At 40.7% G+C, this 72,089-nt stretch overlaps 1 protein-coding gene across 2 annotated transcripts; it reads right to left on the bottom strand.

The window, feature by feature from the left end:
* Nucleotides 1-10,374: 10,374 nt before the first annotated feature.
* LOC148852653 (uncharacterized) lies at nt 10,375-22,297 on the bottom strand. Of its 2 annotated transcripts, XM_088947726.1 has the most exons (3): nt 21,997-22,297; nt 10,807-14,200; nt 10,375-10,687 (listed from the first exon to the last, which is right to left on the bottom strand). In XM_088947726.1, exons 2-3 carry the CDS (start codon nt 14,125-14,127, stop codon nt 10,682-10,684), a joined length of 3,327 nt encoding a protein of 1,108 aa, XP_088803852.1. In that variant the 5' UTR covers nt 14,128-14,200; nt 21,997-22,297; the 3' UTR covers nt 10,375-10,681. The 2 variants fall into 2 exon arrangements, with proteins under 2 accessions (XP_088803852.1, XP_088803851.1); XM_088947725.1 differs by having other exon boundaries at nt 10,590-14,200; nt 21,997-22,291.
* Between the last annotated feature and the right edge of the window lie 49,792 nt (nt 22,298-72,089).

Here is a 72,089-nt window from a genome sequence, read left to right on the forward strand (position 1 = left end):
GGTTCAACATGAATCTCAACCCCAATAAATGTGCCTTCGGCATCACCTCGGGCAAGTTTTTGGGCTTTGTCGTCACTCAAAGAGGCATCGAGGCCAATCTCGAGAAGATACATGCCATACTAGACATGGCACCCCCTCAGTCGGTTAAGGAGACTCAGAGACTCATTGGCTGAATAGTAGCTCTCAATCGCTTCATGTTGAAGTCTGTCGACCACTATCTGTCCTTCTTCCGCACCATCAAGAAGTTGAAAAATTTTCAATGAACGAAAGAATGCCAACGCGCCTTTGATGAGCTCAAGACCTACCTCCCCTCACCTCCCCTCCTCGCCCGGCCAGTCGTAGGAGAAACTTTGTACCTATATCTCTTGGCCGGGGATGAGGTAGTCAGCTCAGTTTTGATAAAGGAAGACGACACACAGAAGCCGATTTACTACATCAGAAAGGTCCTCTACGACGCTGAAACCAGGTAACTCGAGATAAAGAAATTAGCCTTTGCCGTTGTAGTCTTGGCTAGGAAGCTCATGTCATATTTCCAAGCTCACACCGTAGTGGTCCTGACAAACCAGCCTCTCAAAACTGTCCTCATCAAGCCCGAAACCTCAGGATGCCTGACCAAATGGGCCATGAGCTCTCTGAGTTTGACATCTAGAACAAGACGAGGCCCGCCATCAAAGCACAAGCCCTAGTATACTTTGTAGCAAAATGTACCTTTAGCCAAGCCCCAAACGGCATTGAAGGGAATCGCCCAACCGAGGAGGCTCTCCCCACATGGAAACTCTTTTTTGATGGTTCATCCAACACCAAGGGAAGCAGAGCAGACCTCATCCTCCTCACCCCAGACAATGCAATCATAGAATACATGCTAAGGTTCGACTTCCCAACATCCAACAATGAAGCCGAGTATGGGGCCCTATTTGCTGGAATATAGCTTGCTAGAGAGCTCGACTCCCTATACGTCGAAGCCTTCAGTGACTCACAACTGGTGGTGAACCAAGTCAATGGTGAGTATGAGGCCAGAGAGCAAAGCATGTCCAAGTACTTTGCCAAAATTCAAGAGCTAGTCTGTCACTTCCAACGCTTCTCCCTGCAGCAAGTTCTGCGAGTTGAGAACGCAAGCACCTTGGGCGCAGCCCTTGGCCGCATTGTTCACATGGAAAGGCTACCTTGGCCCTCTATAGAAGAGGCCCAAGTGCTCCCAGTAAAGGCCGAGTTGTCAAGGGTGGACCCTATCATCGATTTCCTATTGACAGAGCGGTCGCCTGATGACAGGAAGGAAGCAAGGCAACTCCGACGTCATGCAACCCACTACACCCTACTAGAGGGAAAATTGTACAAAAGATCCTTCACCTTGCCTTACCTCCAATTGCCTTCGTCAGGAGGAGGGCGAGTATGTGCTATGAGAAAATCATGAAAGCATCTACGATAATCACCTCGGTGGCTGAGCCGTAGCCCAAAAAACACTAAGACAGGGGTACTTTTGGCCGACCCTTCACAAGGATGCAACTGAGCTGGTACGGAAATGTGACCAATGCCAGAGACATGTCAACTTGTGCCATACCCTACTAGAGGGAAAATTGTACAAAAGATCCTTCACCTTGCCTTACCTCCAATTGCCTTCGTCAGGAGGAGGGCGAGTATGTGCTATGAGAAAATCATGAAAGCATCTGCGATAATCACCTCGATGGCTGAGCCGTAGCCCAAAAAACACTAAGACAGGGGTACTTTTGGCCGACCCTTCACAAGGATGCAGCTGAGCTGGTACGGAAATGTGACCAATGCCAGAGACATGTCAACTTGTGCCATCATCCAACCACCACCCTCTTGGCTCTTAGCAGTCCCTGGCTCATTACAAAATGGGGGATGAACCTCCTCGGCCCCTTTCCTCAAGCAATGGGGGGCAGGAAATACCTCATCATCGCTATGGACTACTTCACCAAGTGGGTAGAGGCCGAACCCTTAGCTACGATCACAACTCGAGCAATTCAGAGCTTCTTTTGGAAAAACATCATCTGCCAATTTGGCCTCCCCCACATGCTAGTCACCGACAACGGGAAGCAATTCGACGATGCCAAGTTCCGAGAGTGGTGTGTCTCCCTCGGCATCAAGCAGCAATACACCTTGGTGGGCTACCCCCAAATGAATGGTTTAGCTGAGGTCACCAACAAGACAATCTTGGATAGACTGAAGACCATACTAGACTAAGCCAAAGGCATAAGGGATGGTGAGCTAAACAGTGTCCTCTAGGCATACCAAACCACACCTCGAACAGCCATGAGAGAGACCCCGTTCGGCCTGACCTGTGATACAGAAGTAGTTATCCCAACAGAGATCGACAAGCCGGTGCTCCGAACTGAAGCATATAGCGAATCCAAGAACAACGAAGCAATTAGAGCAAACCTGGATCTGCTGGAAGAAGCCCGAGAGCAGGCATAGATCAGGGTGTCTGCCTACCAGCAAAGAGTGGCCCGCTACTACAACTCAAAAGTGAAAGAGAGACACTACCGAGAGGGGGACCTCATCCTCAGGAAAGTGATGGTCCCCAAACTTGGAGTAGGAAAGTTGGGCCTCAACTGGGAAGGCCCCTACAGGATCAAGCAAGTCATCGGCCCTAGCACCTTTCATTTGGATCATTTAGATGGAAGACTCATCCCTTGGACGTGGAACTTGGAGAACCTCCGGATGTACTACAAATGAGTGTAATTTTTTTATGAAGTAATGAATGAATGAAGCAAAGTTCCTCTTCGGCTCAAAGCTTAACACATGTGTTCTCACTAAGTCTCTAAGACCCCTCAGCTTCGCAACTGGCTGAGGCACATAGCCTCTCCCGAGGACCATGCTCTCATGCCAGACTATTGCCAGGGAATATTACTAATAACGAACACCCTAACACCACGCCAAATTACCCCAGGACGGGCAAAGCCTCGCTACCCACTTTGACGGCTGATGGCCTCTTGGTCTTATACACTTAGCAAGATCAACTAAAGGCAACAACCCCAACTAACTCGGTGGTTCACCTCGGCCCAAGACCCTGACCTCCTCAGAGCATCACCTCAGCTTCGTCGAAGTAACCACTCGGAGAGGAGCCAGGCGAGCTTCGGCTCTACCTCGGCCCCTCCCCCACAGTTCGGCAAGCCATCTCAACTTTGCCTAAGCAACCTCGGGAGGAAGGGAGCCAGGCAAGCTTCAACTCTACCTCGGCCTCTCCCCCATATTTTAGTAGGCCACCTCTACCTTGCCTAAGTGAACACTTAGAAGGAATTAGGCCAGGTGAGCGCACTTCGGTCGTGTAGCTCTACCTCGGCCTCTCCCTCCTAACAACCTAAGGCATGCATATAACGTGCCAGTACAAGCTACTTTTTGTGTGTGCCCTGTGGTCTCATCATTGGAAGGGGCAGGGACCCCTCAGCAAAGAGAAAAGAAAGAAGAAGTAAAGAAAGAAGAAAGAAAGGGAGAACACAATGCACAAAACAAAAGGAGCACAATGTACAAAAAGAATGCAAGATTTTTTCATTCACTTCAAGTATTGAGCCTTTACAAAAAAGTTTTACAGCCTCTTAGGCCGAACATATTTACAATCACAAAAAAAAAGAGGGAGAAGAAAAGAAGAAGAATAAACGTAGGAAGAGCCACATCAGTTCTCGCCGCCAATTGGGGGAGGAGCTAGCACCTTCGGCAGCCTGACTCTCGTGAGGGGAGTTAGAATGGCCTGCAGCCCCTCGGCGTCAAAATTGAGCATCACTTGCAGGAGGGCCTTTTTCGTGTCCTCAATTCCATCCAGGTAGGATGTGGATGCATACTCCGCAAGAGCTCGCTGGTACTCGACGGACATTTTAAAAGCCTCTATTGCTTCGGCTGCTGCTTTGGATGCTTGCTTCTCTGCCTCTGTAGCCTTCTTCTCTGCCTCAACTGCCTTCTTTTCCGCCTTAGTTGCCTTCCTCTCGGCCTCGATAGCCTATGCCTCGGCTTGGTCCGCCCGCCGCCCCGCCTCCGTGATAATGCTCTCAAGGCGAACTCTCTCCTCCTACTCTTTAACGAGGAGGGCCCGCGTCTCCTTCAGGTTGGCCTCCATCTTCGTTCGCAACATTTACTCATCCTTGTGAGCCTTCTTGAAGGTCTCCCGCTTGTCCTTGGCGGCGGCGACAATGGCCTGGAGCCTCCCCTTCTCCCTCTTTAGCTTCTCCAAGCGCGACAAGGTCAAACTCATTTAGTCTCCCAGACCAAAGAAGTGAAGAGAAGCCTGCAACAGGAATTATCCGTAAAGATTTCAACAAAGAAATGACCACAAGACGAAGTATGAGAAAGAAAGTTACCTCGGCTAGGTGATACAACCCCTTGTCGTACACGGCCCTCGACTCACTGTGCATCATACGGAAGCAATCCCTCGAGACGATCGCCCAACTCACTAGGGCCTAGCTGACTCACTCCTTAGTTATTGATGCCCCCTCGCGAATTGACCACCGGGGGTGGAAGATCTCGGTAGACCCCTCGGCACCTTCAGCTAGCTGCTGAGCAGATGAGGGGGTGGATGAGGGCCCCGTGGGATGCCCCTTGGGGGGAGGCTTTGTCGCGACATCCCCGGTTGGATGCTCGGCTTGAGCCACCTTCTTCGGCGGCTGCTCCTTTAAAGCTCCCTTGGCAGCCCTCTTCTTGAATGCCTCGGCCCCCTCCGTGGGCTTCTTTGATGTCTCGGCCAGTTTCGGGGCCCCCTCGGCCAGCTTCTTCCCCTTAGCGGGGACATGTTGAGCTGCCCCCTTGGCGGGGACCTATTGTTGGGTCTTGGGGGGAACTGGTTCTTGGTCGCCCTTTGCAAGCTCGTTCTCGGCGTTTGCCCGCTCGCCTTCTTCTCTATCTAGGCCCTCTGTTTGGCACAAGCACTTTTAAGTAGCAGCTTCTTCGCATCCATCAGAATCTCTGCAAAGGAAAAGAATACAAATTAGTATACCAGACAAGGATGGGGGGAACGTGTAAAAAAAAACAAAGGAATTTCTCATACCAAGGGGGGTAGGGCTGAGCCTTGCAAATACCAAAGGGAACTCCTCCTCCACCAAGGGCTTGGCCTTGACCATTCCTAGCACGGTCAGGTGCACTACGACAATGGCCTCCTCGTCCCGAAGCGGAGGGGGACACTTTTCAACCATCGTGCAAGCCATTCCCCACTTTGACCTGAATGACCAACCTTTGGGGTAGGAGATGAAGAAAAATTTGCCCTTCCAGTTGTGGACGGACAAGGGGTTATCGACCTGCCTCCCCCTCCGTTGCTGCAAGTAGTACATGCTGGCCTCAAAAGTGTGCTTCCTCAGCACAAACATGGTGCAAATCATCTTCGGGGTCAACTCTACATCCCGAAGCAGAGCCCACTAGCATGGCTACGGGGGTCTTAACGAAATTGGGGATGAGCTGACTAATCGTGACGTCGTACTACTCCAACAACTCAGAGATCAAAGGGTGAAGTGGGAACCTAAGGCCGAATTCTAGAAAGTGTTGGTATATACAAATTTCCCCCTCATCGGGGGTTCACGGCTGGTCGCAAAGTCAAGAACCCCAAGCTGGTAAGACCGAGGTATGTAAAACCTCCTAGCTAGGGCTTGCACTTGATCCACATCCAGAGTACTCTTGAACTCCGAATATGGAACATCATCCTTCACCACCCTTTTGGCAGCGCTCTCAGCCATCGCCCCAGGACGGGCTGTGGGATTTGCTCCCCCTTGGCATTACAGATGTGGCGCTCTCACAAGGAGGGTCATCGCCTCGGCGGCTGCCTTTAGCACCCCCAGAGGCTACCCTTTCCCTCAACACCCTCACCTCTTGCTGAAGGGGGATGACTACCAAAGGACCTAGAGGAGAAAGGGGGGAAGGAGTTCGAAGAGAGCTCCCTTCCGAACCATTCAGAAGTTCATAGCACTTAGGGCCAGAGTTTGAGAAAGACATGGTTCGATAGTCACCTAAGAGACGAGGGTGAAGAAAGTGGAGATGAGGTGTGTTGAAGGATTGAAGGTTTGGGAGCAAAGTTCACTCAACAGCAAGGGCGCCTAAAGACAAATGATGAAGAAAATTCGCCACTAAGGCCCCTATTTATAGGAAAATGAATGACTCAAATCCTACCAGAACCAACGGTCATGAGGCCCTCACTTTCGCTAACCACCAGCGGTGCGACACTCGGCGCTCGAGCCTCGGGGAGGCGAAACAACGCCTGGTAAACCAGCACGTGCCTAGCCTTAAGGAGGCAAAAAGACACTTGGTACACCAGCGCGTGCCTAGCCTCGCGGAGGCAAAATGACACCTAGGAAACTAGCACGTGCCTAGCCTCAAGGAAGTGAAACAACGCCTAGTGAACCGACACTTAACTTCGGAAAGATGAAACAACACTGAGCAAACCGACTAGCCCGCTCACTACAACCCACTGGTCCGCCTAGAGCACCCGTCCCCCCTTGGAGGGTTTTGTTTGCGCCAAACCATATCGGCACGACCCCGGTGCACCAGCTAGTGAACCCCATACCATGCACGACCCCCAGACCGGCACCGCATAAGCATAAGGCACAGTCTTGGCTTAGTCAGGCCCCTCCACCTCGAACTCCCTAGCTGAAGCCAAAGTATCTGCATCCTCACCACTCTTCCATGAATTATAATCGTATCAAAGTAGAAACGAGACGAAGGCGACACCACTACAGGGTACACTCCGCCTAACAAGCCCAATGGCACCTACCAATATCGACACTCCCTTCGGCCAAAGCTGAGGCCCCTTTCAAATCCCCAACTTGGCCTCGGGAGTGGGGGGAAAGTGATGTAGACACACTCATCTGGCCTGTACAAGGTTAACGCATGTCGAATGGAAGACGCCTGCACAGGCTTACCATGAGGGTGCTTAGGGTTACCTGATGCGGATCAGGTGGACCCAGTCACAGGGCGCCAGGTGGCATTGGCAAAACATCTCGCCAGGCCCTTGTACGGCTCGCATTTGGACCATCCGAGCCAACTACCCCCTAGCTCTGGATATAAATGCAAGGCATCCCCCACAAGGTAGAGAGGATTAAGTAGAAAGCCTTGTGATCTCTAGTGCTATCTAAGACCTCGTCTGGACCCCTCGGCTCTAGACTCGTCGCTTACCTCTTATACATACTAACTTAATCGTCAGAGTCCTCACCTCGGGTCACCACCTGAGGCCTCTGACACCTTCTCCCTTATAGGTTCATCATTGTAGGAACCACACCTCGTCCTCCCTTGGACACTCTTCTCGGTACCAACCCTCGACTTCTACAATACCCCAAGGAGTGATGCGGTTTGGCCTCTAGTCCTCAACCTCCACTAAACTCCCTGGGGCCCCTCAAAGCCTTCGGCTTTCTCTTGAAGCTTGGGAGTGAAATTACTTTGTTGCCCTCCGCCAAGTCGAGCATCAACAGATTTGAAATGCGATGCTGATATGGTGCCACTTTTGGGATAAATGGTAATGATGTCAAACACCTACTAGTAAGGAGTATGGCGAAGAGTGTCCAAGGGATCTGATCCCATAATGATGTCAAAATTATCTCATCTCATGCCCCATTCTCCTTCATGTCAGATATGATCCAATCCAAAGATCTGATCTGATTTGATAGGACTCGATTTGAATTCGAATCCTATCGGTAAGTTGGATCTTCGGATCTGATCAGATTCGATCAAATATACTAATTTAAAAGAAAAATATAATATAAAATTAATAAATAATTCAAAGAAAATAAAATACACTAATTTAAAGAAAATAAAAACAAAAAAATACAAGTATTTTTTAATTATTTTCATTATATATATACATGTTTTTTATAAAAAAATAAATAACATTATATATATATGTATACATATATATATATTTATAAATATATAATATATATCAGATAGGATAAGGGGTGATCCAAATTCGATTCAATTTCTAATCTAATCCTATTATCCGATTCGATCTGATATCCAAACAGGAGTGATCCGAATTTGATCAAATAGGATTGGATCATGATTCAATCCATTTGTACCCCTAGCCTAACTCTTGGTACAACTCAGTGGAAGAGATAGATCCAGTGAATCAAACTACAATGTGTTCCTACACATAAAACATGATGAAAAAACAACATGTTGAATGGCTAGTGTGGCGCTAATGTGCAACCATTTTATTGCTGCTAGCAATAAGCAATAGCTTTCGCACACCAGCACCCATAGAGTTGCTTGTTCAGTTAGGCTAGGTGTTTTGTATTTTATGGTGACGGAGTTCCGTCCATTGAGACCATGCTGACTAATGGCACATGCCACTTTGGCTTGTATTTCCACAGCAATAGTCCCATTTCTCATTAGGGTAATCTTGGTATTTAGAAATATTTAATTGATGATAAATATAAATCTTAATGAGAGAGAATTGAATGATGTTAAATGTAATAGTTTGAAATTTTGAATTATATTTTGTGATTTCACATTAGGGATAGACCAAATTCAAAAAATAGGAATATTTGTAGTCAAGAATAGGATTCAATGAATGTCAATGGAATTAATACCTTAAATATGGCATAATAAAAAGGGTTTAAATGAGAAAAATGATTATTCAAATTACATTTCTATCCTTACAATTAGAGAACCAAACTAAAAAAATAAAATATTTTAATCTAACAAAAATTCCATTCGCGAAAAATGGTCCCAACCCAATTATTAATTGGGAAAGATGACCCATTGACAGCCCTAATTAAAAGTCATAAAACACTTAGCATGAAAATCTATGCTAGGGAGTGTTCCAAAAAACCCTCAATTTAATATTTTCTGCTTTAGAAAGTCTGCACCTTTATTGATCTGACTAACGTGGATGAAAAACACATTTCTCACAATTCAAGTACGAAACTTAATGTTGGTATTTCAAGTAAAAGCACTTTTTTCTAAAGCATGGTTGAAACACCAATGGTACCAAACAATATATTAGAGCTGATAAATACAATTTGCGATGTCTGCCTAAAAGGTGGAATTGGTGTTTTTGGGACATGCATTTTTTCTAATTGGGATGATAGTCATATATGATGTGGCAAAGTATATTTCTCATAAATTTGTATTGATCAACCCAAAATACAATGACAACACTGCAACACGCCACTTTACTAAACAGTTATCACCCCCAGGTTGGAATTGTTTCGAACCTGAGGACAAGTCCATAGTTTTCTATCCAACCCCATATCGGGGTCATCCCTACCCTCAGAAAACCACATCAACTTAAGCTAAAAAGGTTTCCATGTAAGACCGTTTTCTTGATCTAAGTATAAATTACGAAAGATTAGCAGCATATAGGACCTGTAATTCTTTACCTAATAGAGGTTGATGACTTGGGTGGTGTTTGGCATCGATTCCGTTGCTCCGGAAAACAGTGACACATCAGTTCCACATTAAAAAAACCAGTACTTCAGAAAATGGTAACATATTTAGAAAAAAACAGTACTCCAAACCACACATTGGAAATCAAAAAAGCGTGGTCTAAAAAAACACAAAATTCAACATTTTCTCAATTTGGAGCTCGTTGTTGCCAACAAAGACATGATGATGTGGCAGTGACATGGACTTCCTATAATGAGTACAAGTGTTGAAAACAGATATAGAGCACTGATACCAAACAGAATGTGGTATTGTTGCCCCAAGAAACATCCTACCTGACAGCAACATTTTTCTCAGAAAACAGCACTTCCAACCCACACATATACAGCACCGTTTATGCAGCATCGATGCCAAACATATACTTGGTCAATACCGAAACAAATGAAGCAGAAATGTAATTACAACGAAGAAAGCTTCCAATAAAGAGATATGGGCCAAATATCAACCCAGCAGAGTCCATAATCATCAAATTAATGGGTTCTTTTCTTGTTCTTCCTCTCACAGCAATCATGCATTCAGTGCCCTAAACCTAAACAGACATTCAATGCTGAAATCATCCTCATTTCAGCACAAGGGCTGTGGAGAGGCAGGATGATTCTGGCTAGTTGCAATAAGCATCGGAAGGTAATAGCAACTAAGTTCAATACATGGTTTACATATTGTTGAGCAGAATGCCCCACTGTAAGCTTGTTCGTCATGGTGCACAAATCCCATGCAGCAAGCATGCGATAATTTTATTTTTTCAGAGATACAAGGATATAATGTGGAAAAGGGGGAGGGCGGGGCAGCTTATATAAACAGTTTTAAGTTTAGAGGAATAAATGCAGAATCATTTTAAAGGCTAAGAAATATTTGCAAGCTGAACATGTTTATCCAATATTCAATGCAAACTGTCCCGGGTAACTGCCAAGAGAGGAAAGAAAAGTGGACCAAGTACTAATGTATAATGTCAAGTGGCGTCAAACAAGATTAGTACAGGATAAATTAAAAAACAAAACAGAGCACTGTTAAGAATATACCACCAACCAGTGTCATGGCTCTAGATGGTGGTTGCAGGATCTTCATTTTATAGTTGAGATTGATCGCATGTGTTAAAAGTTAAATATGTAACATGTACAGAACTAGTCAGTATAGACTGATTTCATAAGTGGTAAAATAACAAATTATAGAAGGAAAAAAGGAGAAGCATTAGCCCCTATAACTGGACTCATTCTGTTTAAGGGACTCTCATGCTGCAATTGCAGGATGTCCGAGTCAAAATGTCTGAGTCAAAATGGCTATGTATGCAAGTCCAGAATCCAGTTCAGCACTGTCAAATCTACAATAGCAGCGACATGTATGAATACATTTATATATAAAGACCTAACCCTCTTAACCTTAATATAATTGTGAGTTTGGTAAGCTGTAGAAAGTAGATACTTAACGCCATGAAGTCACCTGTTTGTAGCCAATCTGGTAAGAGTCCCACCCGCAATCTGGTTCTTTCCTCTTCATGGGTGGGCCAGACATGGCAACTTGCTGAAAGGACTTCATTTGCTCTTCCACTAATGTAGTAGTTGCAGGAATAAACAAGTGTCTGATATTCCCTCCCCTGCTTTCCTGCTCCAATGTATTTACCCCTGCATTGAGATCAAGACCGGGCCTTACAATAGTAACATTGCCAGCACCTGGTCCACCAGCAATCTCTGTGATAAAAGGGGCTCTTGGATAGGTGGGTAGAGTACTTGAACCTAATATCTGTGGTATGATAGTGGCCCCACGTGTGTCTATCATATATGGCACAGACGGGTATATAGTGGATGGGAGAGGGACTGAAGGACCAATAGCAAACCCATTATTATAGGAGAAAGCAGGAGATGGAGCATAAGCTAGTGTTGGCTGTAGAGCAACCACCTTTCCTCCTTGCTCAACCGAAGGAATAGCACCCGGCCCAGCCATTAGAAAGGGTTGGGATGGGTGCATAAACTCCTTTCTGTCATGATCATGACCAAAAGCCTGCACAGAATTCAAAGCAGATGTTGGTGCAGATATAACATTATTGGAACCTAGCTGTACAGTTGTTCCCATGATTGAGAAAGCAGAACCATTTAATGCCCCATTTCTCAAACATTGGATGCTTTCACTTGATCTGGGAACATCATTGCGAGCTTCTCCAATGGATGGATTATCATTTAAATCAATATCCCTAACAGATGGCTTCAAAAATGTTGGAGAAGGGTTGCAGGCCCCACTAATGGGGAGATGATGTTTGTTTTCTGTCTTCCATTCAGACGATAGCTGTGGGCTGTAATCTTCATTATCACCAAGACGATTAAGATCCAGATTTAATCTTTCTGCTCGTTTTGAACCAACTTCCAGAGATGACTCACCAGAAAGGAGTGCTGAGGAAACTGAAGCATGCTTTCCTGGGAATAATTCCATTACTGAATCATCTCCACCATCAGCTACATTTAGGTCAATACCCTGAAAACCCTGTGAATGTCTCGAGCTGTAATTGGTGTCATCAGTGAAAGATGCCTTCTCTTTATTGGAAGTCTTGAAAAGTGAGGTAGGCTTGAATGCACTAGTTGCAGCAGATCCCCTCCAACCTAGCTCCCCTTCAAATTTTAATGGTGCCTTAGGCAAGCAAGCAGGAATCCTTGAGGTGGCCACTACAGGAATTGGTGTTGAAACATTTACATGACAAGAAGAAATAGTTTCAGTCACTGATGGATCAGGGTCTGCTTCCTCTGTCTTAATGTCTTCATTCAAATCAAAGCCACGAAAGCTTGTTATCTGGTTATTGGGAGCTTCATCTTCAGGTGCTGTAGTCAACTTAGATGCTTCTTGTTCACGGACACCATCATTCTTTTCATGGACAATTGTTGGACCAATCTCTTGTGACAGGGTTTTCACCCCCATGCATGGATTTTGATTTCTGGCTGATATTTCTGGTTCCATCTCCTCCTTGATTGAACAGCAACTATCTGTCTTCTCTTGTTCACTGCATAGCTCACTTTTGTCTACATTTTCCTCAGAACAAAATTTTGCCTTAGGTCCCAAAGAGTCAGCAGTACTTTGATGGATTGCATTACCATTCCGGTCCTCTATTGAAGAGGAGCTTCCTGAGGCTTCCCTGTAAGTACCAACCTCTTTCTCCACTTCTCTTGCAACCCGGCGGGCCACCTCCAACGCATCATCCATCTCGTATGTGAGTTCCATTTCTGTGTCTTCTCTGGCTACACGTTCTGCATTTTTCTGCTGCAGCAGCCTGGATTTTGGGCCATCAGCCTTCTCCAGGACCCTAGAATTTTCTTCTGCAATTTTTTCTAACACCTTTGCAGCATCACATTCTGTCGAAACTTTAACAGCTTGTGAAGTTTTACCTGGATTACCTTGTTTTCCAAGCAATGTGACAGAAGTGTGAATTTCAACAGCTTGGGATGTTCTGCCAATATTACCATGTCCAAGTAATGCAGCAGAAGTGTCTGAAGTGGCCTTTGGAGTTGCACATGAACCAATTTGTTTTTCAGGCTTCCACTCCATGATTTTTTTCCAATAATCCAATGATCCATGCTCTGATAATCCCCAAGTCATTTTTCTTCCTGGAGATTCTGCTAGGCTGCACTTGAAGCCAATACAGACAGAGTTATTCTTACCACTTCCTTTTTTACTTCCAATGCATGACTCAGCATCCATTGATGTTTTATGGCAGCTATCACTTGAAGAAATTGGAAGGATGACATGTTTTGAGTTGGAGGACGAAGATTCAGTTTTTGAGTGTCCATCATCAAGCCCCAATGGCATCAAGGATGCACCATCTTCACCAGCATTCTCCTGATTAGTTTTCTCTTCCCCAGAAGCCAACTTCTGACCTTCTTGGCAACAGGACATACCAGTCTCTGATCCCATTTCACTTTTTTCAGAAACATGTGCGGAGACAGTCCTTTCCAAGGAACTTCCAGGGGCTTCATGATTCCTTGGACTCCCATCAACTGCAACATCCTTTTCACTGGTAGAAGATGTAAAACCACAATTTCTGCTAGAAGTTGTGCCTGAAGTTCCTTCAGCAGAAATGTTATCTTTCACATCCTTTCCAGCCTCAAATTGCAAAGTGCTAGAACTTGAAATGGATGATGAATGATGTGACTTCCAGCTGTTTGCATCTCCTTTCACACATGCCCCAGGCGGAAAATCTTGAGTTACAGTATTCCCATAACCTGGATGTGCCCCTTCAATTTTTGGCAGCACTTCACCCTTGCAAACACTGCTCTCATGATCAAGACTAGTTTGATCCCTACACTTCTCAAATGCACTTTCTTTATCAGTAAATTTCGCCCATTGATCAGATAAGTTCTTTGCCTTCCCCTGAATTTTTGGATTTTTGTGAGAAAGGAAATTCATAACAGTAGTACCTATTCCACATGCTTTCAGACAATGCTGGTCCAAAGGTAAGTTTATGAGGGCTTCCAGCACAGTACTTATTGGATCCTCTACATTCTTGTCAGAAGAATTTATGTTCCCATACTTCTGTGCTTCTTGAAGCCATCTGTCTAAGCAATGTAAGCCACCCAACTCAATAAATTGCTTCAGGTAATCCATATTCTTCGTAGCAGTTAAAATACCAGCAATGGTGGACAAATGATTAGTTGTTTCAACAACACTTTTTGTGTTGTAGGATTTCTCATGCTGCATAAAACAAACCAGCTTTTCAACACTAGAGATGCTAGCAAGCCCATCCATCATTTCAAGTTGTGTGAAAAGGTCTTCCAGCTTCATATTGTAACTCCCACCTTGGGTTCTTCACACTCTTGAAGACTCAGCGGCTAGGCACCAGATATGATCATATTTTCTGCAGTATTACAAGTCAAGTGAAGGTCAGGCATTCATGCCTCAATTTTAAGAAAAGTACATTTTCTGCAATATAAATTTGTTAAATACATAGCTTACAAAGATATGAAGTTTCTTTTGATTAGGAAAAACATATGAAATTCAGAATTAAGAATGGAAGAACATGAGGCTTTTATTACATTCATTTACCAGGAACATAAATCTCCAGTACTCAGAGAAAAATGGGAAACAAACCAATGCTAACAATGCAAGAAAACATAATTGATGTCAGTTATGTGGCCAATGTCCATCATAAATCAGGTTCTGGCCAGTTAGAATTCCCACAGCTGTTATGCTTTAATGGTCTATGTTCAATGTTCTTTTTCCTTTGTTTTTTTTTTTTTTTTTGAGAAAGGTGGTTTATGATCAATGTTACAGTTGACTCTTAAAGATTTATTCCAAATGTTGTTCCTGGTTTTTCTTCTTTTTCCCCTTTTAGGGAGGACAGTTGATAGGTTCAAATAAAGACCTGTGGCCACAGTATTAAAGATTAAACTTAATACACCTGTTGGCAATATCCAAGACCCTTCAGTAACAAAGTTTACAAGTTTGCCTAGAAAGGACTTGGCCTACCAACTCCCTGTTTAGCTAGTGCATCTGCTATGCCATCTGCAGTTCTTCTCAACCAGCTGAAGTTTGAATTTAATTGCTTTGCAATCACATCAATTTCCCTAAATACATGTCTAATTCCAAGGTGCTCTTTGAGTTGCTTTGCCAGTTTTCCCAATGAATTACTTGTTGTGAGTCACCTTCAATATTCAGCTGGACCTGAATATATCACTACCACAAACCATGATGGTCTCTAATCACTCCCACAATGCCTGCTCTTCCTGGGTCGCCCATAGAGCTACTATCAAAGTTCAGTTTCAGTTACAGCTTGTGGCTTCGTACATTAATTTTCTTATCGTTCTAACATTAGCTACTTTACTAACTTGTGTTATTAAGGTATTCTCTTGAATACCTAAGCAACACAGGGTGGAGGATTTGGCAGAGGCATAGTTGTCAAGGCAACGCCTAAGCAACACAGCTCCCTCGGTGGTTCGCCTCTCACCTAATTGTTGTATTAGCAACAGTTTATTTTTATTATTTTCACCTTTTCTTCTTTTCCTATAACAAAAATAGGGGTTCAGCCTCTATATTTTTTGAATTTTCTATTCTTTCTTCTTTTTCTTCTCATGAATATGTTGATTTTCTATACTTTAACATGAACTTTATACTTTTCTTATGAAAATTATGGACAATTATTAAGGAAATATGGTATTGGAACCTAGGGAACTACCCTAGGATATATGTATTTTACTTATGTTTGGGCTTGCCCTTGAGTGCAAGGAGCAAATCAAAGAGTACCTGGGATCCTATGACTGAGAGGTTTAACAGAAAATTGGCCTTCATGGAAGGCATGGTATTTATCAAAAGGTAGTAAACTAGTTCTATAAAGATTGTGCTCACTTCACTACCTACAAGTATGAGTCAAATATCTTTATGAACTTGCTTTAATTGGCAAGGCTTCTAATTTGGCATGATATAATTCTAACAAATTTCTTCCTTGGAATAAAAAAAAAGAGAGAGAGAGAAGTGCAACTTCTCTCTTTGGAGGATAACTAATTTGCTATAGAACAGCTCCTGAGACGTTGCTTTGAGCACAAATGTAATGTTAATACTTAATAGTGACGTTGGGTGGGGAGGGGAGGTCTAAATACTCGTATGGGACACTTACATTTTTGTATATGATCTATTCTTTTCCAAAAATCAAATAAAGCTTTAATTTTATTGATCAAAAAAATTCCTGGGATGCTGAACGGGTTTAGGCCCATGATAAAGCTAAGGCTCACTTCCACCTGGCCACCTGTTTGAAAGTCAATAGACTTTTCATCCTCTTCTGTTTGAACCAACCGATTCTTTAGGTATGTTCTTCATTTAGAAAATCTTATTTACAGTCAATTTCAAAGGCCAGTTTCTTTATCTTAATAAGCCATGTAGATATGACCATTCATTATAGTAGAATAATAAATAAGCTCTGCAATCTGCCGTTCCAGAGACCTGAGGGGCTGATCACTTTGTACTGAAGTGTTGTTTGTAATTCACCTAAGTATACCTCATTCACGAATTGGTTTCTTGAAAAGGTCTCTTCAAACATGTACCTGACCGATCCCGATCTGCTGCCAGCAAAAAGCAGGTTAACACACTGACAGCAAAGCATCCAGCCAAACATCAAGAACATCTCCTGTACTTGTATGTTACTTTCATGGGAAGATGTTCCTGATGTGCTGATGGATGCCATGCCGTTGGTGTGTTAACATGCATTTTTCTGGCAGCAGATCCCATTGCTACCTGATCCCATTGACTTTAAAACTGGCCCACAAACAGAACCGCCTTTCTGTCCAGGCGGTGGGTCAGTGGTTCAACTTCTAAGTCAAATAAGTCAACATGTGATGTCATAATTAAATAATAAATATATAAGACTTGAGATAATACAAAAAATTTGTTAAAAATTTTGGTGCATCTCTAATATTATATATTATGTGGTTTATGACAATGCAGGGAATCCTACAAATTGAAGGTGTCAGATAGTCTACCAGTAAAGTCGTATATTTTTTTTTTGAATTTTCTGACTTTTTTTTATTTTTTAGCATTTTTTTATAATTTTGCGCCTTGCTTCAAAAAGGTGTGCGCCTCAGGCACAAATTGACCCCTGCGCCTTTTTTGCGCCTTGCGCTTTTAAAACACTGCCAGATAAGCATAATATTAATAAAAATATAAACTTAAAGTTTAAAATAATGTTTTAAAAAACCTATTATCTAAAATTAAAATACATAAACATAAGATGTAATTATGTAAAGCATATTCAAATGAGAATCTAAAAATAAAATCAAACATATAAAACATTTTCAAGCATTTAAAACTTCTAACCTCTTTTTTCACTCAATTGCATTACTTCATGTAGTTAATGTAATGAAACATATTACATTCCTGATTCTACGAGTCGCCTTTGTGCCACGCCCCTCGAGGCAAGCCTAAACAAGTCCACATTAGCTCTTAAATTCTTAGTTTTATTTTTGTGTGAAAACTAAGAATTTAAGAGCTAACATGGACTTGTTTAGGCTTGCCTCGAGGGACGTGGCACGGGGGTCCAAGGGCGGCCCCCAGCCTAGCCGCTATGTTCAAAAAGGCAAAAAAGCGTCAAATTTTCAAAAGGCGCACGCCTGGGCTGAGGCACAAGGCGCACCAGGCATGTGCCTTTTAAAAGGATTGCGCCTAGGACCTAAGTGAGGCGCATACCTTGAAATGCACCTCACCTGTGCACCTAAGCGTGCCTTTTAAATCATTGGTCTCTGACCGCTTGTAGCAAAGATATGGGATTAAGTCCCACCTTCACCTATTATGGGAGGAGGGGTATAGGGGTCTGGGAAAGGGCTACCCCTTGTTGGGTAGCCCATTACCAAAAAAAGAGAGTTGTACAAATTTCAGATCTTGTGATGGGATGTGTAAATAAAAAAATATTTTTATTAGTAATGAAAATGGCTAAAGTTACAAAAAAAAGAAGAAAAAAGATAGTTAATATTTGACCCATGAGGGCCATGACATTGACCAGGTCAAAATGTTAAGCTTTTCAACTAGTTGAGTCACCAGATTGTTGACTGACCAGGTAAACTGCTCAGCTTTGTGGGGTAGTGAAAGGATATTTAGGTGATTAATGATAAAGAATAGAGATGGAGAAGCAAGTAGAAAGCTTGTTGTCCACTAATGAATGAACTAGAGATTAAAAAGGAGGAAAACTCTTGATGTTATAGTAAACAGTAGAGAGATAGAATGCTTAGAAGACGAAATAGTTGAGACAAGAAAAAGAAAGAGAAAAATACCTGACAACAACTAGAATTCACTAAAGAAAACTTGTCAAATCAACTCTTCTTTTTCAATTAATGACCACTTATAGACTTACATGGGAACTTGGATGTCCCTTTACAAACTCCAATTTGGACTCAAAAGATGACCCAGAACAACTTCTAGGTTCTAATTGTTTTAGAACTAAGACAAACCCCCACAAGTAACTAATACACTCAAATAAGGACCCTTACTCCTAAAAAATCTCCAATGTCTCATTACTAATCCTAATAAAATGTAGAGAGAGCATAAATTACTAAAAATAGTTAATCATGATTTTACTATATAGAGCAATTACAAGAATTACTAAAAACAGTAAATCTGAAATTGCAATAAATAATAATTTCAATTTACAAAGAACAGTAAATTTCTGAGACTTAAAACCGTCTTCCTACAACACCTACAAAGTAGAAAATAAATTTAAAAAACTCAAAAAATACCAATATCCCCATCTCCAAGAATAATTCTCAGCTGCAGATATACCTCCCTTTTCAAGTATGGAGTCCATGAATCTTCTATGAGGATGCAGACAATGAGCTTGGCTCCAGGACGAACAACACGGGTTTGCCAACTGTGTGTGAATATCCATTTACAAGATTCCCATAATCTTCTTGAGTTGGGCTGAATCAGTCTGTGTTGCACATGGCTAGATCATCCTGAACAATCCCAAGTTCTTTTGGTGTCTCAATCCTTGATTGCACACTTGCATGGTAGCAGGTCTTTAAGACACTTATTTTTGTCCAAGATAGTGTCCCCTCATGTTGTCTAGCCCCCTCATGCCTCATGTTGTCAAGGCTTAGATAACAAAATTACAACAACATACAACATAATCATGAAACCTAAACCTCATCAAATAAAGACAACTATAAGTTTGCTTATTGGGCAAACTAATGCCTCCAGAAATCGCTGATCAGTGATAGACGTTAGAGTCCAGTAGAGAGCAATACCAAATAAGAGCTTAGCCATTACAGAGTCCATACTAAACTTCCATAACTCCACCCTAGATGAAGTGCACCTTGTTGGAACCACACTGAGTAATATCATTTTCTTTTCCTTCAAGGACATTCCCTCAGTAATGTCCTTGAAGATGCAAATCATTTGGAAGAGAATATTGATGATTTGATCCTACAGGAACATTAAATGACCCTCCAATTCTATTGGGTAATGCCTGTAGCCTTAAACATGTTTCACATCCAAGCACAATATTTCCCCATGGTGTCTGTAGAGGGGCCAAGCAATTGTGACAAAAGGAGAGCCAAACACAACTACCATCCCTCAAAGGCTTTTAAGCCTCTTGCTACTTTGCCATAATGAAACATCCACCTCCACTGCCCCAACAAATATTATACGATTTATTTATGAATACACCACTGTGTACATCATTAAGGAACTCCCTTTAGGATCAAATCCAGCAAAATCACAACCACATGTAAACCTTCCATGTCATCTCTAACTCATATATGGAACATCCACCTCCGCTGCCCCAGCAAATATTATATGATTTATTTATGAATACACCACTGTATACATCATTAAGGAACTCCCTTTAGGATCCAGTCCAGCAAAATCACAACCACATGTAAACCCTTCATGTCATCTCTAACTCATATATGACACCATTTTCCATGTCATATCTTCACACTCCACATGAAGCGGCCACCAAACATACATCCCATGAAGATAAAACCAGGAAAACAAGTCAATACCAACCCTTAACGCCAATCCCAAGTTATAGGGGAATGACGATTCTCTACATCAATTGTCAATGCACTTGTTGACAGTTGACACCAACTAATATATCTTCACACTCCACATCGGCTTATACAGGTTCTCACCCATTTTCAAAAATCCACATCTTACATCCTATTTTATACCAAGACAGCAAGTGTACAAGTTTTAAACCAACTCAAATATTTAAAACCATTTCTTTCACATTGGAAATACATGGAATCAACAGATTCACTCCATATTGAAATATCCAAGCTAGTTGGTGGAAACCAATCAATCAACTGCAAATAGGCATATATCCTTAAGTACACCATTAAGGCTTGCTGATTCAGGAAATGCACACACCTTACAGCCTATTTCGTGCCAAGTTAGCAAGTGTATGTTAAAACCAACTCAAATATTTAAAACCACTTACTTCACATTGAAAATACATGGTATCAACAGATTGACTCCATATTGGAATAGCCAAACTAGTTGGTGGAAACTAATCAGTCAACTGCAAATAGGCATGTATCCTTAATTACACTATTAAGGCTTGCTGATTGAAGAATTCAACCTCATCCAGAACTGCGCCAGATCTTATAATAAATGTTAAAATAAAAAGGGGAAAAAACTTGCAAACCTTTCCATTGGTTGTTGCAACTTGTAACAATTTCCATCATGCTCATAATTTTTATAGCAATGAAACAAGAATCCTTCCTACTGATAAAAAACTAAGAATAAAAGAAAGAAAGATGCTCCTACATCAGTTCAAACTGAAGGCATTTCACCACGGTGATCTATGAGGTGAAGAGGGCACGTACAAATTACAAACCCTAACACAACGGCGCAAAATTTAGAAGGCAAATATAAAAGATATTCAAAGGAAAATGTGTGGTCTTAGTCAAACTCAGAATGATTTGAATGCGCTAGAATTGCAATAGAGTGTATGATAAATCACTCAAAATGTCCTCATCCATCAGAGATAAAAACAAGAGGTTCTGTTTTCATGTATCACTTTCTTCTTTAGATATTGCCTTTGATGATGGGAAGCTATAACCAAATAATCCAACTTTCCAACTTTAAAAGCAAAATGAACAAATCCCCCAGCCAAGCAACCCAGAAAGTGCATGGTTTTATACATTTTTTTAATCACATCATATAAAAAATAAAAATAAAACTTGGAAATTCTGACGATCTGCATCCATGAGCTCTCGAATTTTAATCCTGAAAAGCACATTCACCTTTAAAGCAGACTCTTGACTATCTTAAACAAATTTGATTGATGTAAGGACAAAATCAAAGCATCACTTCCTCAATAGAATCCCCATTAACCATTCAACTAGAACACTACGAATTAATTATCAAGCCATAAGAGGTATCAATTATTTAGCTAAAAAAATTATTTACCTGCAACTGTACAAACTGAACACACGACATGCTAATGTCTCCGACTCAGCAAAAATATTACAGTGACTGCTTAAGCAAACAACGCAGAAAAGAGAGTACCCAAAATGCTCAAAGTATACACTAGAGGACAGCCTAGACGCTCTACCCTATTATCTTAATTCACTTGGAAACATTAATACCCAGCAACCACATAGTCAACTAGGCATGTCCAGAATCCACTTGATATCTACCTAAGAAAAGGAAGAGGAAAGCTTGAAACAAATCAAAATCAAGCTCATCCATAAAACAAATCTAACAAAGAATTCGAGCTACCAGACTCGAGATCCGCAGGGCCTCAATTCTTACTTGGAGAAAACATACAGAGAACCAAATGATACTTCTCAGCCAAGCCAGAACCTCAACCTTCACAGAACAAAAGCATGGAGAACAAAACTAGAACACCCTCCAAACCCCAATTCTCACTGTACATGTGTGTGCGTGGAGAGCGAGAGAGAACGAGAGAGAGAGAGAGAGAGCAACAGAAGAATCTTAAAACCTTCCAAAAAGTTCACGAAACTGGAGTTATACCTGAAATGAAACCCTAACAAAATAAAACATTCCGGCTTCCACAAACCCCTACAAAACATCCGTACTTGACTTCCTCAATCCATTAAACCACCCAAACTCAACAACAAACCCAGAAATGAAAACCCATTTCAAGAAGAAAAGGGAAAAAAACCAAACAAAGATACAGAGACAGATACATAGATAGAGATGAACCTGGTCCAAAATCGGGATGCAGTCAATCCAAAACAAATTGACCAGAAAAAGCTGCCCCGGAGTCGGTCAAGTCCACCACAGCAGCCCTCTCAAAACCCCTTAAATTGGCAGCCACCCAACCAGATCTCCGCACTTTCTTCCCGCAAGAGAGCGACGGCGAGATAGAGAGGGAAAGAGAAAGACAGAGAGAAAGAGAGAAATGAAAAGTCTGAGACAAACTGACGGCGCCGGTGGTGCGTCAGACAGGAGAAAGAGAGAGGACTGACGAGAAGACAAAGGACGAAGTGGGATGGGCAGAGCCAAAGCAAGCCAGCCAGCCAGCCAACCCAACCCAACCCCAGATGTGGGCCCCACGTTTCCTCTCCCCTGTCTCGTGGGCCCCAGAAGCCCCTCCCGTCCTGGGAGAATGGGCCCCATTTGACACGTTCGTGCGGATCACCAAATTATTAGCTTTTCTCTCTCTTTTCCCTCCCCCCGCTTAACTTTTAGTCCATGACTCATCCGTCCGTACTTCCTCCCCGCGACAGCGACGCTCGTTTGTTTAATCTCTCTTTCATTTGAAAGCCCCACTTTGTCAGCTTTTATCCCCTACCCAACTCCCACCATTCCTCCAAACCCCACTTCCATTTTCCACCGTCTGATCAGTGGCCCCATGTTTCCTTGACTTTTCTACTGATACCTATTACGTGGACAACAAGGACCCTTTAGATGCGGAGTACCTTTGAGCGCCCAGTACGATTCGTAGTATGATAGTACAGTGCTTCTACAGTGTAATAGCCAAAAATGCTAACCATACGAGATGAATTTACGATATTCCAAATCTGAGGTGCAAGATGATTTGCAAATTACCAGGCACAAAAAGAAATCGTAAGCCTAGCAACTCAGCATTTTTTATCAATTAGAAAAGGAAATAAAATTAATGAGAATAAAGAAACGTGAAACCAATTACGTGGCACAAGAGACGAAACGGGAGACGTCAGCGTTGAGGGGCATATGTCGACCATCATATCCGCACGAAACGAAACGTGTCAGTTTGACGCTCCCTCTACTGGTGCGCCATCTGGAGTACGTCACATGTTTTGATGAGATGGTGACGACTACGAAGGGCATTTTTGTCCTCTGACGTTGACACCTCGCGATGCGTTCTCCTTCCCCCTGGGTCCAAGCAGCTGCATTAAATTCTCGGCCCAACCAATTAGGCAATGACACGTCGCTTTCGAACGATCTCCCCAAAATGCCCTTACATCTTTCTTTAATGACAATAATGCCCCTATAATGGTGATGGTGGTGGTGGTATCAATCATCGATGGATGTACAAAGCAAGTAGCATATTCGTACTGGCATCACGGCATCTCCTAATGCACCAAGGTTGCTCACCAGGCAAAAGTCCATTCAACGGCTACGGTGTTGCTTGAGGGTTTTGCAAGGGACAGGCTTTCTGGGGGCGGCCCCTGGGTGTCCCTTTGGGCGCCGGATGACCTTTAGGGCAATTGGGTGACGAATTGACCAGACATGACCCTTGATTTGATAGACTCTTATGGATTGGCCACGTTTCCACATCAGCTTTATTCCTCCAAGCTGGTGAGGAGTTGTGTTCTCTTTTGAGGGTTTTTTTATTGAAAAGTGCTGTTTATGGGAAGGGCTCTGTCAATCAATGAGCTATTTAGTGGAAATACTTTTTTTGTCCAATTGGAAACCAATTAATTTTGTTAGGGGAGGAGGATTGGTTTCATAGCCAGCTTGAATTTGTCGATTTAAGCTGTTTAATTTAAGAATTTAACTAATAAGAACATTGCAAGTTGGAGATGATTTATGGTGCATTTACTAATATTGTCTGCATTCTGCATATTAAATCAGATCTCAACCAATAATATTTATGGCGGCTCACTAATTATTGGTTCAGTTTTCACAAAATGAATTTTCACAATTAATTTTTAATAAGGTGTATTATCATATTCAATCAATCATCTCTTTTTTGTTGCACAATGTGGTAGATGCATCATAGGTTTCTCCTTACTGGTGTTTTGTCCATTGGCTTTCCTTTAAAAAAATTAAGAAAAAATGACAGTGAATTAACCAAAAATGATATTTCCGAACAAGATTTTCATCATAACTATAAGCTTTGAAATATATATACTCGTAAATATGCATGTGTATTGAACGTGGTAATTTCAAATAACATTAATAACTTCAACATCATTACTAAAACCATTTAAAAATGATAAATAATAAAAGCATGGTGTGATGGGGTATTTAGATTTTAAATTTCATTTTTATTGTTAATAAAAATACTTCTTATTTATCATATTTATTTTTGTTTAATATGTTAAATGTATGATATTAGAGATGTGCACAAATTTTTGTGTTTTTTATAGTTTTTTTATTTCTATCTATTTTTTGTTTTTTTATTATATAATCATGACACCAAGTGGTGACCTATTTGACTTAAAAAGAAGCAATCTCATTTTGGGCCAATATCACACTTATTTTTGTTTGATATGATAAGCTTATAATATCTTAGATATCTCAAAATTTTCTATAAATTTTATGTATTTTTAATTTTTTGTGTTTCTATCTATTTTTTAATTTTTTATTATTTAATTATGACATCATTGATTAACCCACTTACCCAAACAATTGGACCATTTTGCATTAGACCTAATGCTTCGTACCAAAGTTAAGTCTAATTTGTTCAACTTGGGCCCAACCTCCCACCTGCATTGAAATTTGATACACTTGGGTTAGTCTTGGACTTGGATTTATTAGTTAGCCCCATGACAAAATTTGTCATAAAATATGTGTTTTATTGTATAATGCAAATATGTGCTATATATGTATTTATGATTGTATGTATTTGCTACTTAAGGGATAGGCTTGGGCCCAACCTAAAAAGTAAAAGAGTCCAAATTTTTGAACCTAGGCCTAGGCCTAAGTCGAGGACCGAAAATCAAAACTATCCTATCTAAAATTATGAGTTAGGTCGATTCAAACTCGAGTTAAGCCCACCTAATTTGCCTTCTTATGGACCATTGACCATTATTAGATGCAAAAGCAATTTTTTTTTTAAGTTAGTTTAATTTTTAATTCTATTTATATCCAAGGATTTAAATATAGCAATGGCATGGGTGATATATTATGATACTCCATAGCCTATACGGATTGACATGTTTCCAATCATGCATTTATATGTAAAAAATGCAACTAACATGATTCAAACCCAAATCACCAACGTTAAAGCCTTAATCGCGCCCTTGTTCCACTGGGCCACCTTTCACCTTATGACAATAAGTCTTCACATGTAATGCAGACAAATCACATACGTATGTATTCAACAACTCCAACTAAATAAAAAAGTAATATTCAAAAATAATATTTTGTAAACTAATAGAATAAATAACTTCTTAAATCCACATTTATATCAAAAAGTGGTTTTTAAGCTCAATAAATTTATATGAATTAAGATATTAATAATAGAATAATTATTTTATTACTTAATATTTATAAATTTGAACGTGATATGTATCATAAAATTTTATAAGTTATTAATTAATATTTTAATTTGAATTAAATAAAAGAATATATATGATTTATAAAAATAAAAATATTATCTACAAAATAGTCAAGAATATAATATAAATTAAATTTGTCAAATAACTAAACTACTTTTGGCTCAAAAATGATTTTTTATTTTATATAATTTATAAAAATAAAATGTTGATAATGAAATAATTATTTTAGTAATTAAAAATTAAGAATTTGCATACGATATGTGATGGAGGGTGATTTGGCCCGACCTCGTAGCACAGGGACACGTGTGTGTGACCTAACTCGATGAACAGCTCAGCCTAGCACCACAACCGTAACTCGACAGGAGGGACCCGTTGAGTCCAACATTGGCCACTCCGCGGGTTAAGCGACTCGCCAGGAGGGACTCGTCGAGTCTAACATTGGCCACTCGGCGGGTTAAGTGACTCGCCGGGGACTAGCACCCGACCGACCTTGACTCCCACCAAGTGTGGGAGATCCCGAACTCCTCTCAGGGCCCAAGCTCCCCTTGAGACTTGAGCTCCTCCTAAGGGGTCCCGAGCTCTCCCTTCCTAAGAAGGGAGCACCCCGGTTTTTGGCTAAGTGTCCCGAGGGAGATACCTCGGGGCAACACTGTCGAGACTCCTGTTCGAACTTGCTTAAGGTCCGCCTCCAATGTGGGCACCTCGGCGTACCTCGGCACCTTGGTGCAAGGCAAACCTGCCCCAAGTGGTTCGGCATACAATAGCTCGGCAGGCTGCAGGGAGATCTGCCAGACATCCATGCCTGCCTGATATACGTACCTACCAGATCCGATGGCAGGGCTCAGATCCCTTGCCAGGCGATGTTCTGTTTGCCGTCTCTGAAAAGCATGACGCGCCTGTCAAGTCTGTACCTTGCAATAGCAGCTTGTGGCAGCAACCTGCACTTGCCACACCTGCCCTGGCAATAACGGCTAGGGCTGTGGTGGTTATGCCAGATATGATTGAGCTTCGATATAAAAGAACCCCAACCCTCACGAGGCAAAGGTATTGAAGTTAGCACTTTCAGCACTCTTAACTCTCTGTATCTTCTTTGAGCTTTCCCTAGAGTTCTAACTTACCCATTGGAGTGTTCCCTCCAGGAGAGCTTCCCAGGAACCCTTCATCTTCTTCTTCCTCTCAGGTGTCGTCCATCACAGCTAGGAGCTAACTCTCAGCTAGTTAGGAGTGCCCAGATTGTGCAGCATCATTTGGCACCGTCTGTGGGAACGCTTCAAAAGGCCTTCCTCTAACTTCTGTGAAACTTCCCTTAAAGAACTCATATCATCACCATGGCTTCCTCCAGCAACTTCGGATGTCGGAACGTCCCAGAGGAACAACTCCAGCTACCCACGTCTGCATCGGGCAGTTCACCGTCCCCCTCTCCGTGGACGGGATACCTAGTCTGAATGTGCCCCTAACAGCGGCTCCCGTGACCATTCCATTACCCTCTACCATTGGAACAACCTTTGCTGCACCCACCATCCTCCCTCCGATGGCCAGCCAAGGTTAGTTCGAAGACATGAGGGCCTGTGCGGTGAACAAGCGGTGAACACCTAGGGGGCAGGCGACCACCCAACCTTTGCTGCACCCACCATCCTCCCTCATGAGGGCCTGTGCGGTGAACACCTGGGGGGCAGAGCCCTCGCTTAGAAAGCACTACGATAGGGGTATTACTGGCTAACAATGAAGGCAGATGCGACTGAGCTCGTCAAAAAATGCGATAACGCCAACATCCACCACTGACCCGCCACCGACCTAAAGTACCTCACTAGCCTGTAGTCATTTGCACAATGGGGGATTGACTTACTCGGACCATTCCCACCGGCTACAAGACAAAGGAGGTTCCTAGTGGTGGCAGTTGACTATTTCACAAAGTAGGTCGAAGCTGAACCCCTTGCAACAATCACAGCTCGGAATGTGCAGAACTTCTTTTGGAAGAACATAGTGTGTCATTTCTGATTACCTCGGGTACTGATCTCAGACAATGGTAAGCAGTTTGAAAACATCAAATTCCAAAACTGGGGCCGAGACATGGGGATTCAACAGAACTTCACCTTAGTGGCGCACCCTCAAGCAAATGGTCAGACGAAAGTCACGAACAGAGCTATTCTCCGCGGACTAAAGGCGTGACTAGACCGAGCTAAGGGACTATGGGCAGATGAGCTGCCTAGTGTATTATGGGCCTATTGTACCATAGAAAAGACCACCACAGGAGAAACCCCCTTTAGCCTCACCTATGGAACCGAAACAGTCATTCCAGCCGAGATCGAAGTTCCCTCACTAAGAGTAGAGGCGCATGATGACAGGGCGAATGAAGACGAGCTACGCACGAACCTCGACTTGCTTGAAGAAGTACAGGACCTCGCATACATCAGGACCGCGACCTACCAGCAAAGGGTAGCTCGATACTATAACGCTAGGGTCAAAAAGTGGACTCTCTGCGTTGGCGACCTGATTTATCCGTAAGGTTATGGTGCCTGAGCCTGGTGTTGGCAAGCTCAGTCCGAACTGGGAAGTACCCTACCAAGTAAAGCGAGTACTCGGGGAAGGAGCGTACGAGCTCGAAACCTTGGAAGGGGAACAAGTACCTCGGGCATGAAATATTGTCAACCTAAGGCAGTATTACCTATAAATAGCTGAGTAGACCACGAGCCACTCTCAGGGCTTAAGGGCCAAAATGTCGAGCTAACAAACTCCGGCATAATAACCTAGCCACCTTTATGACGTGAACAAATTTTAAGGGCCACCACAGTACATGACGTATCGAGGATGCAAGCAGACTGATAGATTCTACGACGCTTAGCTCACCTCGGCATAAAAGTAGAAGACAGTTCGGGCATATGCCTTACTATGCCTTACTTTGCCTTACTGTGCCTTACCATAAATCACTGAATTGAGTAGACCACGAGTCGCTCCTAGAGCCTAAGGGCCAACATGCCGAGCTAACTAAAGACCTCAGCACTATGCATGACTTAACCGTTTCGCCAACATAGGCTTAGTATGCCAAGGACCAAAGCGTCTCGGGTACGAACTTCCTAACGCTTAGCTTACCTCGATATATGCTGATAGGGGTAAACACCAACCTAAGTAGCCAAGTAGACAGGTCAGGCACGCCCCCTACTATGTCCCCCTTGGCATATGTTGTAAAATCTTATGGTCACTCCTACCAAGTACAGGGAAACATTCAGGGTGACAGCGGTAAAGGGATTCCCACCTCAAGAACTAAACTCGCTAGCTCGATAGCTTGGGATAAGACAAACACTTCAGCATAAGAGAATTACACAAAAACTTAACAGAATATGTACTTTCATTACATAATATGTGCTTCCATTACAAAAACCTCAGTACAAAGGATCAAGAAAAAGAGAAAGCAAAACTGAGCTCGCAGGCCCAGAGTACAAGGAACACACAACCACTTCGAAGGCTTGTCGACTTCACTCAGAGCCTCTTCGGGGGTGTCAGCTAGGTCGGTAGCACTAGCCTCCTCTTCGGAGTCTAGGTCATCCATGGCTTGGCAGGCAATGTCGTCTGTGATCCTCTAGGTGGTGATGGCACTTGTGTCGAGGTCGGGGTATGTATGCCTTATCAACCACCTGTTGAGCTTAAACCCCCTACGGCAAACCTGCAACATCACATCATCAAACCTAGATGATTTGACGTAGTCGATGACGGCCTGGACCTTCGTCTCCCCAAGAGCTTGATCGAAGATCTCAGTCTTCTCCTTAATATAAGCTTTGAGGTACTCCACCTCGTGCTCCAGGGCCCCCTTGGCTTCCTTAAGTTCATACACCTCGAGCTTTAAGGCCTCCTGGCCTGCTCTGAGCCCGTTTACCTCAGCCTTTAGCCTGTCCCTCTCGTGGGCTAGCTCCTCTTTCTTTGAAAACAGAGCTTCAATGAAGCTCTTCTGAGCTGTAGCGTCACCTTCCAATTGATGGATCTTACCCCAAGCTGTCCTCAGATTAGTATGAGCTACGCGAGATGACTCCTCACCAGCCAAAGCCCGTTGCAAATGTTTGTCAAACTGAAGGGTCAATGAGTGCATGATGGTGTTCACCTAACAAAAGGAGGTCGGTCAGTACCAAAAAGAAGAACAAAAGAATGGGAAAATGATTATTCTTAGAGTGTGAACTCACCGCCATAGTGTAGGTTGCAGCACGGGCCCTGAGCTGACCAGGGGTGAGATTGGCCCAATCTGTACGCTCTGTGGGGTAGACAACCCCTTTACTTTTTTCAAGGCTACACTGGGGGACCAGGATTCTCTCCTCCTCCTCCTGGCTCCCCGAGCTGGACACCGTCGTCTCAGCAGCACGATGAGCTGATTCTTCGGAAGCCTCGGCAGCAGCCCCAACTGGCTCAGCGACCGGCTCTGCCACCACCTTAGGCTCCTGAGATGGCAAGTCCCCCTTCAAATCTATCACTAGAGGGGCATTAGGGAGCTCAGGTTCCGAGACGGGAGCCTATGGGAGCTCGGCTCCGAGATGGGGGCCTGTGGGAGCTCAGGTCCCGAAGAAGGAACCTGTGGGAGGTCAGGCTCTGGGGTGGGAGTACTTGGGGGCTCTATGCATACCTTCTTGGCGGCTCGCTTCTTCCTCTTCTTCATTTGGCAAAGGGGCCTCTGACCGGTAATCCTCTCTTCCTCCATGGGACATGCAATAGAACTCGGTGTCAGTAAGCTTGAAAACACTTAGCTGATTAAGCGAGATGCTAAGGTAAAAATAGACCTACCCGGGCTCAAACCGGCCTGAATGAGCTTATCTTCAGCAATGTAATCTTTGTGATCAAACCCGACCTGAGCCCATGAGTGGAGTGTTTCCCTCATCTTTTGGTCGAGAATAATGCCGGGGTCTTGGGTAGCCACCCTCCAGCTAGTAAGGAAGGGCCACCCCGTGCTGCTTCGGACTACAAAGTAGTCCCGCTTCCAAGCCGGGACCTTGCTTGTGAGTTTATGTAAGAATTTGAAGCCTGGGCGAGGGGACAGATAGTAGGTCCGCCTGTGCTTGGGGAGAATGCCCGAGGCGCTCTTCTTTATTGACAAAATAGAACAAATGATATCTATATCTAGGGGAAGGTTGTATTCAAAACAAAGGGAGATAGTCTTGACCATGTTTCGGATAGAGTTTGGGTGGAGCTGGTCCAGTGTGACGTTAAAGTGTCTCAACACCTCGGGGATAAGGGGGTGAAGAGGGAGACGAAGCCCGCCGACGAGTTGCTCCGTAAAGACCACGATCTCATCCAGACTGTGCTCCCAAGAGAAGTTGCCAGTAGGAAGGCTATATGTGTATTTCTAAGGTAGGTTGAAGTGCTGGATGAGGTGTTGAAGTCTCTCCAGCATCATAGTGGATGGAATGAACTGATCTGGCACCCTACCTCGATGGGAGGTGGACGCCAGCCTGCCCGAGGTCACCCGTGCCTCATGGGGAGGCTGGGCAATAGCGGGGTCACCCTGACCCGAGGTACCCACCTCGGGTTCGTCTAAGGGACTATCCCCGCTAGACATTGAATGAAATAAGCTGTAAAGAGAGAAAGGGAGGCTCGGGGACTCACCAAGGAAAAGCGCAACCGAACTAGAATTGGATGAGTTAGAAGACCCGATCTAAAGACTCCAGATGCGAGCTCAAGCTAGACGAAGGATACTTAGTGGCGGAAGAAAATAACCAGGGTCCCCCACTATTTATAGCCACTAGGCCCGGGCACCAACGGTCAAGATCGAAGCAGTATGACAGTTCTCAAGAAAACCGGTTGTGAGGTTCTCTAGGTGAAATCAGTTTAACGTGCTTTTTGGTGTCCGTGAAGTCCAGATCGCGTGACATCCGTGTGTGAGTTGTACGCTGCCTGGGTTTTTCCTTCCAAGTGAACCAAGCATCCACTCGGTGCACTGTGAACTCCCTACGCTGGGTCAGCACCCCCAACACGGGGAGTGGGGGGCAATTGATGGAGGGTGATTTGGCCCGACTTCGTAGCACAGGGACACGTGTGCGTGACCTGGCTCGACGAACAACTTAGCCTAGCAGCACAACTGTAACTCAACGGGAGGGACCCGTCGAGTCCAACATTGGCCACTCGGCGGGTTAAGCGACTCATCGGGGAATAGTGCCCGACCGACCTTGACTCCCACCAAGTGTGGGGGAGATCCCAAACTCCTCTCAGGGCCCGAGCTCCTCCTAAGGGGTCCCGAGCTCTCCCTTCCTAAGAAGGGAGCACCCCGGTTTTTGGCTATTGTTTCGAGGGAGAAATACCTTGGGGCAGCACCGTCGAGATTCCTGTTCGAACTTGCTTAAGGCCCGCCTCCAGTGCAGGCACCTTGGCATACCTCGGCACCTTGGTGCAAGGCAAACCTGCCCCAGGTGGCTCGGCATACAATTGCTCGATAGGCTGTTGGGAGATCTGCCTGACATTCGTGCCTGCCTGACATCCGTACCTACTGGATCTGGTGGCAGGGCTCGGATCCCTTACCAGGCGGCGTTCTGCTTGCCAAGCGGCATTCTGTTTGCCGTCTTTGAAAAGCATGGCGTGCCTGTCGAGTTCGTACCTTACAATAGCAGCTTGTGGCAGCAACCTGCACCTGCCACACCTGCCCTAGCAGTAACGGCTGGGGCAGTGGCGGTTATGCCAGATACGACCGAGCTCCAATATAAAAGAACCCCAACCCTCACGAGGCGAAGGTATTGAAGCTAGCACTTTCAGCACTATTAACTCTCTGTATCTTCTTTGAGCTTTCCCTAGAGTTCTAACTTACCCATTGGAGTGTTCCCTCCAGGAGAGCTCCCCGGGAACCCTTCATCTTCTTCTTCCTCTCAGGTGCCGTCCATCACAGCTAGGAGCCAACTCTCAGCCAACTAGGATTGCCCAGATTGTGTAGTATCAATATGTATCTTAGAAATTTTAATATATGGGAAAATTCTTGATTAGTACCCTATACTTTGGGCCTAGTGCCACTTTGATCCCTGAACTTTAAAATGCGACAATTCAATACCCAAACTTTTAAAACATGACAATCCAGTACCTATCGTTAACTAGATGTTAACGGAATGTTAAGTGGCATTTCAAAAAGACACCAATGCCCTTCAAGTGTTATTTAATTTTCTTTATCAACCATCTAAATGTTGACAAAAAATTAACAGACCCGAATCCTTGAATAGAAAGTAGGGGTCCTATTTGAGTGGGCATTCTGATGACCCCATCTTTCTTGAGTAGAAGAGGCAAGGATTTGGGAATGTTGATTTATTGTCAATGTTTGGATGGTTGATAAAGAAAATTAGATGACACTCAAAGGGCATTTGTGTCTTTTTCAAAAGTCACTTAACAGTTGGTTAATAGCTAGTACTGGATTGTCATGTTTTAAAAGTTCGGGTATTGAATTGTTGCATTTTAAAGTTTGAGGAGAAAAGTGGCACTAGGCCCAAAGTACAAGGTACTAATTGGAAAATTTTCCTTAATATATTTGATATATTTTAAATTAAGATTATATATTTTTATAAATTATTAATTGATATGTTAATTACATTTTATAATAACATGTTTATTGTTTATAAAAATAAAAATGCTGTTTATAAAACTTAATAATTAATTATAGTTGACTTTTTTTCCTAATGATAACAACTAAAAATAATAAAACAAAAAATAATTGATATAATAATTCACATATAATATTTGCATACGTTTTGTGCCTTGAATTTCAATAGAAAATAACATAATAATAGCTTTGTTCATGCATTAATTTGTAAAAATATATAATATGTTATGAGACTCTTGATTGATACATTATCAATAAAATTATGAGGTTTTTATTCATCCGACTATATTAATTGCAATATATTTCCTAACAAATACATTAGAATATACATTTCCTATGTATTTGTACATTAATTATTATTATTTTGACTTTAAATATAATGTTATTAATATATTTATGAAATTGATATGCATTTTCCAATGTATCCAATCATTTCCATATTTTTTCATTTGTATCCATACGTTTCCAAAGTGTATTCATATTCGTATCCAAGCATTCCAATATGGTACCCGATACCGATACTTTAACCCTTATTTCTATCATTAATAAAAATAACTCTTATTTATCACACATATTTTTGTTTAATATGATGAACGCATAATATTATGGCTTGATCCATTTGACCTAAAAGGTTGAATCAGTGACCCACCACTTGAATAGGAAAATGGTTTTGTTTTGGGTTAGCTTTAAAATTCATTTCCATCGAATAAAAATTACTTTTATTTAGCATGCTTAATGTTGTTTGATATGATAAATAGAAAATATTAGAGATGTGCCTAATTTTTTTTCACATTTTTTTTATAATTTTGTAATATTTATATCTATATTATTTTAAAATTTTTATTATTTAACTGTGAGAACATTGGTGGACCCATTTGACGCAGATAGTTGAACTACTTATTTGCTACTCAGACAAAAGGGTCATTTATTTAATTATTTTTCATGTTGGTTTTGGACATAGATTTTACATTATTAAAGATATTAGATATAGATTTACTTTGTAGAATTTTTTGGTGAAAAATAAAAATACTTCAAATAAAGTATGTAAGGAGAGAGAATGAGAGTTAATACCTTAATGAGAGGAAATTTAATGAAATGAAAAGTAATATTACTTTAAATTACATTTTCCTTATATAATTAAAGATGAATTAAGTTCATAAATAGGGGTGTTTTATTTAATGTGCCTTAAAATATAGGACTTAATAATGAGGAAATACTAATTTATTTAGGAAAATTATCGAAAAATCACCATGACTTTTTACAAATTCTCTTAAACTCACCATAACTTTTCAAAACATCCAAAACTCACCAGGTCTTTTCAAAACATAAACTTGACTAATGGATGTTGCTAATTTACTATTTTACCCTCTCTTATGTTCGATCCATTTTACAATATCCCAAAATTACCCCCATTATTTTTCAACCCAAAACCCTAATAGTTTGAATGGAAGAGAACACTATTGCCATTGCTTCTTCCACCCTTTGAAAAAGGGAAAACCATTGCCATTTGCCACTGCTTCTTCTCTCGTTTGAGAAAAAGAAAACAATTGACGCTGATTCTTCCATCATCTGAGAACGTGAAAATGATTGCCGTTGCTTTTTCCACCATTTGAGAAAGGGAAAATCATTGCCGCTGAGACCTCCGGCAGTGGTTGTCTGATCGGTGTTTGGGTATGAATGAAACTAATTAAAGACGGTTTTTAGCAGAAGTGATTGATTAAAGAGATTTATAGGAACATACCAATCTTAGTTCCTTTGTTTAATACCGTTAGAGAAGATGATAAAAGAATTATCTTGCAACTTTAAGTTTCTTTTCTTGGAAACTTTTCCTGCTTCATCCGCATGGAATGTATGATGTAGCCAAACCAATATAGATCAGAAGAAGGACGCTCTTTATTTACCTGTTAATTTTAGATCATTTTTTTTTTCAGCATATTAGACCCAATTTCATCTTCAAATTTTATAGTTAATTTGCATCTTTAGTGAGAGAAGGAGAACCAGAATATCATTTCAAGTTTCTGTCCGGCTGATCCCCTGAACTCTGTGTTTATTCGGTGTTCAAGAACCCAAACCACAATGCCAGTAAAGATGAAGGCTACAAATGGTCAACTACAGATCTCAAGTCAAAGGCTTGAAAAAAATATCCAAGTATTCTTCCTATGATCATCTTTGATTGACATCACCATTGCTTTCTCTTGATTCAGTGTAAGGCAATGTAAAATCCACATAGAATGATCGATTTACTATGACTGTTACATCTCCCACCACAACATCGAATTCCTGTTCATTCCAAAAGGAATCCACTCACTCCTCAGTCCTGAAACATGGAGTTTCACCACCACACTTTTTTCAAAAGGAAGAAATAACAGAAATATTCTAATGGAGACCCAATCAGTTAAGCTATTCGTTTTAGAATTTAGTGGGTGATGGGGTAGTCTGGAAATTTTGTTTTTTTCTGTGTTCATCAATCGCTTCTGGTTAGGGAACCAGTAACATTTGGTTTTGGAACAAAAAACCATTCCCACACTCAATGAAAAAACGAGTGCTCTAATTAAGCAAAAATGGAAAAAAATGAAGGTAAAATAATTGGTTAGAGGTTCGTTGGACGTTGATAGTAAGAAAGACTCTTTCTTGGATGTTGAAAGCAAAGACTCATCCTTGGATGTTGAGAGCAAGAAAGACTCTCATCTCAACAAGCAAAAATTTTATATGTGAAAGAAGTGTGGGCGCTTAAGGCACTTCAGTCAAAAAATTTGTTTAACAAGCTTACTCACTATTCAGGGGCAATTTGGTTATGAAACTTGCGTTTAGGTTGATATGGACAACTTGGGTCAATGAACTTTAACAGTGCTCTAACAGATGTTGAGTTTTGGAAAATAAAAACTGACCAACATGATGAATTTTTGATGTTTTGAAAAGTTATGGTGAGTTTAAGAGAATTTTTGAAAAGTCATGGTGAGTTTTGGACAATTTTCCATTTATTTAATATGCCTTAAATTTAAGATTTAATCAATGGAAATGAAACTTATTACTTTAAATATAAGACTTAATGATGATGAATATAATAAATTTAATAAAAGTAGTAGTTCAAATTATGTCTTTTGCTCTCATAAATATAGGGAGACCAAGTTCAAAAAGTACGGTTATTTTAGTCAAAAAAATTCTAGAATCTAGACCTCATTCACACTTTTAATAGTACTAGTAATTAAGCATGTGCATTGCACATGATAATTTTTTTTTCACATTAATTATTTGAATTTTAGATATATCATAATTAAGATAAAATTTGAAAATTAACAAAAGTAAAAATGTGATTAAAAATAAACTCAAATGCTTCTAGTAAAATGCACACATGGTGGAAAATTTAAATTACAATAACAATTACTATCACTATTACTTCTACTACTACTACTACTACTATTATTATTATTATTATTATTATTATTATTATTATTATTATTATTATTATTATTATTAAATTTTGTATCCATTAATTTTTTCTATAAATAAAAATAAATTTTATTTTAACAATTGTTTTTATTTCCTATGATGAATATATAACATTATAAATGTTACCAATTGCAATAGAATTTTGTGTTTTATCTTTTTTAAATATTTATTATTCAATTATTACATCATGAGTTTCTTTGAAAAGTTGGATCATTGACCCACCATCTTTTTTAAAGAAAATTGCTTTACTTTTGGACTTGTTTTAAATTATATATCATCTACATTATATAAATAATTTTTACTTATTATATTTAATTTTTTTTACATAATTAAAACATCATTTTTTATATATTCTTTTGATTACTTGTACTTTTTTTTTTAAGATTTATTGTTTAACTATCATATCATCGACTAATCCATTTGACCTAAACCACTAACCTACAACCCAAAAAGGAAAATAATTTGATTTCTAGGTTGACACTAAATTTTATGTTACATTTCCATCATTGATAAAGAATGTATAATATTATAGATGTACCCAATATTTATTTTTATGGATATGTAACATTAGATATGTGCCCAAATTTCTTTCTATTTTTGTTATTATTTATATTATTTATTTTTTAAATTTTATTATTTGACCATGACATCATTTCATTTATAGGTTGATTTTAACTTTCGCATTCCATTTTCATCATTAAATAAAATTACATTACATTTCATATGCATTTTAATTTAGTACAATGAATATGAAATATTAGAGATATGTCCAATTATTTTTATTTTTTGTATTATATATTTTAATTTTTTATTATTAAATATGACATTATTTATTAACCCATTTGACCCATGAATTGCTTACCCACCATTGGGAGGGAAGAAAATAATTTTGTTTTCAAATTATTTTTCAAAATATTTATTTTTATAATTTTAAAATTAATTTTGTGGATTTAATGAGAGAGTATACCTTAATATGAGATTTAATGAGAGAGAATAGGAAAATAGTTTCATTTCTAATTGGTTTTAAATTTTACATTCCATTTCCATCATTAATAAAAACATTTCTTATTTATCATACTTATTATTGCTTAATATGTCGAATATATGATGTTAAAAAAGTTTCCAATTTTTTAATTTCTATATTTTTTTGCATTTTATCTATTTTTGAATTTTATTATTTAATTGTGACCATGGATTAACCCATTTGACTCGAAATGGCTTAATTTTTTACCACTGCCTAGATGAAAACACTATTTTTTCAAGTAGATTTTAAAAGTATGTTTATATGTTATTGGAATTATTAATTTATTATGTATGGATTTAATTAATATAATTTAATGACGAGAAGAAATAAAGATGCCTTAAATATATGATTCAATGAAGGTGAATGCAAATTAATACCTTAAGTGTTGGATTTAATGAGAGGAAATTGAATGCATTCAATATCTTATAATTGTCTCTTTTCAACTCATTTAATATTAATAATTGATTACCCCTTTTCCCTCATTTTTTATCAATAAATTTAAATATGGAAGGGTAAATTTTGTCCTCAAAAAATTCTAAAAATATTAGTGAGACTATTTGTGCTTTTTAAAGTAATATAGATATACATATAAATACATACATATATATATATATTAATGAGGGTAGTTTGGTCCAATGATTTCACGATACGTGGCATGTAGAGTAATAGAGTGACACCTCGACACTTCAAACACTTCACAACTACATCGATGACCTCAACACCACCCCTGTAGGCTAAACTACAAACGGCTAGGCAAGACCTCAAGTCGGCAGAAGAGGCAACCTGTTTCCACCGATCTAACCTAACTTTGGTTAGCGGCCTGCCTGAGGTGCCGAGTGACCTCCCCCTTAAGCGAACTATCACCTCTAAATTTCTTGGAATCACAACGCCACATTGGAAGAGCCAGTTATCACCCCGCTCGCTTTGGGTGGGATTGGATAAACGTTACCTGCCTACGCAGAGTCCACCACTAGGCATGAAATCACCTCCGAACTAGACGGGCCGGTGATCCTGGATGCATTTAACGAGGCTCACCATAGCTCATCTATATAAGGGCCTCACCTCCAACCTCATAAGGTATGCGAGATTTAGAACTCAAGCTCTCTCCCTCCCTCCCTCTCTCTCTCTCTCTAGCTTTCTAAAAATTCCAGCTCACTAAATTAAGCATCGGAGTGCCCACATCGAGTAAAACAACCAAGGTACTCTAATCTTTTCTCTCTTTCTTTATAGCTCAACCAAGTGACCTACCTAGTTTTTCATCCAAGCTATCCGCCAACAAGGAGTGTTAGATCGAGCACCATCAATTGGCGTCGTCTATGTGAACCGCTACATCAAGCCAAGTTCTTGCCTTGTTAAGCTTTAGAAGCCTAATGGCATCATTCAATAACAACCCTGTTAACAACAACAACTCGGTCATAGGGGGGTAGGACCAACCCATTATGCACCCCAAGGTCCCTTCTATGACCGTTGGGTAGTTTACCATGCCCCTAACCCTACCAGGCATCCCCATCGTGTAGAATCCTAACCCCCTTCTGCTCACTATGAATGCACCTCTCTTGGACATCAAGCCCTCAGCAATTCCTGTTGGGATTGATGCGTGCTAGTTCAATGAGTTAATGTAGTACGTCTGCAGGATAAACCAACAGACGAGGACATGGGAAGGTTGTTTTTCCGTACTAGCAGGGATGCGACAACAACAACAGTAGCAACAACACCAACACCAACCCAGTGAGATCAGGCTGCTAGGCAGAATGCTGGCCAGAACTAGAACTAACAACCCGACGACCAAAATTAAAACCTAGTACCAAACCCATCTCATTGCCTTGATGACCAGAACTAGGTCTCGGCTGAGGAACTGAGTTGGGCCACAACACAGATTGGGACTAAAGCCACTAGCTCGACCAATGGGTTGTGGAGAAGGCACCATAGACGCATACGCCATGCCTTAGGAAGAAGTCGCCTCGCCCCAAATGATAACGAGGAGGTAGAAAAGAAAGAAGAGAAGGAAGCCACCTCATCAACACACTTAGTGTCCTAAACTTTGCCACTAGTTGTTGAGATCCTCATGGCCCTACAACTAGAAGACTTCAAGGCCCCTGGCCTAGAAGCCTACGATGGGACAACTGACCCAGTTGATCATCTCGACAGCTTCCAAGCCTTGATGCAACTATACCGGGCAAATGATGCGAGCCTTTGCATGGCCTTCCTGACCAATTTTTGGGGCACAACTCGGATGTGGTATTTGAGGCTACCTGCGGTTTCCATTAAGAGTTGGAACCAATTTGTTGACCAATTCACTACACACTTTGCCACAAGTAAGCGATGCTCGAACTCCATGTCCTGCCTGCTCAATGTCATCCAATGACCCAATGAGAAGCTCTAGAACTATATCAAACGGTTCAACCTAGAGTGACTGACTTCATATTCCCAACCTCAACCCAGCCATCTGTCTCACTGTAGCGATCAACAATGCCCGACACCCCAATTTGCACCGGGAGGTCGAGTTGTACCCTCTGGCATCCATGGAGGAATTCCTCAGCCAAGCGACCAAGTTTACAAAGGTCGAGGAAGAGCTTAGATCCTAGTTGGAGCTGAGTGGAAAATGAAAGAGCTACAAAAAAGATGTAGGTCTCCATACAAAAGCAACAGATCATCGGGTTAGCGTTATCACATCCCTCCCGTCTAGAACTATAACTACATTGCGCTGAATGCGAAGAGGGGAGAAATTCTGATGCAGATCAAGATGGCTGGGTATGTCAGATGGCCACCTCAGGTGAGAGGAGATCCCACTAACAGGAACCTAAACAAATATTGCCACTTTCATCGGAATATTGGCTATGACACTTGGAGTTTTTGTAACCTCAAAGACGAGATTGAGGAGCTGATCTACCGAGGTTACTTGAAGTGCCACAGTCGAGCAGGGGCCAGAGTAGAGACCAGCCTCTCCAAGACCCACCACCAATAGAGTGACCCATCCGTGGTGTTATTAACATGATCACGAGAGGATCCATAGTGGCAGGATGCAACACCTCAACGAGAAAGAACTCAGTTTGGGAGCTTGAACATGTTAGATAGTATACGCCCTTAGCTCTAATTAGATTGATGTCCTTTTGACATTTATTGTAAACGAATAAAGTACATAATTGATTCATGTTATCTATGGTGTGTTTCTATGTAATACCCATAAACTGGACACTTATGAGACCTGTGTTAGCTTAGAATTTTCACAGCCATTGGATAGATGTGGGGATGTTTATCCTACCAAGGCTGACACTAATGTGTTGCCAAGTCGGTTGGGGTGGCTTGTCTCAGTTGCCAGGGTGAGACCTGAAGCACATGTAATGTGGGTTTGATTGAAACTTTGAACCATACCATTTTCTAGTTATGCCTTGGACCTTGGAGACAGATGGGCAAAATTGGAAAGTTATACCTGAAGGGATGAGAGATCCATCATATGGATGGCCGAACCCTGCAGGTAGGTTGGGCGAAATTTCAAAAATTTCCTCTCTCCCCATCTGGGAATCGCATTCCCTGTTTTAGAAAATCTGCATTTTCAATGATCAATCTTGAACCCTAAACCGAACCAGATCTGAAACCAAAGGTAGGAGAGGGATATACTTGACACGAAGAAATAGTATCTCCCAATGAAAATGTTCACGCCCAAAGAAAATCTCCAAAGACTGCTCCCACAAAAGATGACACAGTGTAGGGTGGATCAGAATCAGTAGTGTTCTTCCCAAGAACTGAACCCTTCAACAAGAATTCGATGGAGGCTGTGAGCACGACTTTAGTTCAGCCTTTATCCAAAGACTGATATCAAGAACTATTCTTGATCACCCCTACTTGAATGGAGATCGAACTGGCAGTTGAAGGCAACAGGAGGAGAACGCAAGGAGAAGATGGCGTAGTCACACTGTTGTTGTCTTTTCTCTATGTGATCTAAGATATGATATATGAGGCCTTTTTGGATGAATTGAATGGTTCGCCCCTCCTCCTTTTATAGTCTTAAAGAGATAAGCTGTTAATCCCATTAGGAGTTTCCTAATTCAAATGCTTATTTGAATCTGGACTCTCTTTAAGTGATAAGGATAGACCCTTATCTTATATGCAGATTAGATCAACTCTCTCCTAATCTCATTAGGAGGTTTCCAGATCCAAATCTCTATTTGGATCTAGATTCTTTGAGTGGATAGGGATAACTCCCTATCCTATTTACTTATCTAAATCCCAGATCTGCTCTTATTTAATTAGTCCTACTAAACCGGTTCGAAATGGGCTTTAGGCCCAATGAGTCTATGTGCTTGGTAGGCTTCCAAACTGCTGCCCAGTTGGGCTTCTTTATATGGCGTGGGACCTAAACATTGATCTACACGTCAGCCACATGGGTTCAGCCCAGCCTTTGTTACAAGGCCTAGCCGAATACACTGTTATGGACAGTGAACCCCCTGAGCCTATCACATGGACTCCTAATGGGCCCAACACTTACACTAAGTGGTCCCTAGGCCAAGCCACCTTATGAAAACCCAGGGACTGTGGGCAGATGCAAGATTAGCCCATCAGGTATTACCCTCAATGGTGTTACACTTAACCTCTCAGCCCATAATGATCAAACACTACCCGACAAGTGAGGACCTCTCCCTCGGCTGCAAGGAACAGTGTTGCACTCTCTACTAATATGGATCCCAGGAATTAAAACCTTTTGGAAACATTTTGAAGCCATAATATATATGTATATCTCTATATAAATATATTTTGCAAAACAAATTTCAACAATTGAAATCAACTACCGACAGTTTGGTTTCCATCAAAGGGAGTGCATCCCCTATCATTACCTTTGTACGACAAAGGGGATGATCCTGTCACTATCATCACTCACTTAGATGAATTCTTGGACTGTCCCAACATACCCAGGTTTTGACCCCCTCTAAGTATCTCACTGATTGGCATATCGAAGACAGCCCAATCTAACACTAAGTGCAGTATCATAATCGAGTCTAGGGGTCAGGTGTAACATTCTAGTTTTGCCCACTAATCACCAAGGTCCAGGGCAATACTGAAATTCTGGTCTGGTTCAAGGTTTCAAGTTAAACCTACACTACATGTACCTCGGGCCTCACCCTGATAGCTGAGACAGGCCACCCTAACCAACTTGGTGGCACATCAGTGTCAGCCATATTAGGATGAATCTCCCATGATCAATCCACTAGTTGTGAACATTCTAAACTAACACGAGTCTCATATGTGTCTAGTTTAAGGGTATTACACAGAAACACACCATAAGAACATGAATCAAATATGTACTTTACAATAAATGTCACAATGTACATCATTCTGATTGGAGCTAAGGGCATACACTGTCTAACTGGACCCCTGTTTGTTGATTTTTAGACTTTCTATCATCTAGATCTGATTGGAAATCGACATCAGTATACCCTTGGAAGGTACTTAAGTATATTTTTCACAGTAGTCCAGTGCTCCTGCCTTGGGTTGGCCTGAAATCTGCTTACCACACTCACTGCCTGAGCAATGTCAGGACAAGCACACAGCATGGCATACATGATGCTCCCTATGGCTGAGGCATAGGGAACAACCTTCATGCCCTCAATCTCCTCAGACGTCTTGGGAGACATCTTCTTGGAGAGAGTGACTCCGTGCCTGAAAGGAACATTTCCTTTCTTGGAGTTCTCCATGTTGTATCTCTTGACTATCTTGTCAATGTAAGTAGATTGGGATAGTCCTATTATCCGCTTCGATTTATCTCTATAGAGTCGAAGACCCAGTATATAAGAGGCTTCTCTAAGATCTTTCATGGAGAATTGCTGTGAAAGCCATACATCATTCCCAATGAGTAGAATGTCGTCTACATACAGAACCAGAAACGTAACCTTATATCCACTAATTTTCCTATAAACACAGGGTTCATCCGGATTCTGCTCAAAGTCAACCTTTTTGATAGTAGAGTCAAATCAGATGTTCCAACTCTTAGAAGCTTGCTTAAGTCCATATATGGATCTATTTAATTTACATACCATGTGTTCTTGACCCGCAGCTATGAAACGTTGCGGTTGCTGCATATAGATATCTTCACTAAGATCTCCATTCAGGAACACAGTTTTGACATTCATTTGCCAAATCTCGTAGTCATGGTATGCTGCTACAGCTAGCAGGATCCTAATAGATTTAAGCATGGCCACAGGTGAAAAGGTTTCCTCATAACCGATGCCCTCTTTCTGAGTATACCCTTTTGTCACCAGACAAGCTTTGTAGGTCTCAACCTTACCATCGGGGCCCTTCTTCCTCTTATAGATCCATTTGCAACCAACTGCTTTTACCATGGGGGGCGGATCTACTAGAGTCCAGACTCCATTGAGTCCATCTCAGCTCTCATGGCATCTACCCACTTCAAGGAATCTATATCCAACATAGCTTCCGTGTAAGTCACGGAATCCTCCTTAGAAGTCATAGCTTTCACCAGGTAACTATCCTGGTCATAGCCGAAACGGACTGGAAGCCTAGAAACCCGGGTAGATCTTCTAGGTTGGTCATTACTTGGAACTTGTGGGACCCCTCCCACTGCTCCTGAGCTCTCCTCATCAAGAACAATTTCCTGACGATGATTGTTCAGGATGAAATCATCCTCCAAGAAATGGGCATTCTGGCTACAGAAAACCTTTTGTTCTCCTGGTTCATAGAATAGGCAACCTATAAAGCCCTTGGGGTAGCCTACAAATAGGCAACGACTGGTCTTAGATTTCAATTTGTCCGCACTCATTCTTTTAACGTGTGCCAGACAACCCAAAATCTTTAAGTGTCTGACACTTGGTTTCTTTCCGGTCCAAAGTTCATATGGAGTATTCGGAACCGATTTGGTTGGAACCCGGTTCAGCACGTATATCATAGTTTCCAATGCATAACCCCAAAAGGATGTAGGTAACTCTGAGTGCACGAGAAGTGACTGGACCATATCCAATAAGGTCCTATTTCTCCTCTCTGAAACACCGTTAAGTTGTGGTGTAGTAGGAGGAGCTAACTGTGATACTATCCCATTGACCTTCAAGTAGTCTCTAAATTCGTCAGAGAGATACTTGCCACCTCGATCCGATCGAAGGCCTTAATTTCTCTCCCTAACTATTTCTCGACCTCTTGTCTGAACCTTGAACTTTTCAAAGGATTCAGACTTATGTCTCATTAGGTACACGTAACCGTACCGAGAATAATCATTGGTGAATGTTATAAAGTAAACGTGCTGGTTATGTGTCATAACATTCAGGGGACCACATACATTAGTATGTATAAGGTCAAGCATGCCTGTAAATCTTTCAGGCTTATCGTTAAAAGGTCGTTTCATCATCTTACCCTGAATGCCAGGTTCACAAGTGGGAAGATCTTCTATAGTTAGAAAATCCAAAGGACCATCCTTTATCAGCATTGTGATACGATCTTTGCTGATATGGCCAAGTCGATGATGCCACAGACACGTGGGATTAACTGTATCATGAGTTATTTTCTTGGGGATATCATTCAACGTAGTTTCGGCTATGTTAGTTTCCAGAGAAGGATGGAGAACATAGAGATCATTCTCAAGTTCTCTGTATGTGATGAATTTCTTATTTCTTTTAACAGTAATCGTATTACAAAAAAGAATAGAATATCCATCCGCACACAAATTTGAAACATAAATCAAATTTCTTCTCAAATTCTATACATAAAGACAATATTTTAGTACAATAGTTCATTCTCTGAAAATTAACTCTACGGTTCCTATTGCCCCAGCTGCAATACTTGTAGAAGTCCCCAAGTAAAGAGTTACTTCACCGTCACTCAGTCTTTTGCTTATCTTGAACCCCTGCAGTGAGTTACACGCATGAGTCAAAGCCCCAGAGTCAATACACTAAGAAGCAAAAGTTACCAACAAATTGTTTTCTATGACACAGATTCGAAATTACCTTTCTTGAATTCCAAGTATTGAGGGCAGTTCCTCTTCCAGTGGCCGGTCTATTTGCAGAAGTGACAAGCATCTAATGCTCTGTCCTTCTTCTACTTCTTGGACTTGGTGGCCTTCTTTTGGGGCTTTCTCTTAGCCTTCCTCTTTTTCTTGCCCAACTTGCTAGCTTCAACAAGCATAGCAAGAGGCTCATCCTTCTTTATCTGTTCTTCGTTCCTCTGCAACATATTGCTGAGTTCTTGAATGTTGACATTCAGCTTGTTCATGTTATAGTTCATGATGAACGGATTGAAGGAAGGAGGCAAAGAATTCAGGATGACGTCTACCATCATGACATGGTCAAGACTGAATCCAAGAGCCTCAAGTTCATTGATATATCCCATCATCCAAAGACAATGGTCATGAACCTGCTGGTTCTTGGACATCTGTGCAGTCATGAACAGTTTCAAGACCTTCTGTTGAGTATAACGATTCTGCTCTTCGTACATTGTCTTTAAACTATCCAATATGTTCTTGGCAAGTTTGATCTGATCAAGCTGCCTCTGTATCGGATTGTCCAGGGAGGCAATGATATAGCACCAGGAAAGGGAGTTTTTCTCCTTCCATTCTTGATGGTCCCTTCTTCGGGCCTCAGAAGCCCTATCACCCGGACACTCTAGGGCAGGACTTTTAGCCACTTTGTCCAACTTCTCAGAAGTTAGGACCAGCATAAGGTTTCGGTACCAGTCAGCATAGTTTGGTCCCTTAAGTTTGTTGTCGTCCAACAACTTTGCAAATTGACCGTTTTCCATTTCTAATAAAAAGAAAACATTAGTCCACAATCTAATTTGATTCATGTTCATTACATAGATACGACTTTTAATCTATGTTCCATTCCCATTTGTTCATCTCTGAGATTTCCCTCCTATCTTAGTAACGAAGACAATGACTTATGTCTCTAAAAATGTGGAAAATCACATAGGGTGCATGGAGCCAACTGTTTCAGCTGCATAACCCTACCACCTTTCTGTGAAGGATCATATCCACTCATCATATGAGCTTTCCCTTTGGCCTCTGTCAGACAAGGTTCATTGCCATTTTAGGTTAAACCTTTCTATTCAGTGAGTGCTCACCCATCATATTCGTGAACGCCAAGGTACCATGAGAGAGTCTTTCATTTTCTGGTAAACCCCTCCCACATCGGTCTATGACGCCCCTATCATCTTATGAAACATTCAAACAGATCCAATAGCAAATGGATAACCCAATTTTATGGTGCATTTCCTCATTACTGAAGGACCCATCTTCATGCTAGTGATGGAAGGCCTTTAGAGAGTTCATCATATGAATCTCCCTATCACATGCACTCATATTGCAGGAGGGAGCAAAAGTTACACCCTAGTTTAATTTAGGTCAAACCAAAGTGGCTCCCACTGATTTCATAATGTCAGATTTCGGTGAGCCCAAAACCGCTAGGGTTCTGCACGGATCCTCATCAGGAGGTGTGGGGCTCACCACAAAGGGAGATCATCTAATGATCTTTAGGGACACCATGGCAATGATGTGTATTCATCCATGGTGTGCACAAGAGCCACTATCGTATTTGCATGGGCCAAGTACTTATGGCCCATGAACGTTGCACATCACACATCCATACATCACATGCAAGTATAAAATTGATCCAATCAATTAATATCTGTAAAGCCCATAATTAAAGCCCATTTTATTCCATAATATTACCAATTAATATTATCTAGGTATGTAGGCTGAATAGGGTTAAGCAGTTTGACCCATGTAACTCATATGCAATTTGTGGGCTTTAGTAGTTTTAACTCTTTAAAACTGGGCCTTACAGGTGTGGGCCAAATTAAAACTCATAATTAACCATCAATTCCTTGACCCAAAAGTGGAAATTAGGGCTGACATCTGCCTCCATTGAACCACAGATTCGGTCCAACCAGTTTTGGACCAATCTGGTTCGAATGGGTCTAGGGTTTGATTTTTAATTAAAGAATTAATTCAAGAAACGGTCTGAAATTAAATTTATTGATTAAAGAATAAACAAGAATCAGTAATAGGGCTGTTTGCACATCTCAAACATGCAAAACAAAGGTTAGATCACATTTTGTAGTTTCATAAACTGCAAATCGCAGATAGCGATTTTCTTTTCTACGAATTCTTCTTCTCCAACGCATGCAGCTTCGATCTTGAATTAAATAAAATAGAAAAAACCTAATTTTTTATTAATATTACATCAAATCGAATACCTATACATTCAATCTAAAAATTAAAAGAATTAATTACAGACCAGAATGTATAAAACTGCAAAATCGTAGATTTCCTATGCCAATAAAGATTTCGATTTCCTTTGTCTGAACAACCCATAAATCAAGAAAATCATAAAGAACAATTCTAAATTTATTTCAGATTTATAAAAATTAATTTCACATCATTCGCCCTTTAACTGGGAACCGATTTCCCAAAAAAACCCTAATTTGCGCAAATCGAGTAGAATGTCTTCTGCCCATCTGCACAGGTTTAGATCTAGTCTATTTCGGTTCAAGATTTGAACTTGGCTCTAATACCACTGAAAGGATGAGAGATCTATCATATGAATGGCCGAACCCTACTGGTAGGTTGGACAAAATTTTAAAAATTTCCTCTTTGCCCATCTAGGAGTCGCATTCCCTATTTTATTAAATCTGCATTTTCAATGATCAATCTTGAACCCTAAACCGAACCAGATCTGAAACCCAAAGGTAGGAGAGGGATATACCTGATACGAAGAAATAGTATCTCCCAATGAAGGTGTTCACGCCCAAAGAAAATCTCCAAAGATTGCTTCCACTGAAGATGACACAGTGTAGGGTGGAGCAGAATCAGTAGTGCTTTTCCCAAGAACCGAACCCTTCAGCAAGAATTTGATGGAGGCTGTGAGCACGACATCAGATCAGCCTTTCTCCAAAGACTGATATCAAAAACTATTCTCGATCGCTCCTACTTGAATGGAGATCGTACTGGCAATTGGCGGCAATAGGAGGAGAACACAAGGAGAAGATGGCGCAGTCATACTATTGCTATCTTCTCTCTATGTGATCTAAGATATGATATCTGAGGTTTTTTTGGATGCAATGAATCGTTCGCCCCCTCCTCCTTTTATAGACTTAAAGAGATCAACTCCTAATCCCATTAGGAGTTTCCTAATTCAAATCCTTATTTGAATCTGGACTCTCTTTAAGTGATAAGGATAAACCCTTATCTTATTTGTAGATTAGATCAGCTCTCTCCTAATCTCATTAGGAGGTTTCCAGATCTAGACTCTCTAAGTGGATAGGGATAACTCCTTATCCTATCTGCTGATCCAAATCCCAGATCTGCCCTTATTTAATTAGTCTTACTAAACCAGTTTGAAATGGGCTTTAGGCCCAATAAGTCTATGTGCTCAGTAGGCTTCCAAACTGCTGTCCAGTTGGACTTCTTTGTATGGCATGGGACCCAAACATTGATCTACACATCAGCCACATGGGTTCAGCCCAACCTCTGTTACAAGGCCTGGTCAAATACACTATTATGGACGGTGAACCCCCTGAGCCTATCACATGGCTCCTAATGGGCCAAACACTTACACTAAGTGGTCCCTGGGCCAAGCCACCTTATAAAAACCCAGGGACTATGGGCAAATCTTGAATTTTCCCATCAGGTATTACCCTCAATGGTGTTACACTTAACCTCTCAGCCCATAATGATCAAACACTACCCAACAAGAGAGGACCTCGCCCTCGGCTGCGAGGAACAGTGTTGCACTCTCTACTCACATGGATCCCGGGAATTAAAACATTTTTGCAAATATTTTGAAACCATTGTATATATTTGTATATCTCTATATAAATATATTTTGTAAAACAAATTTCAACGATTGAAATCAACTGCCAGTGTTTGGTTTCCATCAGAGTCCATCAGAGAGAGTGCATCCTCGATTATTACCTTCGTCCGACAAAGGGGATGATCCTGTCACTATGATCACTCACTCAGATGAATTCTTGGACTGTCACAGCATACCCAGGTTTTGACCCCCTCTAAGGATCTCACTGATTGGCATATCAAAGAATGCCCAATCCGACACCTAGTGCAATATCATAATCGAGTCTAGGGGTTAGGTGTTGCATTCCAGTTTTTCCCACTAATCACCAAGGTCCATGGCAATACTGGAATTCTGGTCCAGTTCAAGGTTTCAAGTTAAACATACTCTACATGTACCTCGGATCTCACCCTGGTAGCTGAGACAGGCCACTCCAACCAACTTGGTGGCACATCAGTGTCAGCCTTATCAGGATGGATCTCCCCAGATCAATCCACTGGCTGTGAACATTTTAAACTAACACGAGTCTCATATGTGTCCAGTTTAAGGGTATTATGCAGAAACACACCATAAGAACATGAATCAAATATGTACTTTACAATAAATGTCACAATGTATATCATTATGGTTGGAGCTAAGGGCATACACTGTTTAACAATACCTAACCCCTAGACTCGATTATGGTACTACACTAGGTGTTGGATTGGGCTGTCTTTGATATGCCAATCAGTGAGATCCTTAGCAGGGGTCAAAACCTGGGTATGTTGGGGCAATTTGAGAATTCACCTGAGTGGGTGATCATAGTGACAGAATCAGCCCCTTTGTCAGACAAAGTGAATGATCGAGGAATGCACTCTCTCTGATGTAAACCTAAACTGCCAGCAGTTGATTTCAAACTTGCAAAATATATTTATATAGAGATATACATGTATATTATGGTTTCACAATATGTTTGCGAAATGTTTTAATTCTCGGGATCCATGTGAGTAAAGAGTGCAACGCTGTACTTTGCAACTGAGAGAGAGGTCCTCTCTTGTCAGACAGTGTTTGATCATCATGGGCTAAGAGGTTAAGTGTAAGACCATTTAGGGCTTTTACCTGATGGACTAATCTCACTAAAGTCCATAGTCCTTAGGCTTTCATAAGGTGGTTGGACCCAAGGACCATTTAGTGTAAATACTGGGCCTACTAAGAGCCCATACTGATGGGCTCAGGGGTTCACTGTCTTCAGTAGTAAATTCAACCAGGCTTTGTAATAGATGCTAGGCTGAACCCATATGGTTTTTGTGGAGATCAATGTTAAGGTCCCACACCATACAAAGAGAGACAAGCTAGCCAACAAATTAAAGGGGAAGTGAACCTGATAACTTAATGGGCCTAAAGCCCAATTCGAACTGGGTTAATTAGTTAATTAAAAGATGGAAAATTTGAAATTAGATATGCTTCTAGATCAACAAGTGGATAAGATATGTCTTATCCACTTAAGAGTTCATATCCAAATAAAGATTTGGATCAAAGAACCCTTTCCTGATAGGATTAGGAAGTTGATCCAGAGAAGTTATAAAAAGAGGGAGAAATCCTTCTATTGAACATTTTTTGAAAATCCCAAATCTTCTCTCTGCTCTTGCCGCCCTACCCAGTTCAATATCCTTTCTTGGACTGATCAATAAAGGTTCTTGATTCTGATATGAAGTTGTGCTCACATCCCCTACATGATCCTTGCTGAAGGATTGCAATTCTTGCTAAGGAATTGCTTTGCTGATCCTGCCTTACCCTAAGCTATGTTATCTTCAATGGAAGTGGGATTTGGTGACCTCTTTGGGCATGAACACCTACGTTGAGAGCTACTTGCATGGATTCTGTATCAAGTATAACCCTCCCTTATTCTTGGTTTCAGATTTGGTCTAGTTTGTTTTAAGAACGAACCTTGAAAATGCAATTTTTCTAAATCAGAGATTAGGATACCCGAAAGGGAGAAAGAAATTTTTGAAATTTCACCCAACCACCCTGCATGGTTTGGCCATCCATATGATGAATATCCCTTCCCTTTAGAGCATTAGGACAAGAATTCACTGAAGCTCCCTCGTATGGAGGAAGTGGTATACTTCACTAAGGATGACACTCGTAGGATCCAGTGTCCACATGACGACGCCCTTGTAGTCAAGTTAGTCATAAACGATTTCTAGGTAAAGCAATTCTTTTCAACTCCAGAAGTTCGGCTAATATTATCTTCTTGGAGGCATTCGAGTGAATGAAGCTTGAGAGGAAGGACCTGTAGTTGGCTTACATTCCCCTGGCTGGCTTTAGTGGAGAAGTGGAGTAGCCCCTAGGCTAGGTGAGAGTGCTAGCAATAGCAGGTTCGACACCGAACTCAGTACACTTCGACCATGACTTTCTTGTGATTGCAAGCCCTTGCCCTGCAATTCCACTCTAGGTCAACCTATCTTGTACGCCCTCTGAACGATAGTGTTGACCTACTATCTATTGATGAAGTTTTCGATAGGCTATGGAGTGGGAGTGGTGCGAGGTGATAAGCTTAGGTCTCGCAAGTGCTATGTGGCCGCACTAAAGGGCAAAGGAAACCAGGCTGTCGACATCAACTTGGAGCTGCCTTTGGAGAATAGGGATGGCATAGCTCACCCCATGGATGACACCATCTTGGTGTCGGTCTCGAATACCAACCCCGAGAAGACGGTGCAGATAGGAGCTCACCTCGGGAACCACTATGCTCTGAGTTGGTAAGTATTTTAATTAAACATGTAGACATTTTTGCTTGGTCGACAACAAAAATGCCCGACATAGACCCCTCTGTCATAACTCATCGAATAAATGTTGACCATTTAGTCAAACCAGTCTAGCAAAGGAAGGGGAACCTTGCCTAAGAGTAGTGGAGAATACCCGAGTTGGGTTGCAACCCAATGCTGGTGAAGAAAGCCAATGGCTAGTGGTGCATGTCCATTGACTACACCAACTTCAACCAAGCCTGCCCAAAGGACTACTTCCCACTCCCTAGGATTGACTGCTTGGTAGATGTGACCTTGAGGTTCAAGCTGTTGATTTTCATGGATGCATACTCTAACTACAACCAAATCTAGATGGATCCGACCGATGAAGAAAGAAATGCTCTTGTAACTGAAATGGGCTTGTACTATTATAAAGTTATGCCCTTTGGTTAAAAAATGTTGGAGCGACTTACCTGCACCTTGTAAACAAAGTTTTTTTTTTTTTAATTCGAAATAAAATTGAGGATTATGTTGATAATATGGTTATGAAAAACTTAGTTTTCAAATTCTTTAATTTCCGATCTTAATTGCATCTTTGACATTTTAAGAAATACAACATGAAGCTCAACCAAACAAGTCCATCTTCGGGGTTACGTCAGGCAAGTTCCTCAAGTACATAGTGAACTGACATAGCATTGAAGCCAACCCAGATAAAATCCAGGCCATCCTAGATATGAGACCCCCTAAGTCAATTAAAGAAGTTCAGAGGGTAACAACTCAGATTGCCACCTTGAACCAATTTATGTCTAAGTCGGTTGGGTGGTGCCTTCCATTCTTCAAGGCCATAAAAAAGAACCAAGACTTCGAGTAGTGCCAACTCGCGTTTGATGAGTTCAAGAGGTATCTAAGTTCGCTACCTTTGTTAACCAAGCTGGAACCCTAGGACAAGCTCAAACTCTACCTCTCTACGAGTGATGAGGTAGTCAACTTGATCCTAATATGTGAGGTGGATAGCGTGCAACAACCTGTCTACTACATGAGCAAAGTCTTACATGTTGTAGAGACCTGGTACCCGAACATTAAGAAGCTAACCTTTTCATTGGTGTTAGTAGCCTGTAAGTTGCATCCTTACTTTGAGTCCATATTGTCATGGTCTTAATCAATTGATCCCTAAGGCAAGTCCTCTAGAAGCCTAAGGTCTTGGGTTGACTGACAAAATGGGAAATCGAACTTAGTGAGTACGACATTCGATTTGAGCCATGCCTAATGATTAAGGCACAAGTCCTAGCTGACTTCGTTGCCGAGTGCACGTTTAGCATGCCAGCCCCTAAAGTTGCTTGGCCCATGACCACCTCGGAGGCATCAACCAGTGCAGCACCCGATTTGACTTGGGACGGGGAGCCCTGTATCCTCCATGTGGACAACTCATCCAACCAGCGCGGAAGCGGAGCTGGGCTAATATTCTATGGACCTGGTGAGGTGAAGATGGAGTATTCTCTCTGGTTCATGTTTTGAGCATTGAACAATGAAACTGAGTATGAGGCATTGATAGTTAGGCTATTGCTGGCGAAGGAGGTCGGTATGAAACTTCTCGTGGTGTGCAACAACTCGCACTTGTAGGTAGTGGTAAACCAAGTGAATAGGCAATATGAGGACTAGGAGCCTGCTATTTTGGCCTACCTGGCCAAGGCTAGAGAGTTCCTGCCTAACTTTCACTCTTTGTACATCCAGCAAGTGCCAAGGTCTGAAAACACTGAAGCTGATGTACTCTTGAAGCTGGTCAGTGCAATGGACACTATGAAGGGAACGACCTACATTGAAGGCTTGCCACGACCTAGCATAGAAAGGGTAGTAGAAGAGGTCACTCCTTTTTTGGATGCAAAGCCGAGATAGATGGATCCACTCATTGACTATCTACATCACGGGACCCTACCTGTAGAGTGCAATGCAGCTTGGAGAGTAGAGCAGCGATTAGCTCACTATGTAATCATTGCAAACAACTGTAACATAGGTCGTTCACACTCCCCCTACCTTCACTGCTTGTGCCCAACTAAAGCAAGCCAGGTGCTACACGGGATCTACAAAGGCTTCTACGGAAAACACCTGGGGGGCAGGGTGCTCATCTAGAAAGCACTATGACAAGGCAACTACTGGCCCACAATGAAGGCGGATGCACTAAAATTAGTTTGAAAGTGCAACAATTGTTAGCAGCACGCTATCATATGACATCAGCCTACCAACGACTTGAGGTATCTCACTAGCCCATGGCCATTCTCACAATGAGGGATAGATTTCCTCAGTCCCTTCCCACCTATGACCAGGTAGAGGAGGTTCTTAGTGGTTGCAGTGAACTACTCTACGAAGTGTGGAAGCCAAAATGCTATTATCCATCACAACTCAGAATGTGCAAAATATTTTTCTGGAAGACCACTGTCTACAGATTCAGACTCCCCAAGGTGCTAATATCAGACAATGGAAAGCAGATCGAAGACATAAAATTTCAGAATTGGTGTGCTAAGATGAAAATCCAGTAAAATTTCATTGTAGTGGCTCACCCTTGGGCAAACGATCAGGCTGAAGTGAGAAATAGGGCGATACTCAGCAAACTCAAAACTCGACTCTCTAGAGCTAAGGGTTTGTTGGTGGATGAGCTGCCTAGTGTCCTTTGGGCCTACCAAACTACAATCAAGATGGCAACCGATTAGACTCCTTTTAACCTAACGTATAGGATGGAGCCTGTCATCCCAACCAAGATCGAGGTGCTAATGTTGTAGTCTAAGACGTACGGTGAGGAGGCTAATGAGGACGAGCTACAGACTAACCTCGACCTGGTGGAAGAAGTCCATGACTTAGCCTATATCCAGACTGCAGCATACTTGCAATGAGTATCTCGGTATTATAATGACTGAGGTAAGAGACACCAATTTCGAGTTCGTGACCTAATACTCAGGAAGGTTATGGTATCTGAGCCTGGCTTTGGAAAGATAGGTCCGAACTAGGAAGGCCCCTATAGAGTTCTCAAGGATATCGGTGAGGGTACACTCGAGCTCGAAATGTTGGAGGGGAGGCAGGTACGTCATGCATTGAACATTGACAACATAAGGAGATATTATCTTTGAAGAGTTTAGAAGTTTTGAGTTGTGTCCACAAAGACTACAAATTTTACTAAGTATGAAAAATGAGACCACCTACCCTGGCAATCTAGTCTAGCTGATCTATGCTATGAGCATTTCAGCTATTATACACAAGGGGAAACCAAACAACTGAAGAAGCAGCAGACTGAACTGCACTTTTTACAATTCCATGTGTTGTTGGTAGCATTGAGTTTCCTAAGTGTTTGTGTGATTTAGGTACTAGCATTAATTTGATGCCTTTGTCTATTTTCAGGAAACTTGTTCTGGGAGAAGTGAAACCTACCTTGATGACTTTGCAGCTGGCAGATCATTCCATCAAGAAACCTCATGGCATGGTTGAGGATGTACTTGTGAAAGTGGACAAGTTTATATTTCCTGTGGACTTTGTTGTGCTCGATTTTGAGGAGGATCGTGATTGCACATTGATCCTTGGTAGACCGTTTCTAAACATAGGGAAAGCTTTGGTCGATGTGTATGAAGGAAAGCTGACCCTTCGAATTGGTGATGACAAAGTGGAGTTTAACATGTCCAAGGCTCTGAAGCATCTGATGGAGGAAGAACTTTGTATGAGAATTGATGTGATCGATTCCTGTGTGAAAGAAATATGTCAAGTTAGTGAAGTAGAACAAGATTTTGAAGATGATGCAGTGGATGGCAATGCTTGTGACATAGAACCTTTTGCTAAACCTGAATTACTGGTAAGAAGTGCTAACCCCACTCCTCCTTACAGCCACTTAAGCTTGATTTGAAACTTTTACCATCACATTTGAGGTCTGCAATCTTGTGAGATGATAATACCTTGCCTATTATTATCTCAAACAAACTGTTGAATAAGTAGGAACAAAAAGTGTTAAATGTGGTAAGGCATAGGATTAAGGCTTTAGGTTGGTAGATTTCTGACATAAATGGTATTAGCCCTTCTTTTGTGATGCACAAGATTCACATGGAGGATGGATTTCATGCCACAGTTGAGAGGCAAAGAAGATTGAACCCACACATGAAGGAAGTAGTGAAGAAAGAGCTTGTCAAGCTTCTTGATGCAGGTATTATCTATGCTATTTCTGATAGTCCTTGGGTCAGTCCTGTTCAGTGTGTACCCAAGAAAAGTGGTATGACTATTGTGAAAAACGAAGATGGTGAGTTTATTTCCATGCGGGTAGTTGATGGATGGCATGTGTGCATTGATTACCGTAAGTTGAATGTTGTGACAAGGAAGGATCATTTTCCTCTTCCTTTTATTGACCGGATGTTGGAAAGAATTGCAGGTCATGCCTATTATTGCTTTCTGGATGGCTATTCCGGATATAACCATATTTTTTTTTTCCAAAGGATTAAGAGAAGACCAATTTTACATGCCCGTATGGCACTTTTTCTAATAGGAGAATGCCTTTCTGGTTGTGTAATGCACCAAGTACCTTTCAGAGGTGTATGATGGCCATCTTCTTTGACATGATTGAAGACATAATGGAGGTATTCATGGATGACATTTCTATTTCTGGTGATTCATTTGAACTGTGTTTGGCTAACCTTGACATGGTTCTTAAAAGATGTGAGGAGACTAACCTTGTTCTAAATTGGGAGAAGTGCCACTTTATGGTGGAGGAAGGCATAGTTTTGGGCCACAAAATTTTCAACAAAGGTATCTATGTTGATAGAGCTAAAACAGAGATCATTGAAAAGTTGCCCCTCCTACATCGGTAAAGGGAGTAGGAGGTTTTCTTGACCATACTGGCTTTTATAGGTGATTTATTAAGGATTTCTCATCTATTTCTAAACCTCTTACTAATTTGCTGATTAAAGATGTCCTTTTCACAGGTTAAAATCAGCTTTAGTATTTGCACCAATCATCTCACTACTAGACTGGTCTTTGCCTTTTTAGATTATGTGTGGTGCTAGTGATCAGGCTATTGGAGCTGTGCTAGGGCAAAGGAAGAATAAGAAGATGCATATTGTGTACTACGCAAGCAGAACACTGGCGGATGCCCAGCTCAATTACACAACCACTGAGAAGGAGATGTTAGCAGTGGTGTTTGTAGTGGATAAATTCAGATCATATCTGCTCGGCTCTATGGTAATAATTTATACTAACCATGCTGCTCTCAGGTACCTTTTTGCCAAGAAGGATGCAAAGCCATGACTCATTCACTAGATTTTATTCCTTCAAGAATTTGATATTGAGATCGGAGATAAGAAAGGATCAGAGAATGTAGTAGCTGATCATTTGTCTAGGTTGGAGGGTGTTGAGAAGAGAGAGGATGACCCTGAGATCAATGAGAACTTCCTAGATGAACTCCTTCTAGCTATCCAACATTTGAGTGCACCCTGGTTTGCAAATTTGGCGAATTATTTAGTTTGTGGTATTGTGCCACCAGATTTTTCTTATCAACATAAAAAATGGTTTTTGTCGGAAGTTAAGCATTACTTATGGGAGGATCCTTACCTTTACAAGATTTGTGGTGATAATATCATTAGATGTGTGCCTGAGGAGGAGATGCTCGACATTCTTACTCTTTGCCATGACTCAGCATATGGTGGTCATTTTGGTGCAATAAAGACAACTGCTAAGGTTCTAGAGAGTGGTTTTTTTTTGCCTACATTATTTCAGGACTCTTGAGAGTTTGTTGCTAGATGTTATCACTGCCAGCGAGTAGGAAATATCTCCAAGAGAAATGAGATGCCATTGACTTCTATTCAGGAGATCGGACTTTTTGATGTGTGCGGAGTTGACTTCATGGGTCCTTTTCCATCCTCACATGGGAACCGTTACATTTTGGTGGGAGTGGATTATGTCTCCAAGTGGGTTGAAGCGGTTGCATCCCCCACCAATGATGCTAGGGTAGTGATTAAGTTCTTGAAGAAGCTTTTCTCAAGGTTTGGAGTCCCTAGAGCTATCATTAGTGATGGGGGTTCCCACTTTTGCAACAAATAGTTTGATTCTCTCCTCAAGAAATATAATGTCTATCATAGGGTTGATACACCCTATCACCCCCAGACTAGTGGACAAGTCGAGGTATCTAATAGAGAACTTAAGAAGATTCTGGAGAAGATTGTCAATGGGTTAAGGAAAGACTGGGCTGCAAAACTTGATGATGCTTTATGGGCGTATCGGATTGCTTACAAAACCCCTATTGGTATGTCCCCTTATAGGTTGATTTATGGCAAGGCTTTTCACCTTCCTGTCGAGTTGGAACATTGGGCCTTTTGGGAAATTAAGGCACTGAACTTCGATATGAAGACTGCAGGTGAAAACATAATGTTACAGCTTAATGAGTTAGATGAGATTAGACTGTAGGCATACGAGAATGCCAGGCTATACAAGGAGAAGACAAAGAGATGGCATGATGCGCATATTGTTTGGAAGGACTTCTAGGTAGGTAATTTGGTTTTGTTTTTTAACTCTCGTTTGAAATTGTTTCCAGGAAAGATGAAGTCGAGATGGAGTGGACCATTCACAGTCACTCAGACATTTCCTCATGGTGCTCTTGAATTGGAAAACTTGAAAGGAGAGCGCTTTAAGGTGAATGGTCACCATTGCAAGCCATACTTTCAGGGTGAAGTGTTTAGAGAAAGGGAGATAGTGTCCCTTATTGAGCTTGTTTGATACAGCCATGCAAGGGAATTTCCATTTCTGTTATTTATTTGTCATTAGGGACAATGCCATGCATAAGTGTGGGGGGGGGGGGGATTAGGTGTGATGTTTAATTAATTGCAGTAGTCTTTTCTTTTGAATTTATCTATTCTAGGCAAATTTTTTGCAAAAATTGTGTGAACTATGCTCGGTATTAATAGTATTTATCTTTTTGAGAGTTAATGAAAGAATGGTACTCATGCTATTTTTAGGACGTATCAAGTTAAAAGAATTTAGGGTTAATTTACTAAGTTGTAATGTAAAGTGCATAAATTTAGGAAGTCAATTTGGTGTATATGATACTTCTGAGATGCAGATTAATGGGTAGTTTGGCAAGGTAGTTGATGAATGAAATTACATTTACTCCTTTGGATGCTATTCATTGTAACTGTAATGGAAGTTAATTATTTAAATTATGAGACATGATTTAAGGTCAATTAAATTAAAATGTGTCTACTCTAATGTTTTTGGTTGCTTAGTAACTGGGAATCTTCATCACAAATGTCGATTTTTGCGTAAAACGGTTACTGAGAATAAGAGTATGCAAAGCATTCTAAGTATATTATATGTTGAGTAACCTGGTGCATTTGTTACCCACGTTTGCATTTGCGTCAAAAGGCATATTAATAACTTAGGTAAGAATAAAATGCCCCCCAAGTGGTGTGTTGAAAAGCTTAAGTGTGGGGGAGGTTCGAAAAAAAAAGTTGACCTTAATGATATCATGTGACTCTATGCTATTTAGTTGGTAAAATCCATGGCATTTGAATTTGCATTTGTAATTTCATTTGTTGACAATCTAGTTGAGGTGCTTATCATGAAGTGTTTATAAAGTGTTCATATACTCATATTGATGTCTCGATTTTTTTTTGAATTTACATTGTGAGTTGGTGATTTATCATGGATTTTGTTTACTTGTGAGCTCTTAATTAAAACATGGGCAGTGCATTAGTGAGACTCTTGTGATTAACATGGGGAACTGAGCATAGTTGTGTTTAATTTGAATTTTTTTGCAAAGGTTTTGCTTGATTTGTGTCTTTGTTACTTGGGGACAAGTAACAATTCAAGTGTGGGGGAATTTGATAAGCTTAAGTTATTCATAAGAACTTGGGGTGTTTTTAGGTTTAATTGTTGAGATTCTATGGTTAATTTGGGTATTTATGAGTCAATTTAATGCACTCGGATGTTTTGTCACTTTTAGGTAACTAATCGCCAAAGGTGAAGGTTATGGGCCAATTTGGGACAGCTTAGGGTGAAGATAGCATAAAGACATGTTGATAGGGCGATAAGGGCAGCACTTCGACCCACCTAGGAGAGAGGCCCAACCGCAACCTAACCGAAACCTATTGGGAGAACAGCAGTTCAGCCCACCTAGGAGAGCAACTAAACAACAATTCGGCCCATCAGTTTTCTTTCCAACATCATTTTGGCCCACTAAGAACAAGAGCCCAATTCGAAGCCCTAGAGAAGAGAGAAAAGTCAGCTGCCTTTAGAGAGGAGAAAAGGTTGAAGAGGTAAGGTATAAAAAGAAAAGAAAAAGAGAGAATTGGGGTTCAAACCCTTGAAAGAAAATTGAAGAAGAAGAACTACTAGAGAGGAGAGAAGGCTGTTGAATGCGAACTGGAGGAGAATCACAAAAAGGAGATTGAAGATTGATGCAAGGATCTTAAGTTGTCTTTCTCTTTGGCTCTGCAATTTGGTAACCTAGATTCGATTAGTGTTCTTGAGGTTTCTCTATTGAACCTTTCTTCTTTCTTTCTTTTATGCGAACCATGATGAGCTTTAATCCTGATTTGTAATTAAACTTAAGTAGACCCAATTGAGTGTGATTTATTCTTGGGATTCTTGATTAGGGTTTAATTTATAGAATAATCTTGGCCAAATTGTTCTTGCATCTTGGATTAATTGAATTAATTGAGAAAGAGTTTAGGTAATCATATCATCTAATCAAGAAAACAAACTAAATGCATCTTAGAGATAATTTGCATGGTTCGGTTGGCAATCATTCATACCTGAATTGATGACCTACAAATTCTTTGTTCTTAATGCATCTATGGTGATTAAATTTCTGATAGAGATATACGAATTTTCGTTCATAGATAGGGTGGGCTGCGCTCGCGAGAGGCTGCTCATAAATTAGGGTTTCGCCAACCCAAGACTGAATTCACCTCGGTTGGACAACTTAAAGATCTGATTGCTAAATTGGTTCTATCAACTCTTGTGTGCAGTACTCTTCATATCATTTAAGGTGGTTTGATCCAAAATTAATTAGGGTAGTTTGCTTGTTCTTTGTTACATCATGAGGGGCTAGGTTTCTGTTGTTAGAGATTAATACCTGATCATGCACCGATTTTCAGTCTTTAATAAAACCGATGAGGTTTTTGCTATATTATGTTATTTGTGCTGATGACTTATCATTGATTGATCACCAATGATTCATTCTTTAATCAAGATTATCCATCGAGAGATGATAATTGAGGTGAAATTAATAACACTTGTTCAACCAATAATTAGGTAGAGATATCATTTGTTGGTAGGATTTCCTTATAGGTGTATTAATAGCTTGTGTTTATGCAAAGAGGATTTCGATCGAAAGAATGAGAATTCATTGATTGAACTCCATTTAATTGAACATAGGTTTAGCTAGTTGACTCTTGAGAAAGATTGGCTGGTGCTTTTAGGAACACCTTGGAATATAATAACCCTCATGGGATTGTATAGATATTGAATCTTTATGATTGTGATAGGATTAATCCCTAGCAACATTGTTATTGATTTTGTTCAAGTTCTTGTTTTTGTCATTTAATTTCCTTAATCAGTAGTGCTAGTTTAAATTCCCTAAATCCCAAACCCAATTGATCATTGCTTTAAACAAGTTGAGAAGAAATTAATAGGTGCCTAAAAATTCATTCCTCATGGAAACGATTCTGTATTCCTTACTATATTACTTGCACGACTCCGTACTCTTACGGATAGCGGTAAGATATTCTTCCATGGATTTGTTTCTCTAGAACTTGCCTTGATTTTCTTCGAGGTCATATTGACACATGCATGCATGAACATGATTAAGGCCCTTTTGTTATAAGCTACATAAGCCAAATAGCCTATCCTGTAATAAATTATTCCCTTTGTTGAACTCCTTTGTGCTTGATTGGCCTTTTTCATTTATTGTGAACCCATGTTACTAGTTTTAAACCTGAAAAAAAAAAGAAAAAAATGCCTTTACCCAAGCCATAGAGCTAGTGGAGCATTGTTCATTATTATGATATGTGGGGGTGTGCAAGAAATGAGTGTGGGGGTGTCTGGATTTGTGACGTGGTTATGATTGGTGAAATGGAACGTGTTTTCATTCTTTTCGTGAGTTCCAGTGTTGATGTTTTTGTTCTTCAAAAAAAAAAAAAGAGAAAAAATAGCAAGCAAAGAAGGAAGGACGTGATGGAAGAAATTGCTTTTAATGTTACAAATTATCCATGTTCCTCCTAAAAATCCAAGAAAAGGGGTCTGTTTATACGTGATATATACTTATACAAAGGAGGGAGCTGTTGCGAAGGATTGCTCCCTGCTACATTCCCAAATATTTCCCACCTTGATCCTAAACCCCGTAAGTCCTTTTGATTCATGTTATGCATGTGATCCCAGTGGTGGAGAATGAGAAGATATGCAAGTCTATGGTAGATCATTTCCATTAGAATGAATTTGAGTGAAACACATACCCTTCAAGCACATGAGAGTCGAGTGTTTGTTTTTGTGAGGGTCTACGTATTTAGTTTATTCCATCTTTGAGTGAAAATTCTTACTAAGTAATTGAAAGTTGTTTAAGAATGTTTGTTCATGATGTGTTATGAGTTTTGAAGAGCTTTGTTGTTCTTTGTTGATGGCGTTGTAACCTTGGTGTTTTTGGGAATGTGAATTTGAGTTTTGCCCGAGGACGAGCAAAAGTTAAGTGTGGAGGGATTTGATAAGAATGCAAAATATCATATTTTTCTTCCTCAATGTTTAGTGTGTTATACTTATTGGGTGTCTAAATATACTCATTATTCTTATATTTTGATTTAGGATGCAAATGGAGGCATTAAGTGAAAAATGAAGCTAATTGGGCAATTCTGGACAGTTTCGACATCGCTTCGTAATCTGGGCATAACTCTCTCACCCGAGCTTCGATTGAGATGATTTAAGATGTTTTGGAACGAAAAGAAATATCTCTACATCTGTCATGTTTTGAGTTTTGAGAGATACTGGCTGCATCAAGGTCGAAATCGGGCTTGAAGTAATTGCACCTGCATTGTTGACGTTCTAAAAACGTTCCTTAGGCTACAATTTTTCATATGCGGAAATCACCACTTTCCTATTTACATTAGGAATCTATTTCCTTAACTAGTCAGATTTGAATATTGTTATTGAAAAATTTTAGGAGATTTTATAGGCTTCTATTGGGGAATGGGAAGTATAGAGAGGGAAGAAATCATCAGAGTTGTTGTGAACGCATCTATCTTCTCTCTTCTCTAATTTTTTTCTTGAGTTTTCATCATGACCTTGCGTGGCTAAATTTTGATACTTGGTCGAAGGAAACGGAAGCCTCAGAATCAATGAAACTGTGAGATCTAATTTATTTTTACTGTTTAATTTATGCTTTGAGTATCGAATGTTCTTCTATGCTTATGTTCATGATTGCTTCGTTTAATCACTAGGAGGCCTACTAGTTTATTATTCATTGCAATTTACTGTTAGGTTAGATATCAAATCCGTAATTGTTTGATCCCTCTAACTTGAGAAGTAACTAAAATTTAATGATTTATTGCATCAGAAATTATTAGATCTTAGGAAGAACGCTCGACTAAATTAAATGCAACCGCTTGAGCTTGTGTTGTTTAGCTTCATCGATCTCTCTAATTCTTAAGGCTACTACTAGATCAAATCTTTAGCGCTTGTTTTGGATTATTTAGTAGTAAGGGTTAAGTAGATCACCTATTTTCTAATTAATTGTAACTAAGGAGAGATAGGAATATAGTTCTAACGGTGAATATTCAAAGTGTGAATTGATATATTTTTGCATTGATGATCAGTGGTAAAATTTTGATGGTGGATGTTGACTTAGACCAAGGTTTGTTCTTTTGATTAATTTCGATATTTCAATTTGAACTGTTCCTTATTTATTTTATTTTTCTTTGTTTTCGTTATACTCAAAACCCTCATCCTTGTTCACGTAGCATAAAACTAGGCTAGATACTCTCTGTGGGAAAGATCCTTACTCGCACTACTACATGCATTTGTAGGAGTATAGGTTCTATTTTTGGTTGCCTGCAATAACACACCAACACACCAAGATTCTAAACTAATACGAGTCTCATATGTATCTAGTTTAAGGGTATTACACATAAACACACCATAATAACGTGAATCAAATATGTACTTTATTCATTTTCATTAAATGTCATAATGTACATCATTTTGATTGGAGCTAAGGGCATACATTGTCTAACAGGATGGCCAAGCCATGCTAGATGGTTGAGTGAAATTTCAAAAAAATTTCTTTTACCCTTTCGGGAGTCGTATTCCCAATTTTTGAAAAATTGTTTTTTCTAGGATTATTCTTGCACTGAAAACCAGACTAGATTTAAAATCAATAGAAAGGGAGAAATATACCTGATACATAATCAACAAGTGTACTCCCAAAGTGGTAGTTTACGCCCAAAGAAAGTACCAAAACCAACTTCCACTGAAGATGGCACAACTTGAATTGAAGCCGATTCAGCAACACAATTTTTAGCAGAACCGTGATCCAATACCTTGGATCGAACAAAGGAGATTAACACAAATTAGTTCTAATGTTTTCTTGCAAAAATCAGAAGTTAGAACTGATCATAATTAGTTCAAGAACTGGAGGTCGAATTAGAGTTTTTGGGGCGGCAAGAGCAGAGAGAGAGATCTGAGAGCAGAGTGATATAAATCAGATTTCGATCTCCTCTTTTCTTAGCCTTAAAGATCACCACTCCTAATGTCTGATCCATACCCTTATCCAAACCCATATTTGCCCAAGTAAGATGATTGCTTAAGATATCATGTGACCACTTGATTAATCCTTTTAATCTTGTGCTTTAGGCCCATAAAGCAAGTGGCTCACATCCTTAGGTAGTTGCTAGCCCATTTGGTTCACTTTGTATGGCGTGGGACCCCAACAATGACCCTACATAAGCCCATATGGGTTCAGCTTAGCCTCTGTGAATAGGCTTGGTTGAATTCACTATCAAGCACAGTGAACCCCTGAGTCCATCGGTATGGGTTCTTAATGAGCCCAACATTTACGTTAAATGACCATTGATTCCAGCCATGCTATGAAGGCCTAAGGATAATGGACTTAAGTAGTATATAAGCTATAAGGTAAATAGCCCTAAATGGTCTCTTCCACTTAACCTCTCGGCCCATAATGATCAAACACTGTCCGATAGGGAAGGATCTCTCCCTTGGGTACAAGGTGCAGTGCTGCACTCTCTGCTCGAATGGGTCCTAGGAATTAAAACCATTTGCAACACCTAGTGTAGTACCATAATCGAGTCTAGGGGTTTTGTGTAACTTTCCAGTTTTTCCCATCAGCTTCCAAGGTCCAGGGCATAACTGGAAATTGGTCTGGGTTCAATGTTTCAAACAAACACACATTGCATGTGCTTTGGGTCCAAACCTAACAGCTGAGACACGCTGCCCCAACCTTCTTGGCAGCACATCAGTGTTAGCTTTGGCAAGATAAACTTCCCCAAGTCTATCCAACAGCTGAGAACATTCTAAACTAACACAAGTCTCATAAGTGTCCAGTTTAAGGGTAAATACACAGAAACACACCAATTATAACATGAAACAATTATGTACTTTTATTCATTTACAATAAATGGATATGAACATCAATCTGATTGGAACTAAGGGCATATACTAATCATGATACAGTTTCAACCGGTGACCATTAACAGTCTCATCTTGTCTATTTGTGTCTACAGTTTTGAGTACATAGAATAATGTTGGGTGAGCTTCTTGGTTTATGTATGGTCTGACCCAGTTAGGTGCAAATTTCCCAGCGGATTTACCTTGCCTGATGTGGAGTGTTGTTTTAAGTACTATGTTGCCCTCTTTGAATTTTGTGGGCTTCACTAGCTTATTGAAGTTAATAGCCATTATCTGTTTGTATTTGATATATTTCTACAACGACTTCTCTCTTTCTTCCTCTATGCATTTTACTTTGTTACTAAGCAAGTGGTCCATATCCTCTATTCGAAATTGCTTTCCCATTATGTAGGCTACTTGGGTAAACATTGTATGTATCACTACTAGTAACATAGCTTCCTGTCCATATACTAACGAGTAGGGAGCTTCTTGTGTGCTCTTCCAAACTGTTGTATGATAAGCGCAGAGTGTTTCAAACAACATTTTTGACCAATCTTTCTGGTTTTCTGTTATCATCTTACTCAGCATCTTTAACAAGGTTTTGTTGGTTGCCTCTACTTGCCCATTCCCTTATGGGTAATAGGTTGTGGATGTGCCTAGTCTTGCCCCATACTGTCCCAATACGTCACAGATTTCATGATTCTTTATGGATAATCCATTATCTATCAAAATTCTCATTAGGACCCCAAACCGGTTGACTATATGTTGGCTAAGGAAGTTTGCGATGTTCTCTACACAAATTCTTGTTAAGGGTATGGCCATTGCCCATTTGGTGATGTAGTTTGTGGCAACTATGATGAAATAGTATCCTCGGGAAGGTGGGTATATTGATGAGACTGAAAAGAACCCTATTTTTGTCCCCTAATTTTCATCTTTTTACATCACTTTAGCACTTAAATGAACTCATTATTCTTGTATTTCGATTTATGGCAATAAAGAAGACAATTGGAAGAAAATAGGGCAAATCGGGTGATTTTATACAGTTTCGGTGACAGTCAGTAATATGGGCCTAACTCTCAATTCCGGACTCCGAATTGGACAATTCATGAAGAATTAGAAAGATGAAAGGAATACCTACAACTTTTATGTTTTGGGGTTTGACAGATTCGGCCCGCATCGAGTACAAAAACGAGCCCAACATCTGAGCAAGTTCGTAGCCAGGCCCATTTCACAACTTAAGCCCAACTCGCAGAAGTACCTTGAAGCAGCCCAAGTTTTAAAGCAGCCCAACTCGAATTCAAGAGTCAAGAGTCCAAATCTCGATTTTAATCTCCAAAGAGAGAGTCTTATCAGATCTAAAGTCTTGAATGTAATCCTAGAGAGATAAGAAGATTGAGATTAGATCATTAGATAAGAGATAGGATATGATTAGTTCAAAGAAGATCAAGACTCCCTAAAGATAAAATGATCTCCTAGAAGGAGTTGGAAAGCAGCCCTCTCCTTTGGCTATATAAAGAGGGGGGTGAACCAGCTCTAGCATCATTCACTCCAAGATCCAAGAGATCACCAAGCAACTCAAGAAACTCAAGAGAGCAGTTCGGCCATGGAGAAGCAGAGCATGGAGGTTTCACAGATCATGAGCAGCTAAGCTTCTTTTTCTGGTTCAAGGGGGGAGGTTTGATTGTGTCATTGTGAGGTTCCATAGTTAATTTATTTTCTTGCTTTTTAATTCAAGTATTCATTGATTCTTGAGCATATTTTTTACTGGATGTTAATGTTAATTAGTCTGACAAACAGAATTAATGTTGATTATCCTATTGTTATCCATGATTTTGGTGATCCGTAATTGTCACGAATAGTGGTACAAGTAGCGATTAGGTTAATATCTTTCTGGGTCAATTGTTTGTGATAGCCTTTGATCAATGTATTGACATGGTTTAACCTAAAAGGAATCGATGGAACAAGATTCAATAAATGTAGCTATCTCAATTATTGTTATTTTAATTTAACTATTTTCACAAAGCTTAATGCTATCATTAATTAATATGGAGCACAATCCTACCCCATTGATTAAAGATAAGTGTTGATCGAATGCTGGGTTTGGTCAACTGAATTAGGAAAACACAAGGTTTATTATGGCTATCCTAATAAATCTAAGGTTAAATGCTTGAATGGCAAAAATGCTGAAATTTACCTAGGATCGATGGCCAATCAATTCAACCCGAACCCTTGAACTAGAATTCGGTAAGACTGATTTTCTCTTATTTGTTTAATTTGTTATTGCTTTCTTATTCTTTTAAATTTTAGTTATTTTCCCACTCAATTACTTTAACCATTCAGCTAAGAGATTACCGATTTTCTCCCTGTGGGATTCGACCTAATACCACTTTTTACTGCAATTATTTGATTGTGGGACTAGTACTAATTTTGAGGGCTTCAACAACCCATCAAAATTTTGGTGCCGTTGCCAGGGAGCAACGTTAATTTCTTAGCTATTACCTTCTCTTTGTTAACCTCTTTTGTTTTATAACTCATGCTTTTCAACGAGGTGAACTCGAGTACAACCCCGAAATTGAGAGGACCACCCGTCGTTTAAGGAAGGAGGCGAAGCAAAAGAAGGATCATCGTTCACCTAAAAGGGTGAACTCAGATTGTGATTTACCTGCTTGTGATTTACCCATTTTCAAAGAAGAAGAAAGAATGGCTGACAGAGAGAGGTCATTAAGGGAGTTGGCTGCACTGATTATGAACCAACAGCCCTTATGCATTACGTATCCCACTCTTGAGGTAGCTTTTGAATTGAAATCTAGTTTGATACAATTATTGCCTCTATTTCATGGTTTTCTAGGTGATGACCCTCATAAACATCTAAAGGAATTTCATATTGTCTGTTCAAGCATGAAACCCCACGGTATGATCGAGGACCAGGTAAAACTCATAGCCTTTCCATTTACTTTACGTAATAAAGTGAAGTATTGGTTGTATATTCTTCCTCCTGGTTCAATACGCACATGGGATGAGATGAATAGGATATTTTTAGACAAATATTTCTCTGCATCCCAGGCTGCAAATATAAGAAAAGAAATATGTGGAGTTCGGCAATTTGGTGGTGAGACACTATACGAATATTGAGAAAGATTTAAACAACTTGTTGCTAGTTGTCCACACCACCAAATACCCGAACAACTGTTAATCCAATACTTCTACGAAGGGCTGCAGCCCATGGATAGAAGTATGGTAGATGCAGCCAGTGGAGGAGCCTTGGTGAACAAGACACCCGAAGCGGCCAGGGAGTTAATCTCCAACATGGCCGAAAATTCACAACAGTTCGGTGAAAGGACAGACGGTACCATTAGACGGGTTAATGAGGTAAGCCATGTAAATTTAGAAAATCAGATTTCTAACTTGACTGTTTTGGTAAGACAACTCGCTGCAGGACAATTACAAACTGCTAGGGTGTGTGGTATCTATTCGATCCCTGGCCATCCTACGGACATGTGTCCATCATTACAAAATGGATCAATGCAGCAAGTAAACGTCGTAGGAGGATTCTCGGGGCAGCCCCAACGAAAGTATGATCCCTACTCCAATTATTACAATCTGGGGTGGAGAGATCATCCAAATTTAAGCTATGGAAACCAAGGAGGACAGCAGCAATATCAGCCCCATTTTTTTAGTCGGAAGCCCTAGTTTTCAACACCCATCACAACGCAAGGCCAACCCCCAAATTCAGGTATGTCATTAGAAGATATAGTTAAGGCTCCAGCTACTAATACTCAGCAATTTCAGTAGGAAACAAGAGCCAGCATTCAGAATTTGGGGAATCAAATCAGCCAACTTGCCACTTTCATTAGCAAGTTGGAGACATAGAGCTCCGGGAAACTACCATCACAAATGGTAGTCAACCCCAAGGAAAATGTAAGTGCAGTGGTGCTGAGAAGTGGGAAGGAACTGCAGCTAGAACCCACCTCACCAAGGAAGGTGGATAAAGGACAGGAAGAAGAGGAGGTACAAGACTCAAGAGTTAGAGATAACGTTTCAGTCGTGATCAAGAGGACCTTACTAGAAAAACATGCTGATCCAAATATGTTCACCCTACCTTGTGTGATTGGCAATAAGTGAATCGAGCATGCCATGCTAGACTTAGGTGCATCTATCAATGTCATGCCATACTTGATTTACTATGCTTTGAGATTAGGTCTTTTAAAGGAAACTAAAGTTGTTATCCAATTAGTTGATCATTCTAACGCCTATCCAGAAGGGATTGTTGAGAATGTAATGGTGTAGGTTAACGATTTTATTTTCCCAGCTGATTTTTACATTTTGAAGATGGAGGAGGACACGATCGGAAGTTCAGCCCCACTTCTATTAGGTAGGCCATTCATGAAAACAACCAAAACCAAAATAGATGTGGATGAGGGTACCCTCTCCGTCGAATTTGACAGAGAGACTGTTAAATTTAATATTTTTGAAGCTGTGAAGTACCCAATTGAAGACCATTCGATCTATTTGGTTGACACTATTGATCCAACTGTGCAGGAAATTTTTGAAAAAGATATGAATGAGGAGCTAGAATCGAGTGCAGAATTGGATACGAAGGCCCCTATTTCAGATTTGAACCCGCCCATGGATGGAAGGGGAGCACACCGGAAGCTGCAACCACGAGAGTTAGGGTAGAAAAGGAGAACGTCGAGCATAAGGACGTTAAACAATTGCGCTTGTGGGAGGCAACCCATTGTGTTTAGTTAATTTTGTTATTTTGTTTGGTTTTGATTTTTGTGTTTAGCAGGAACCCAATAAGACAAATAGGGAAGTACTCCCAAATCCTTCTACTTTATGCATAATCACATACATTGGGGACAACGTATAACTTAAGTGTGGGGGGGATTAGGAAAATCTGATGGAAATTTGGGATACCTTACCTTCTTGAAATTTCTGCTCCCGGAAACTTATCCTTGAATGATTTCAACTTATCAGGAATCATGTGTTTAGGCTGAATAGATAAGATAGGATGCAAACATGACTAACTGAATCTTTCTCGGCTGTATATGGTACCTCATGATTTTAATTGATTAATCGATTAGTAGGCAAGATGCATAAGGGTTTGATTGATTTTCTCATAATTATCTGTCAAACATGGTTTGATTATTCTAGAACTTGCTGTGTTAGGCATATTGAGACCACGATCAATGAATTCATGGATCAGACAGCGAAACCCTGTGATTCTTGTGCAAAAAAAAAAAAAGAAAAAAAATGAAAATAAAATCGTGACTAATGTGAGATGGAGCATAAAATGCACTCACATCTAGAAACAAAAGCAAATATGAGGAGCATAAAATGCACTCACATCTAGAAACACAAACAAGTGTTAGATGGAGCATAAAATGCACTCACCCTAGAACCCCAACCCCATTCTCACCTTCAGATCCTAGGAATTCAAACTAAGTGGTGGAGATGTGATACATAGCAAGCTTATGGCAATAAGTACACCTTGTTTTGGCTTAAGAAACAAAGAAATGTAAGTGAATCTGGCTGTATTGGTTTGTTAAAGCAATGAGTACCCATTCAGTCAATGATGTTTTCAGCCCGGGAAGGCTTGTCTCCTTAACTATCGATTTAACTTGGGACCATGAGGAATGGTGATTTGTGATCACTCTTGGACGAGAAGAAGGGGAGAAAGAGATGGAAGAGGGAAGGTTACCAAGTTTGAACTAAAGCATGCAATGAACCAGGCCACGTGTAGAGAAAAAGAAATATTGAAAATCAGTAGTTAGGTTCTCTTGTTTTGCTTGAGTTTTGCATTGCCCGAGGACGGGCAAAGTTTAAGTGTGGGGGGATTTGATGAGACTGAAAAGAACCCTATTTTTGTCCCCTAATTTTCATCTTTTTACATCACTTTAGCACTTAAATGAACTCATTACTCTTGTATTTCGATTCAAGGCAATAAAGAAGGCAATTGGAAGAAAACAGGGCAAATCGGGTGATTTTGCATAGTTTCGATGACAGTCAGTAATATGGGCCTAACTCTCAATTCCGGACTCCGAATTGGACAATTCACGAAGCATTAGAAAGATGAAAGGAAGGCCCACAACTTTTATGTTTTGGGTTTTGACAGATTTAGCCCGAATCGAGTACGAAAATGAGCTCAAAGTCGGAGCAAGTTCATAGTCAGTCCCATTTCACAACTTAAGCCCAACTTGCAGAAGTACCTTGAAGCAGCCCAACTCGAATTCAAGAGTCAAGAGTCCAAATCTCGAATTTAATCTCCAAAGAGAGAGTCTTATCAGATCTAAAGTCTTGAATGTAATCTTAGAGAGATAAGAAGATTGAGATTAGATCATTAGATAAGAGATAGGATATGATTAGTTCAAAGAAGATCAAGACTCCTTAAAGATAAAATGATCTCCTAGAAGGAGTTGGAAA

The sequence above is a fragment of the Nelumbo lutea genome, chromosome 5, assembly GCF_056320005.1.
Source record: "Nelumbo lutea isolate HS-2025 chromosome 5, American lotus-T2T, whole genome shotgun sequence".
Classification (NCBI taxonomy): domain Eukaryota; kingdom Viridiplantae; phylum Streptophyta; class Magnoliopsida; order Proteales; family Nelumbonaceae; genus Nelumbo; species Nelumbo lutea.

What these genes read in the sequence shown, in the direction of transcription:
- LOC148852653 (XM_088947725.1), bottom strand. Translation starts at nt 14,127, where the DNA reads ATGAAGCTGGAAGACCTTTTCACACAACTTGAAATGATGGATGGGCTT.